Raw genomic sequence first — 72089 nt, 5'->3', positions numbered from 1 at the left:
AAAAAATAATAAAAAATAAAAGGAAATTAAGAAGACTAAGTGTGAGATCAGAAAAAACCACGAATGTGTCAAAGACTGCAAAAACGTGACATTTTTGTTAATCTCTCTTCATATTCTTTCTTTTTAAAAATTTTTAATGTTTATTTTTGAGAGAGAAAGAGAGAGAGAGAGAGAGAGAGCTTGAGCAGGGGAGGGGCAGAGAGAGTGGGAGACACAGAATACGAAGCAAGCTCCAGGCTCTGAGCTGTCAGCATAGAGTCCAACACAGGTCTCAAACTCATAAAACCCAAGATCATGATCTTACCCAAAGTCAGAGGTTACTCGACTGAACCACCCAGGTGCCCCTTCCATATTTTTGTTGTACATCTCTTGCTACTACAGAAACAAAAGCTCTGTAGGTGTGGTATAAACTTTTCTTAGTTATTAGTCTTTGTTAGTGAAATTAGAGCATGTCTGATTTCTATTTAATTTGATTTGATTTGAGCTTTGTATAATTACCCAGAGAAATTCTTGTGAGAATAGACAGGAAGCTCTGGGTGGTCCAGAGGTGACCATTTCTCCTGAGAGAAAAAGGGGGGCAGGGAGGAAGGCCGCAGTCAATTTTAATGAAGACTGTGGGCAGGATTGGGTTAATTCTGGTCCCATCAAGCACTGTAAATTTTTATTTCATTACCATTTGTTTTAATGACTGAAATAATAGAAATAGAAATTTTATGACAAAATGAAATTTACCTGTTGACTATTTTGGTGGAAAATGGAGAATAGACTGCTAATTTAGGAGACTCTGTCTTCCTTATTATAAATCATTACAGTAACTTTATAGTCCTATTAGCATTTATGAAGTAGTTACAATGCTAGGATCTATAGCATGATGATTTGAGAACTTGTGTTAAGTAAAGGATGGGTCTGAACTCCGTGCCCTTAAAAAATGTCACAGCAATACTCTGTAATTTTCCTTTTTTTAATTGTTTTGCTTGTTTTAGACTAGTAATTGCAATATTGAAATGTTCTTGTATTGCATTACCATACTGATAGTGCTGATTGAAAGCTATGTTGGGAGTTTTGGGAATGGTTTGGTAGAGGGAATGTGCTTTTCATTTTTCTCCTTTATTCGACACAGATTTTTTGGGAAAAGCTCAAAAAATTACCTACTTTGGTTTCTTTTATTTCTTTTTAAAAAACTTTTTAAACATTTATTCATTTTTGAAAGACAGACAGAGTGCGAATGGGGGAAGGGCAGAGAGAGAGGGAGACACAGAATCCAAAGCAGGCTCCAGGCTCTGAACTGTCAGCACAGAGCCTGACGTGGGACTCGAACCCACAAACTGTGAGATCATGACCTAAGCCAAAATCGGACGCTTAACCAAGTAAGCCACCCAGGCTCCCCACTACTTGGGTTTCCTTAATGTCTATAATCCTCTTTATTTGAAAAATCTATGAGATGTCTGTACAACTGTAAATTGTATTTTATCAGCCTTTATGTCCTGAATTAGAAGGCGCTTCTGCATCTTTTTTTGGTTTCTCTGTTCCTGCATTTCATAGTCTTAAGCACTTGCTCCTTTATTTAAACAAACAAATAAATGCAATTAAACAAAAAAATTTTCCCCTAATTTTCAAAGTATTACATACATGCTTATGAACATTACAGTGAAACACATCACCTGTAGTGCCATTTCCCAGGGATAACAGCGATGACTTTGATTTCTTTCTTTCTAGATGGATGTGGATGTACAGCCTTTGGTTTTGTTTTTAAATATTGGTATTGTGAGAGGTCTGTGAGCAGGTACTGGCTCCCCACTGGTTCAGTGTTATTTTATTAGAAATGGGTCTTACTTTTCATTGACCTACTCAGAGAAGTGGAGTCTAATTATAGACTTGTCTCCTTTATGTTTAGGAAGATAAACCTGATCTAATAATAGAAATCGAAACATTCCTTTAGCCAAGTCATGCTGATACATAAAAGTTTTCTTTAATTTATTTACTGAAAGCAGAGCATTATAAACTAAAACATGTTCATAATGACTAATGGTCTTTTCCTAAGGCAAGATAATCACAACAGTATTCTTAAGGAAATTCTCTGTATAACTGGGGTCAAGCTCATATATAGTTTTGTGTCTGTGTTTTCACTCAGCATTGCATTACCAGCATTTTTCATGTCACTAAGTGTTTTACAAAACATTATTTTTAATGGCTTCATGAAATTTCATTGGATTGGGGATACCATCATTTACTTAACTACTTCCCTATTTTTGGATGTTTTGGTTGTTTCTATGTTTAGAAAAATTTTTTTTTTGCTTTTATAACACTGTGGGGAAAATACTTGTGTATAAACCTTTGACCTTATTTAAGACTATTTCCTTGACAATATGTGCTTTAAGGATCTAATAACTTCTTAATTGGTCCCCATAACTTCAGAGTCTATTCCCTGCCTACTGCTGCAAGACACATTTTCCTCAGACATCAGTCATGTCATCCATTCCATGCTCATCAGCCGTCAAGGACTACTTATTGCCTCCAGGGAGAAACCTGTGGATTCTTTAGCTTGGAGATTGGAGTACTTGACAATCTTGTTCCTTCCAATTTTTATAACCTATATGCCCTAAATAACTAGCCTCTTTGGGATGGCTCTGCTCTCCAGCAGCACCCACCATGGGGACTTTCACTAATTACTTTATTTTATTTATTTCTAATGTTTGTTTATTTTTGAGAGAGAGAGAGACAGAGTCCATGTGGGGAGGGGAAGAGAGAGGAAGACACAGAAGCTGAAGCAGGCTCCAGGCTCCAAGCTGTCAGCACAGAGCCTGTTGCTGGGCTTGGGGCTTGCAGCCACTAACCTTGAGATCATGACCTGAGCTGACATTGGGTGACTGAGCCACCCAGCTGTCCCTCACTAATTATTTTTAACTCTCTCTCTCTCCCTCCCTGTCCCAAACCAAGCATAAATTATAGCTCCAACAGCTCCAATCATGTATAGGTTACTTTGCCTGTCACAAATTATTTAGTTTATCCTCAAATATCTCAGTTCTCTCCCCAAAGATTCTTTTCTTCCAGTAAATCTCCTGCTGCCATCCCCAGCTTTTCTGGTTACACCAGGACTCACGTGTGTGTGCATGTCCATGTATAAATGCAGTGTGAAAAGTCTGAAAGGGTACATGCCAAACTTCGCCTATGAGAAAAGGCTCCGGAATAGAATCTATTGATGGGATTAAGGGCAACTTTCACTTTTTTACTCTGTATACTTCTGTACGGTTTCCAAAATTTTTACAAATAGTCATTTATTTTTAACTTAAAAACAAAAACATTGTATATAATTGTTAAAAAAAAAAAAGCTTGCAGGGTTATAAGCGCTAATGGAGGTAGGGTTTATGAAATTGCTTTCTAAAGTTTTAAAGCTCAGGGCAAGTGCTAATGTGGCTCCATCCCTGGCTTTGTTCTGATCACCGAGGAAGCACTCTGCACACACTTCAACTCCTACCCACCTTCCAAAGCCCAGTTCAGTCTTCAGGAAAGCCTCCCTTGATTGCTGAACCCCACAGTTGTTTCTACTCATTTAAAGTCCTATGACACGGACTTCCTTGCTCTTCAGTCTGGGGGCATATGATGAAGGATAAAGAAAAGTATGTTTAGCAGCAATCAAAACCATGAAAAATGGTTCAGAATAGCTCTCTGTTCATGTTACTCTTTTCTACTATTTTTTTGTGCTTCGTATAGGAAGGTTATTTATTATTGGTTTTTGTATTTAGTGAGGGGCAATGATTGTGAGTGCACTGCCTTCTATGTGATGTCACAAGTAAATGTCACAAGTCCCCTTTTGGAATTTCTTCATCCAGAATATGAAGACATTGAATATTAGGAATCTAATATTCAATGTAAATGTAAATTTAATATATAAAGTCCCTGAGTATTAGTAAATTTGTAAAGAAAGGTTTTGAGAAAAAAATTCAACAACAACCACACATATATACACTAAGATTGATAATTTAATTTTGGCTGAATAAAAGAATATATGGACTGCTTAAAAATAGGATAGGTAGAGTAGGACTGACTTTCTGAGATACGGGAAAGCAGATACTGTAAGAAGGAAGCTGTATGGCATAATATGTCCTGCAGAGGACTCATGTAAACTATGACATTTGGTCAATAAATGAGCTGGCCTCAACTGTGCTTCTTAAAAGATCTTTTGGCAACAGTCAGTGGTGTTATAATAGTGTTGTATGTTGACAGGTGGTAGCTACACTGTGGTGATCATAGCATAATGTATAGAGTTGTTGAATCACCATATTGTACAACTGAAACTACTGTTATAATGTTGTGTGTCAACAGTACTTCAAATGAAAAAAAAATCATTATGCTGAATAAAAGAGGCCAGAAATGTAAAATGTAAAAAAAAATAGAGAAAGAAAAGAAAAAGAAAGAAATCTTGTGTTATTAAAGGTGGGGCAAGGTGGAGACCAGTCACTGTAATTTTTTTTTAAGGTTATTTATTTATTTTGAGACAGACAGGGTGCAAAAGGGGGAGGGGTAGAGAGAGAATCCTATGCAGGCTTTGCACTGCCCAACACGTGGCTTGATCCCACAAACCATGAGATCATGACCTAAGCCAAAATCAAGAGTCAGACACTCAACCAACTGAGATACCCAGGTGTCCCTTGTCACTGTAATTCTAAACAAACTGTTCCTGACAGTGTGGCTCTGTGAGTCTGTCTTAATTTGAAAGGCAGCCTTATGTAAAGGGGACCATAAGTTGGTTGGAGAGGAAAAGTAGAAACTGTCTGCTTTCACCAGTAGTTTAATCAGCTTTACTTTTGAGTTTAGATTGAGAATTTTCATTAATAGTAATTCATGCTAATAATAACTACGGTATCAGGAGCACTTAATATGTGCCAGACACTGGGCTAAGCACTTCACCTAGATTGACTGTTAAATCCTCACTGCAATCCTATAGGGTAGAAACTATTACCATTCCCATTGTACAGATGAAGAAAAGGAGCTTAAGGAGGTTGAATGACTTATTTGAGTTTTCACAGCCAGCCAAGGGCTCTGACTGGGCAACTGGAGACTGCATTCTAACCTCTGCCATGACCAGCATGGAACCTGTCTTTGCAGACTAAATAATCAAGATGCAAGAGTGTTACAAGGGCGCCTTGGTGGCTTAGTCGGTTAAGCGTCCGACTTTCGCTTAGGTCATGATCTCGCGGTTCGTGGGTTCGAGCCCCGCGTCGGGCTCTGTGCTGACGGCCAGCTCGGAGCCTGGAGCCTGTTTCAGAGTCTGTCACTCCCTCTCTCTCTGACCCTCCCCTGCTCATGCTGTCTCTCTCTCTCCTAGAAATAAATAAAAAAATTAAAAAAAAAAAAAGAGTGTTACACTGTTACAAGCTAAATTGTGTTCCCTTCCAATTCACAGGTTGAAGTCGTATGCCTCGTACCTAAGAATGTGACTTGGAAATAGCATCTTTTAGAGGTAACCAAATTAAAATGAGATAATTACAGTGGAGTCTAATCCAGCATTACTGTTGTCTTTATCAAAACAAAGGAAATGTGGACACACAGACTTGCATAGACGTAAGACGATGTGAAGAGACATAGGGAGAAAACGGCCATCTGCCTCCCAAGGAAGAGACACTCAGAACAGATCCTTCCCTCACAGCCCTTAGAAGGAAGTAAACTGCGAACACTTTGATTTTGGTCTTCTAGTTTCCAGAAAAAGATGCAATAAATTTCTGTTGTTTAACCACTCAGTCTTTGTGTGACATGTTATTATGACAACCCTTGCAACCTGGTATAGGGGCTAAGACATCTTTTGTATGGACTAGTCAGTCCTACAAGAAGATAAGGTCCCCAATGCTATTTTAGTGGGCCTGAGCAGACTCCTTATTTTCCTTGTAGGTAGAGAATAATTAAATGGAAGTAACAGATTTTTCTTTTCAAGAATTTTGAACAAATCAAAAATAAAGGTAGTCCAGGGATTTGGTGTTAATGGTGTAAGCACCTTGAACAGCTAATTCATGGCAAGTAAGATTTGATGGTACACAGTAGAATTAAATTGTCTTCTGTGCTTTCAAATAAATGACTTCTTTAACATAAGACATTATTATCCAAAATGAATTTTCAACTCAATCCAAACACTTAATGACGGTAGTAACAATGGTAGAATCATTTGTCCTTAAGGACATTTGGACACCCTTGGGGAAGAAAGAAATTAGACTGAGCTGAAGTGTTTTAATCACAATTAAAGATGTATCCAATGATTCTTGGTTCAGACTGCATCAGACGAACAGTTATTTTGGCATAAATAATTTAGTGAAAAATTTGGTAGGATAATAAAAAAAGCCATTTTAATTTTTCCAGGCAGATGAATTTTAAAAAATTTCTTTGTAAGAGACTTTTTGCATTATAAGTCATTTGCTCATATTCTTTGTGTATAAATAATTTATTTGCATACTAACAAAGGGAGTAATTTATTCTTCCTAAATATCTCGCCCTTCTCCCATAGCACTGGACATCATGTTCACACGACTCTGTTGAGAAAGTCAGTCAATTGTGTAACTGTCTTCCTGACAAGGTGGGTGCTTAGAGAGCTCACTTGATTTCTTAATGTTTCCTTGGAAGCCCTTATTTGATATTTACTTAATTCTGCGTATCTAGAGGGGCTTCTGCAAGCAAAAGCTTTCCAGAAAATCAGCTGTTTCTTTCTTTGATAAATGCTTATTGTTTGTAAATGAAATTCATAGGTGAAAACAATTCCTAAAAAAACTATATACTATTAATTAGATATGTTTTCTTCATAGGAAACCAGTGATCAGGAGGTATTTGTTCCTTGGTTGTGACTTGAAAACACAGGATATATTTAACTGCAATATTGATCATCACATTTGAGTAGGAAATAGTATACAAGATATTTCATTGCATATGGTAAGTGTATCAGACATCTCTTTTGCACCACCTCAGATGCTCTGGCTTTGCCTGTCTTGTTCAATCTCTGGACAGCTCCCACTGCAGTTGCTGGGTGGTGACTGACTTAGTATGGCTCCAGGATCTAATGATGGATAATTTATCTCTCTTTGTACCCCTTGATGGACTGTTCTGAGGAAAGCTCTCTGGATAGCTTATCCCAGGAGACTGGCTTTTTGTGAAGGGACTAATTTTGTAAGACAGTATCTTGTGTTTGCTTCCCAGTCTTACCTGCCTCAGCTCTCTTTTCCATTATCACCTTGGCCTGGGGTTCCACCTCCTAATGAAGCCCAGAATTGGTAGGGGTGGTGCCTGGAAAAAAAGCAACCAACATATCAAAGTTTATTTCACTGAAGTAAGGGGTCTACCAGATGAATCGAAGAGAAGTTGCATTTCCAAAAGGCTGTTTTAATAAGGGAAGAGGAACGGTGAATGATTCAGGGTAAGGCGGGTTCAGACTGGAGGCCCGAAGCCCATCTTTCCTCAGAGACACAGTGTACTTCTGGGTAAGTCATGGTTGTCTTCTCTAAGTACCTTCCGTGTTAGAAAAACCACTATGGCCTTCATTCTTCCTTGAGAAGAAAACAGAAATGTTTCTCTAATGTCTTTTCAATTTCACTGAATTTGTGATCGATGTGTATATGGGACTTCAAAGACTGAAAATATGAAGCTTCTCTGTTAAAAGGTCAAAAGGAAATTATTATTATTATTTTCACCACTCTCTTACTTTTAGTAACTGGGAATTGTTAGGAATTTCATAGTAACTAAGGGAAAATTGTTTAACACGTTCAAGATGTTAAAAAAAAAAGAAAGATACACAGCATCTGTTGTATGTTTTAGTGCATGTTGGTACCCAGGCCAAGACCTTTGTGCTCTTGGGAAGAAATGTAGACATTATTATTACTTTTATTGCCATAACTGTTATTAATAATAAAGAACATTGTTACAGAAATGAAAGTAAGGAGGCACCAGCTATGCTGACCTGTATGAAACCTCTTGCAGTTTAATGAAAAAAGACAAGAAGAGATAACATTTAGAGTATTACCTATTTTTGTGTGTGTATATGAAATTGGGGTCAAGTAACTACATTTGCAGGTAACATCTTTAAGGACTGTGTAATCAATCAAATCCATAGTAAATGAGGAAAATTATAATTTTGTATAATTTGGCAACTGAAAAGTATGAAAAGGAAAGCTGTGGTAGGGAGCTTTAAAAAAATCCTGAAAGGTCGGCTTTTATCAAGATACATGTGGGGGAGGTTTAGTATAAATCAACTGATCAGATCATGAGTCATCTTCAGGGATGTTACTGGAAGTGGCTATTTGGATGTTACCATCACTGGAGGTAATGCTTGATCTTTTCACTGACCATAAAGATGTTTCAAAAGCAGTGACATATGCTGCACTCAGTAGAGCCCACCAAGGCCACTGCAGCAACGGCGTATTTAAGCATTTAGAAAGACATAACGTTCATCCTGCCTTTACTTCTGCTATAAGGGCAGACACGAAGAAACATTCATTTTGGCTAACATAAAGTCATTACAAATGAGCAGTGGAGTGTAAAGCAAGCCATCAGTCCCTATCAGTGGGAAAATGAAGAGAAGCGTGGTGCTTCCTGTTGGTGGATGTGGAAAGAACAGGATTCACACATGTATCCATCGCCGTCATTTGTAGACTGGCAGGAATCTTGGACTGGCACAGCTGACCTGGGGTGGGGGTGGGGATTGTGCTCCCAAGATGCATCAGTGTGGGGTGCTCTAATTGCCAAATGTGGAGCAGAGAACAAGTGTAAGCAATATGTAGGTAACACTAACAGGTTTCAGGTTCAGGTAGAGGAGAAAAAATAATAGAGGAAATAAAATATAAAGGCTGATCATCCAATCCAGATTCCTTTTCAGTAAAGAAATCCCTCTCATTGTGTCTTGAAAAAAAAGCACAGTCAATAGTATAGAGCAGGGGGACCCAAATGTCAGTCTGGGGATTGACTGCATCAGAATTTCCCAAGGAGCCTTAGAAATACACCACCCAGAGGTTCTGATTCACTAATCTGAAGTAGGACTTGGGATTCTGTATTGCAAAAAAATCTCTCCAAGGGCTACCTCTAGGCCCATTATGGGGCTTACACTCACAACCCAAAGTCATGTTTGGGAATTCCTGAACTTTAAGTACCAACAGTAACACTGAGCTCATTACTATTTCGTTCCTGGTTAGCTGATGTGATTATAAGTTGCTATCTTATTTCAGTCCAAAATCTGCATCTTCAAAATTTTTACCCATTTTTTAATTCTTCCTGGAATTTTTGGAGTAATTTAAAAGTTTTGGGTCAAGTTGGAGAACTCGAATTTGTGATGGATCATGTCATCATAGTTTTACAATCTTAACCAGCAGCAAGGTAATATGGGAGCAGAGAATGTGAATGATGGATCGACTCGGATCTGGGGATTGGAAGATCAGCGAACTGAAGAATTTTAGGATGTTGGAAAGGGTGAAGTTGAAATGACCATTCATTGATGGGGAGACTGTTGAGGCCTTCAGAGCAAGTGTAGACTGGAGTATAGGGAACTGCCAAAGGACTAAGAGGTCGAAGGGTAGACTAGGCTGATGGGGGAGATTCAGTATAGGCTGGGCCGGTAGTTAACTATTCTGTCACTGATTTCCCAGGCCTGGGTGCAGCAGGTTCTCAATAGGTGTTTATTGACTGACTGACAATGGCAAAAGGCAGACTGAGTAGAGAGGTGAGGATGGAAGAAGAAAATGAGGAGATTGTATCAGAAAATAATTGACTAGGAATCTTACAGGTGAATAGTTCTTAGCGATGAGAAAACCCAAGTTGGGGCTAACATGTGATGGAGTTGAAAGTGACAGCTGTTAAGAAAGGTTGTGGTCATCATCATGTGTGATTCTGTTATTGAGAATTATGGCCTAAGACTGGGGAGTGTAACTGTGACTCAGATTTGAGCAAAGTGTTTGGAGATGATACAGACATGAAATAGAAATGACAGAGAGGATGCAGAGAACATGAAGTGTGAGGTCCTGGCTCTGTCTTAAGGGTGAATTTGGGGAAGTCCCACATCCATTCTGGACTTCTGTATTCTTTTGAGTTAATAACATCTTTTCTACCTCTCTTTAAGAGTTGTTGGAAGCTTATATGGGATACAGTGATAGATTTGTAAAAGTCATTTTGAAAGGTTAGATAACCTCTAAGGGCTGTCCTAGTTTTGAGATTACACAACACAACTATTCTAATTATTACAACATGTCAATGTTATGATATGTCATAAAATATGCATGTATGATAAAGCTACCATTGCACTTGAAAGAAAAATATCTAAAACCAGTACTCTAGCACAGGTAGCCAAACAACAATTAAGCTAAATGACTTCTATCTCTGAAATTAATAGATCAAGTTTGAGGAAGATGATTCCAATATTTCTTTTTCTTTCATTGAGCACATACTGGCACTTTTTGAAAGATCCATAAAATTGGATCTTGGACATGAATCTCTGGCTGCTGTTGCTGTAAATGTACCTTCCACAATTTGATTTTCTGTAATATCCTTTACTTAGGTAAAAATATGTTGCAACTAAATGCTGCTTTGATGCTGATATTTCATTTTCAATTTTATTGCAATTAGTTATAATTCTGTAACTCTAACTTATGAGTTCTAGTGAGTAAGCAGTTTCCTATAATGTTTTTCACATCTCTCTCTCTTTTTTTTTTTAAAAGTAAGCTCTATGCCCATTATGGGGCTTACACTCACGACCCAAAATCAAGAGTTGCATGCTCTACTGACTCAGCCAGCCAGGTGCCTCTACGTATTTCTTGAACCATGGCTCCTCTTTTGACTTTGAATACTCAAAACTCAGCACCCAATGTAGGAGGAAGATTGCAGTTGCAAAGATGAGTCTATACAGTTCTTACATTGGCTTTACTTTCTACATTGTTGTTTCTGCTGTGGAGTACAATCTCAAAGTCTCACATATGTCCAAAGTTGGATTCAGGTGTGGTTTCTATTCAGTGGTCTCTTGTCCCTCATTTCTAATAGTGTTTGTAGCTTGTTTGTTAGGAGGTTCAAAAGCTTAAAATATGTTCTTTTGGTAAAGGAAGGGGATATTCCCAGATTCATAGTGTTCTTCCTTGAAGTGTACTTGAGAGAAACCAAAAGTCCATTTCCAGGAGCCTAGTCTATGGCAGAGGCATTATTTATGGCTTAAGAACATCATAAATACTGTAGGTTCTTTATTTAAACCTTTCCTGAATGGTGTTGGTTCTAAGAAGCTAGAGGCCAGAGGTGAAGAGAGGAAAAACATTCTTCTGAGAAAGATGAGGTCACTGTTCCGACATTTGGAAGGGCTTTTTAAAAAATCAGTTTATAACTAATGCATATCTAATGATAATTACCACACACGTATTACTCTTAGCAAAGTAAGATACAAAGCAGGGGACTGCAGGTTATTCCAAATTCTCTTGCTAAAGAAATAACAAATATAAAAAACTCAGGGGAATCTTGTATGTAACAGATTAGCCTATTTGATTCAGCTAGATTTCCCAGAACAGAACTGGGAGAAAAGTTATAAATTGTTTTCTTTGCTGTGAATTAGAGATTGAAAGTGGAGCTATGCACATGGTAGCTTGCAGAAAAGGAGACTAACTAATGGAGAGATGGTTTTAGAACAGTAGAATGGGAATCTTTTGTATTACTTTGGCATTTTTCCTGGACCCACATTGCTGTAATATGACTACACCATTTTCTTGTTCTGTTTTGCTCAAAGTTTTGCATACTATATATTGTGGATTAAATAGTGTCTCCCAAAAAAGATTTGTTGAAGTCCTAACCTCCAGGCCCTCATAAGAATATGACCTTAACTGGAAATAGGGTCTTTGGAGAGGTAATTGAGTTAAAATGAGATCATTAAACTGGGCACTAATGCAATATGACAAATGCCCCGATGTAAAAGAAATTTGGACACAGAGATAGGCATGCATGGAGGGAAGATGATGTAAATCCACACAGGAGAAAATGGCCATGTGAAGATGGAGGCAGAAATTGGAGTTAGGAAGCCATAAGTCAAGGAATGCCCGGGGTCACCAGAAACTAGGAGAGCCATGGAACAGAGTCTTCCTCATAGCTCTTAGAAGGAACCAATCCTGTTGACACTTTGATTTTGGACTTGTAGCCTCCAGAACTATGAGATGAGAAGCCACCCAGTTTATGGTACTTTGTTATGGCAGCCCCAGGTAATTAATATATTCCACTTACACCAAGCCTCAGAACTTTCCATGTTTCCTTCAATCCTTTGCTGTTTTTTGAGAAGTAAAATTTCTGACTCCCTAAAATGTCCTTAACTCTATCCTCCACCCACTTTCCTCTGCACAGCTGTAGATGAATGTCAGGTAAATATAGTCCTCATTGGGAGGATTCTTACTTGTTCAGAAAGGCTCTACAGTGTAAGTGACATGAATTGTGATGCAGATTACTTCATGTCAGGACCAGTAAAACCTTAGACCTTAAGCATCTCCCAGATAAAGGAATATTGACAGATCTTAACTATGGAGAGGATGTTGTGATAATAACCAATTCAAAGTAGAATATTGCTTTTTCCCAAGGAAGATTCAAACAGGGAGTCAATAACATGAACCTTCACATTAGCTAGTTCAAGATGATATACTAGCATAAGCATCGACTAATCAAGGTGCTCTTGTCCCTTGTGTTTTGTGTTGGGAAAGGACTTAGTTCAGTATCTTTAAGATTTATTCACCTTGTATTTGCACTGATCACATTCATTGAACTGCGAACTGGAGCCAAGAACTATATTTTGAAGCTGAGCTGGTGATAGGCAGACTGTCTCAGCCCTTGGAGTAAATCCAGCCATCTTAAATATTGAAGTGTTACTTTATGATGCTCTGGAGACATTTTCATCATGCCATATTCTTTGTGATCTGCTGAGACCTACCACTGAATTTGAATGCTTTTCCAAGACAGGTAGATTCTCTCAGTAAAAATTACTTAAAAAGCTGGTAGAATGACATAGAAAAATACCCTTCTGGACATTTAAGAAATATAAATAAAATATACCTGGTGGCAAGAAAAAAAAGATTTTGACTTAACATGTGTGTAATTATGTCCATACCCATATTCGTACACAGATTTTCTTTGAGTCCAGTTTATGTGCCTGTAGACAAAGGATTGGAGCTTTAGAAACTCATTTGCATATTCATGAGTACTTTATGTCATCATGGTCTTTTACCAGTTACATATTGTTAACTACCACTGCTACTACTCCTATCATTAGCATTTAGTGGATATTTACTGAGCACCAAGCAATGTGATCATTGCTCTCTCTACATAGTACCTTTTAATCCCTTTGACAACCCTATGAAGTATATCTCTTTGTCACCATTTTACAGACTAAGAAATGAAGTCTTAGTGGTATTAAGTAGCTTGGACAAGGTCGCACAGTAATTGATGAAGCAAGGATTAGAGATCCAGATTTTTCTTATCCACTTTGCACTTCAGTCTCAAGTGTACTGTTGGGAGCACAGAACTTCCTGGGACAGATAAAGGCTCAACTCTGACAGTCCACTTCCAATTGGCAGAGATCAGTTCAGAGCTGATATGTGTATAAGGAAGTAGCAGGATGCCTCAGGGATTGAGCAACGCAAAAGCAGCACCAATGGAGAGAGAAGCCATTCCTGGCACTGAACAGTCAGCCACAGCACCTTTAAATAAAAGTAATGGAGACTCAGTCCCTTGTGTATATCTCATGTAGTCATAGCCGATGACTGAGAATTTTGTGTAATGAGGACCCCGATTCAGGTGGTGACGATCCAATGTAACACTACGGGGACAGGAACATACAGAGTGTGAAGAACAGGTAGAAGGAGGCTAACAAACTTGGGTGACTGAGAAGAAGAAATGGGTGGGATAGAAATGGAAATAACTCTTGGCCAAGAAAAGGAATTATAAGAAACCCATATGTATTTTAAAACATGGCCATGAGTCCTTTGATGCCCTTCTTATGGAGACATAGGAGTCTATGCCTCTTGTTGAATCAGGGCAGGCTTGTGACTGCTTAGGCCTAAAGAATATTATGGAAGTGACGCTGTGTACTTCTGAGGCTAGGTCACAAAAGACATGGAGCTTCTACAGTCCTGAGACTCCAGGTAAGAAGTCCTATTATCCTGGGGCTACCATACTGGAAGGGTCGTGTTCAGGTGCTCTGGCTGATAGTCCCAGTGTTACAGCCATTTGCCTTCCCCTATAAGGTCCCAGACATGTGATTGAGGCCATCTGTCAGCTGAATGCAGTAGAGTGATCACCATCACCATGATGTGAAATAGATGAATCACCCAGATGAGCCCAGCCCAAATTCCTGATGGACAAAATCATCAACAACAGATAGGTGGCATCCCTAAGTATGAATTCATAATTTGTTAACCATTTCTACTCATTGACTTGGTAGAATAATTGCATGTGGGACTTTGGGGTAAATGTAGAACAACAGATGTCTCCATTGTGAGTGGGATTGTGACGTCTCGTGATATATGCACAGTTTCTTTGAATGACAATGGTTATATGGAAGCAATCTGCCTGGAAAAGGAATGGATCATGAAGATGGTGTCTCAAGTACTGGGCTAGATCTTTGTGGTTTGGATTCTAGTTTTAGTTCTCCTACTGACACACTGTCAGAACTTGGGCAAGTCCTGCAACCTTGTTAATACTTGGTAATAATACCTGCTGTACTTACCACCTAGGGAACAAAATGTGGCCTTGAGAAAAATGTGAGCTAGTATGTGTGAAAGTAATTTAAAAAATAGGAAGTGCTACAAAAATGTATTACTTCATTCACTCATTCTTAGATCTTCATTGATACTGCTGCTTAGCACTTATCACATTGTATTCCCCACTCCTTGCACCTAGAATAGTACAATGCTCAGAATAAGTGCTTAATGAATATTTGTTGTAAAGCTTCTTAGAGTTCACACTAGATAAGGCAGACTGGAGAAAATTTAGTTGGACCCTAGTGCAGATTTTTTTTTCTTTTTTTTTTTTTTACAAATAGTTTATTGTCAAATTAGTTTCTACATAACACTCAGTGCTCATCCCCAAAGTGCCCTCCTCCATGCCCATTCCCCCCTCCCCCCCTCATCCATCAGTCCTCAGTTTTTGTCAGCATTCAAGAGTCTCTCCTGGTTTGCCTCTGTCCCTTTCCCCCACCATTTCCGCCCTTCTTCTCCCCCTTGTTCCTCCGTCAAGTTCCTCCTAATCCTCCTATACGTGCAAACATATGATATTTGTCCTTCTCTGCCTGACTTATTTCGCTCAGCATAACACCCTCAAGGTCCATCCATGTTGCTACACATGGCCAGATTTCATTGTTTCTCATTGCCATGTAGTATTCCATGGTATAGATAAACCACATCTTCTTGATCCATTCATACTAGTGCAGATTTTTTAAAATAAAGTTTGTAGTGTAAAAGACATTAGAGATTACCCATTCCCATCCATCTTAATTTTCTAATGCACTCAATAGAATACCCTATATTTGAGCTTGACAAATATTAGTAAAAAGCCAGATGAGAGCTGTCATCCAGAGGTTGCAGTAGGTATAATACTTCCAGTTCTGCCTTAAAGTAGAAAGAAGCATGGTAGGAGAGAAGGATAAAAGGAAGACATAAAGATGCACATCATCTCAGTGATTAATAAAGACAGCATTGTCCAGATGTCTATGGCCTGGAAAGCACCCTGCTAGAAGCACTGAGTGTCCTTTACTGATGGAGAAATGCCCGGATGCCCTGAAGAGGTAGCTCCCAGGCCAGTGCTGCCTTAGTTCAGTTAAACAATCACTGTGAGCCTCCTCTGTGCCAGACCCTGCTCTGGCCGCTCAGGATAGACATGCCAAAGACACGATTCCCTCCCTTAGGGGGTTTACAGTCCAATGCAAGGACACTGCTTTCAAGTTGTTTGCAAACTTAGTCTGTTTGTGGAAGTCTGAAAGTGTTTCAGATGCTCTCCTTCCTCTGCCCAACACTTTCTTACTTTCAGGATTTGGGAAATCTACCAATAAAAAACCATGGTGAAGTTGCACAGATGTGGAAAGCCCTCCATGTCATTTTCTTCATCATTTTTGGCATGCAGTAGTTCCTTTATAAGGTGGGGATCATAGTTTCTTTCCATGTCTGGAGAAATAAAACCAAAATACCCAGAATGCATCTAGAACGCTGCCAACAATGTCAGTGAGGTTAAGAATATCTTTTTCATAATCTCTCTTTTTCTTTCAAAAGTATTAAAGGGTTCTGCTGCCCACAGCCCTCACACGGATTAGGGATGGATTTCTATGGTTTAACCCTGTTTCTTACCTCTCTGCAGAAATGGGGCGGTGAGTGAGAACAGTCACTGGTATTGCAAGTTGTAGAGAGTATCTAAAGACTCCTCATCTCCAAATAGCACTACATCTGATCATGATTGAAATTCCATTAGAAATGTATTTCTTGAAGGTATTTGGTTTTTAGACTCCCTATCAAGGTGTAAAATTTTTCTAAGCCAAAAGGAGGCAGTGTTAAGTAGTGGAAATGAGAACAAGCTTTAAGCTATACAGACCTGAGTTTAAATACTATATCTTCTGCTTTGCTGCCTTGGGCATATTATTTAACCTCTCTGAGCTTCAGTTGTTTCATTCATAACATATCTTGGATGGTTGTTATAAGGCATACAAATAATGTATGCAAAATGGTAGATAGTCAATGAGTGGTGGTTGTTATTCATTAGCCATTACATCAGCTAACTGAAACTACCCTAGAGTAGGTGCGCTGGGAAGGAAGAGTCAACCAGAATAGTAGAGAGGGAGCAAAACAGAAGGTAGGCAGGCCTTCAATATATTGCCTGAATCATAGTTTGTTTAGAGCAGGGTATCCATGAATTTGGATGGGAAAAAAACAAGATGTCTATTTACACTAAGCTCTAACTGAAATGTAACATTTCCTTTTATTATATACGTAGCCAACAAACCCCAGCAATATTGGCAGTATCTGTGAATCATCACCAAATTATATATATATAATAACATATTACAGTAGTTGCAGATATTTCAAAGTATCCTTTACATTAATTACTACTTTATATTTTTTAAATGTTTATTTATTTATTTTGAGAAAGAGAGAAAGTGAGCAGGGGAGGGACAGAGAGAAGGAGAGAAAGAATCATAAGCAGGCTCCATGCTATCAGTGCAGAGCTTGACACAGGGCTTGACCCCATGAACTGCATGATTATGACCTGAGCCGAAATCCAGATGCTTAACTGACTGATCCATCCACGCACTCCCATGACTACTTTAAAATTATGATATATATTATTCCTGGATAATATGCTAATCCTGCTATTTAATACATTTATTAAAAAGCACATGCATTACTAGGTCACAAAATTGTTTTAAAAATATTTTGATAACAGTATTTTAAGATATTTATCTCCTTTTGCAATATTACTCATTTGTTTTATGTATTCTGAGAAGAGGTCTATGTAATCTCGCTTCCCAAAGAATTGAAATAGGGATCCTAAAGAGATATTTGCACTCCCATGTTAATTGCAGCACTATTCACAATAGCCAAGATGTGGAAATAACCAAAATGTCATTGGTAGATGAAAGGATAAAGAAACTGTGGTATATATACACAATAGAATATTATTTAGCCTTGAAAAAGAGGAAAATCTTGCCAGTTGAACTGAATGGATGGGTGGATTGAGAAGGCATTATGCTAAGTGAAATAAGCCAGACACAGAAAGACAATGACCATAGGATCTCACTTACATGAGAAATATGAAACAGGCTTACAGAAGCAGAGGGTAGAATGTTGGTTAACAGAGGCTGGCAGTGGAGGAGATGGAAATGGGGAGATGGTGGTCAAAAGGCACAAAGTTTTGGTTATTCAAGATGAAAAAGTCCTTGAGATCTACTGTACAGTGTAGGGCCAACAGTTAACAGTTTCTGTAGAGCATATATCAAAATTCACTAAGAGGGTAGACCTTATGTTACATGTTCTTTTTAAGTGTATAATGCATTACAAATGTTCTTTTTAAATATATTGTACACTTTAAAAATTTGTTAAAAGGTATACCTCATGTTAATTTTTACCACAATAAACAAAAAAGTATACAGCCACTCTGGAAAATTAAAAAAAAAAAAAAAAAGAAAAAGATTCTATAGGCTTTACCAGATGACCAAAGGAGCATGGGTGAATTTTTTTTTTTTTTAATTTTGTCTAGAGCAAGAACCAGCTGGCTAACCAGAGCCATCAGAAGTTTACCTCCTTTTCTGAGGTTTGTTGATAACAACAGAGATTCTCATCATTCCAGCCTTCTGTAAACCAAGCAAAGGGAATTGGAGATATCTCTACCTCTACCTTCAGGTGTATCTGTCTATATCTATACATCTAAGTATTTTTTATTCATATCTTTACATCCAGGAGTGGTCACTGTGGACAAAATAAGACAATTGTGTTAGTGGAATGCATTACAAAGAGAAAGTTAAAAAGAAAGGTTGCACTCTAGAAAACAGTGAAGAGCTTTCTCAAAAACCTAAAAATAGTAGTAGCATATGACCCAGTAATTCCACTTCTGGGTATTTCCTTGAAGAAACTGAAAACATTAATTTGAAAAGACATATGCACACTTGTGTTCATTGCAGCATTATTCACAATAGCCAAGATATGAAAGCAACCTAAATGTCCATGAATGGATGCCTGGATAGAGAAAATGTGGTGTATTTACATGATGGAATATTACCCAGCCATTAAAAAGAACAAAATCTTGCCATTTGGAACAACATGGATGGACCTAGAGGTTACTATGCTAAGTGAAATAAGTCAGACAAAGACAAATATTGAATGATTTCACTTATATGTAGAATCTAAAAAACAAAACCAACAACAAACAAATAACAAAAACTAGAAACAGACTCAGAAATACAGAGAACAAACAGGTTGTTTCCAGAGGGGGAAGGGATGAGGGGATGGGAAAAATAGGTGAAAAGGATTAAGAGGTACAGACTTCCAGTTATAAAAGAAGTAAGTCATGGGGATGACAAGTACAACATAGGAAATATAGTCAATAATATTGTAAGAACTTCGTATGGCCACAAGTGGTGACTAGACTATGGCATCATTTTGTAATGTCTATAAATGTTGAACCAGTATGTTGTACACCTAAAACTAATATTAAATATCAACTGTATTAAAATAGAAAAACACTAAAAAGAAAAGTTGTGACTTTGTTTGGCTTGGAATATCCTATCTATCTCTTATGAATGAGAAGGGAAATAATAAATGAGTCCAGTGGGGGATGGGGAGCAGAATGAGCTTATTATTTTTTCATAAAACAGTTTATTATTTTTTATGATATCCAGTCTGTTCATCCTGGTCCCCTCATCCGTAAGACGGTCGAAATATTTAGGAGGTATTTTGAGGACTTTATGCCTGGCTCCCACAGCTTCTCCCTCTACTTTGTTGGGTTTTTCAGGTGTGTTTTAATTTGTGGGGGCTGAAAGGGATACCGAACACTAGTAACCAAGGCCTCTCAAATGCTATGACCACGAAAGGCATTAAGGCAAGGTAGGGAGAGAGAGGTATACAGCTGGGTGCAGAAAGAGGTAGAAAGAAGATAAGAAGAAAGTTCACGAGCACTCTGACCTGGAAGGAACCAGCTTGACTAGTGGCTTTAGTCTTGTTTTTTGCTCATATACTCCACGAAAGAATTCTGCAAGGTTCTTTTTGAATTGACACCTAAAATTTTTTTTTATCATAAATTTAAGTAGTTGGAAAGTATGTATTAGATGATGTACTGAATATCGTATCTGTGATTAAAATATATTTTCATCAAAACTCTGGAGCTGCAGATTTAGCTCATTAAATTTATGGAGAGTGTCCATCACATAAATTAATTGGCAAAGCTAGTCCTTATTGTCAAACCATTCTGCCAAATTGGACTTGCTTTATGTCAGAAAAAAATCTCATTTCATTTTTTTCACTTCATTGTTTAATTCAAAGAAGGGTGTGAGCATGCAACCCTTTAAAATCTTCTTGCTCCTGAATTCTGAATCTTAAGAAGTGAAAGAAGAGCATCTCATACTCATTACATGCTAAATAAACTGTAGAACATATAAAATTTAAAAAATAGAGTGGAAGAAGAAAAGAAGGAAGTGACGGGAAGGAAGAAGGAAAAAAAGAGGCTCACCATGAGTTTTTCTCCTGCCTTCAATATTTCTCTCTGAAGCTTTCTTGCCCTTCTCTCAAAGGAAGAAGCCATGGAAGTTCTGACACACCTGGACAATCCTTAGTAGGACCATGGTGGGCGAAGGGTATGCTTTTCTTGCAAAATAGAAAGAGAACTATTGGAGGAAAAAAGAGTCCTTGTGGCATGATCTTAGACAAATTAATTTCAGAAGGGAAGAGTGGAGATATAGTAGTTAATTCCCCAAAGTTATCGCTTCCCTTGGAAAACCTCCATGCACCAGGGCAAATATACTGTACCCCAACTTAAACACTTCTGAGCTAGTTCAGCTCCATCACATCTATTGCAATTTGCCCCAGTTCATCTTTTTTTTTTTTTTAATGTTTTATTTATTTCTTGGAGAGAGAGAGAGAGAGAGAGGCAGCGTGAGCAGCGGAGGGTCAGAGAGAGAGGGAGTCACAGACTCTGAAACAGGTTCCAGGCTCTGAGCTGGCAGTCAGCACAGAGCCTGACGCGGGGCTCGAACCCACAAACCGCGAGATCATGACCTAAGCGAAAGTCGGACGCTTAAGCGACTAAGCCACCCAGGCACCCCTGCCCCAGTTCATCTTGATATGAGTGGTGGAGACCGGAACAATCTACTGATCCTGAACTCTTTCCATCACTACATCTGCCAATGTCCCAGCATGCCTATCAGAATCAATATGGGTGGGTTGAAGCACTGTCAGTCCCTGGAATTAGCCAAAGTTAGTGGATGATGATGATGATGATGATGGTGATGATGATTTTTCTTTGTAGACTCCACGTGGTTAACCAGCCTTTTTGGCTTCACAAAACATGAATGCCCTGACTTTCTTTCTGAAAAAATGCTGCCTTTGTTCTCGTGGTCCCGCTGAGAAGGAGGGGAACTTGACTTCCCATTTCCACACAGTCCTCGTCATTGAGCAGCAGTGGGGAGCAACACCCTTTTGAAACACAGGAGTCGTTTATGTTTGGCACACTCAGAGGAAGAAAAGCTGAACAGATAGATCTCTTCCTTCAAGCCATGCCTCCACACCCCACTGGAGTAGGAGGGGGTGTCCCATCAGTGCCATTGTTGGGCCAATTGCATTTTCCCCCACAGGCGCAAATTTGCATGGAAATTGCTGCTTTGTGTTGGCAGGACTCTTCTAAACATTTCACCCAAAGAATTATACCCACAATGGGAGTTTGCCCTCTGGTCTGTATCTCTGTTGGATCAGGAAAGTGAAATTCCTCCAGGAGAAAGGGCTAGCCTGAGGAATTAGCAGCAGAACACTCCAGCAGATTTCATCGGTCTCCTGCGACATCTGTGTCCACGGCCTGAATGCTGGGGTGGTGTGGGGGTTGTGGGGCTGGAAGGTGGGTTAGTGTTTTGATCTTGCCTTAAGGACTGGAGGAAGTATTAAAAGTATTTCCCCAAATTCTCCCCAACGGGCCGGCAAAGGTCGAGACTGTGCTCCAGGGTTTGCAGAGGAGCGAAGTGGAAACACAGTAGGAAAGAAATCCAGGCAAAATCGTGCAGTGGCTGCCCAGGCTCTCTCCTCAGGTTCCTCATCCCCTCCTCGTGGGATCTCCTGCCAACTTCATGGCCCCATGTCTTTCCTTGCTCGCCTCTTGCTTTATCAGGAAAATGCTTGACACCTGGTATCTACCCCTCAGGATGGATTGACATTTGCTGATGCTTTTCCCCAAGGAAAAAAGCATCCTATACTTCCGTGGTGGATGAAAAACTTGGCCTGAGGTTTTAGCCATCATGAGTAGATAGGGAGGTTTTTCATTTTAATTGTATGTATTTATTTTTTAAATAATTTTTAACTGTTTATTTATTTTTGAGACAGAGAGAGACAGTATGAGCAGGGTAGGGACAGAGAGAGAGGGAGACACAGAATCTGAAACAGGCTTCAGACTCTGAGCTGTCAGCACAGAGCCCTATGCCAGGCTCGAACCCCCAAACCATGAGATCATGACCTGAGCCAAAGGCAGACACTTAACCAACTGAGCCACCCAGGTGCCCCAGTTTTAATTGTATTTTTGACTAAATCTTCAGTATATACGTGATTGCCTACTCTCTCGATGCAAGATTGGCCCTGTTTTTGACATCTTTCTGTGAAATGACCAGAAATCAGACGAATCCAGGAAATGTGGGATGAAAACACCTCAGTGTTGGCAGAGAGTTGCATTGCTGAGGTGCTGGGTAAATATCTGCAGAATTCCCTCAGAGAACTTCTAGTCACAGCTGTGGTTCCTCAGACAGGTTAGAACCCCGAGGAAGTTCAAAGGGGCTTCTGGAACCACTGTCAGCTAACTCCAAAGAGAGAAGACTAGAATGTAAACATTCCACTGGAGAGGAGGTGGGGGGTTTCTGGGGAGTGGTTGAACAGGAGAAGCTGATGCAGCCCTTCACCTCAAGAATTTAAAGAGAAAAGACTGCATACATTATGAGGCAATATCAAATAGGAATAAAAAATAAATTCAAGTATAAACCTTTAAAATATTAATATATCTAAAGTGCCCTCAGGAGACAGAAGAGTCTACTAGGTAGCTTTTAATGCCAGGTTTAAATGTTTTACTCATTTTGATTTTTCATAAATTGCTGTGTTTCATTTGGGAGGTTGGGTCTTTTTATATAATCGTGAAATGGAATTTTGCTAAGAGGACAACATGAGCGAAGGGAGTAATGATTTGGATGGAAGGATTAGGATGATGTGAGCCAACATAGAAGAGAAGGCAGAGGAAAAGCAGTAAGAGCATGTAAAGAAGAAGCTGACAGGCAGGGGTTGCAAACTGGCAATCTCTAGGTCACACCTGTGTGTCAAGGGCACACATAGTTTAAAAATTTGTTAAGATTGCCAATAATGTTTAAAAACTGGGAGACTTCACATGAAAATCTGGGTTTCTGTGTTCTCTGGGAAAATCAGAGGAGCTGGCAACACACACCACAATCCTATGTGGTAATAAGTAGGGTAAACAGAAGTGGCTGGCTCCTTCTGTAGGGAAGGAACTCTACAGTTTGCATATATACTCCTGATGGTCGCACTCCAGGTCACCTTACTCATTTACATCACCTGCTCTGCCCATGTGACACTTAGTTTGTAAGCTCTGGACTCTGCTTGTCCTGGCCTGGGGAAGGGAGGCTGCGTATTGCCTGGCTTCCAGAGGGGATTGCTGATCTCTGCTGATGTTCCTGTTGACTCCTCTGGTCAAAATCATCAGTGTAAAGGCCGTTGACACCGGCTGCTCCCCCTTGCTCTCATCATGCCTGCCAGGCCAGGCTACCTTTTCCAAGCATAGCTCTGTAAAATGGAATCTTGGGCTGGAGTCTCTGGAAGGCTGAGCCTTAAATGAGGCAGGGCGTGGGCCTGGGTTGTGTTGCTGTACAGTATGTAAATCAACTTAGGAGTCAGCCTCTAGGGCACTGGGTTACCTGAGTCAACAGCTGTCATTGTAACTCCCCACATACCTTCCTCTGTTCGAAACCCCTTGCCACCTTCTTTACATCTTCTGTACTCCTGTGGAGTTGCTTTTCTTTCCATGTTTAGTCAGTTAAATTATCATAATTAGGGACAAGTTAATAAATGCTAATCAGTACAAAATAAGCAAATGGTATGTAACATCAGAGTAAGCAGTGAATAGTAATAGAGTATAACGTCAGGGGTACTCTCTGGATTGACTGGAGAGGAAAGGCAGGGAAAGTGATCTATTGAGCATTAAAGGGATGAAGTTGTTGACATTTCAAAAAACATCTGCAGAAGAGAAGTCCTCCTACAGTTGAGTTAGTCCAGGGCTGCTGCTGATGTCTGTGGATTTGAGAAGGTAAAGAGTGCGCATCACAGTGAGGCATTAGGAAGCTAGGAAGACGTGTCATGGCATCAGGGAGGGCTCATGTGGACAGCAGTAATGGGCTCTGTTGGACACGCTTAAGATCAGAAACTGGAGGGGTGTCTGGGTGGCTCAGTCAGTTAAGCGTCCAACTCTTGATTTCTGCTCAAATCATGATCTCGCGGTTCATGAATTCGAGCCCTGTGTCGGGCTCTGCGCTGACAGTGCTGAGCCTGCTTGGGATTCTTTCTCTCTTTGTCTCTCTGTCCCCCCCACTCACTCTCTCTCTCAAAATAAATAAATAAACTTTAAAAAAGATCAGAAACTGGAAATGGTGCTTTATGGAAATGAATTTGCCAATTTAAACACAAATAGTGAATTAATAATTTTATAATAATTAATGTGCCAATGAGGCTGTGAGATGAATAATTTTTCTGAACTTTAAATAGTTCCAGAAGTGTTCTGAAAAGAAAATATGTAAATTATGTAGTATTCCAAGAAAATAATGCATTTAAGAAATGCGTCTGAGAATACACAGATATGGATGAGGTCAAAACTCAGACCCTCATGCCCTGTTTACTGAGACATTTTATTCTCACATTCATGATGCTATGAATTCCATGCTTTGGATTTGTTATTTATCGTTTACTGAGGTATAGTTGACGCAAATGTTACATCAGTTTTGGGACCTTATTATTTTTGTTTTAAATAAACATATTCCCGTTCCTCTGCATAATAAGATGCATTGGCCCTCCCTTACAGCAGAGGCTCATAATGGGTCAGGAGGCATTGCAGGAACAAGATTACCCTGTCCAGGACACCCGAATTCAAATCTTGTCTTTACAATTTACTAGCTGTTAATCTTGGGGGATATTATCTAAACACTCTAAGCTAATTTCTCAAATGAAGATAACATTACATCATATGTTGGGCTGCTGTGGAGATTACAGACAAATGTATAAAACACAGTTTAATGTATGGGACCTAGTTAGTCTCAATAAATGCTGGCTTTTTATTATAAAGGTGACAATTTGTGCTGCTATCCCAGAAACTGCTTTTAGAAGGTCCCAGATTCTCTAATTATGAGCCTATCAAGCTGTGTAGCATGGGATGAAGTGAGACTATGGGCACAGATGTGATTGCTGTCACCAGTTTATTCTCTTGACATCATCTCACTTTTGCAAAGCACTCAGGAAACATGCTTACTGAAGAACTCTAGTGGGTATAGGTAGTGTAGGGAAAGGCGGAAATGGATAGTTAGCACCAGGTCTGCGATATCAAACAACAGAGAAGACAGAGGCTCTTTGCAGCTCTCCAAGTGTACCTGGTGGAGAAGGAAGGCAGGACAGAGCTGAGGTGCTGGGCTCCACGCTGGGACACTGCTGATTGTGCTGGGGGAGCGGCAGCTTTGAATCCCTTACTGTGGTCTGAACTGCTACAGCCTAGAAGCTAAATGAGCCTAATTACATAAGCAGGCAAGCAACTTTTGCAACTGGGGGAGCTGGAAGGGAACCAACTGGCTGGGGGAGCTTTAAAAGAAAGAGACAAGGGAAGTGGCAGTGGCCTTGGCCAGCACTGGCTGTTTGCATGTTCTCTTCTCCAGCATCAGTGGTGACTAGGAAAGGGAAGCAGGAGGAAACACACCCACCGGAGTCACTGACATCTTGACGACACCCCCCCCCCCCCCGGAGCCCAGAGGGAGGGAGAGGTGCACAGGTGTACTCTGTGCTGGTGAAGGAGCCTTCCCTGGGCTCCTTTGAACAGAAATTTCTTCTAATGGTAGTAGATTTTCTTCTAAACCAAACTTCTTTGTGATTCATGTGGCCAATAATGCTTGCAAATGGGGGAGTTGGTGCAGCTTCTGGGGCAGTCTAAATTTCCTCAGCTTTCTGAGTGGTGATTAGACCCTGACCCACTAAAAGGTGCCCTGAGAATCATGTACAAGTATTCGAATGGACATGCTTTTGAGATTTGTGGGGTACAAGGAACTGTATTGGAGGGTCACCCCCATCCTACTTGCCCTGCCTCTGTCTCCTCTGCTCCACTATAAATGCAGCGATGATTCCCACCAGTGAGTTCAGACCAGCTCCAGTACCTGGGTCCAGCTGGGAGGTGTGGGAGGAGAGAGAATATAATCTAGGTTATTAAGAAACTCCCTCCCACGTCTTCATCTCTGTGTGGATTTAGAAGCAGGTCTATCTCCTGGACTCACATTTAGGGGTGCGAAGTGTGACTTCTGGGCTTCTGTATCCTTCTCTCCCAGGGTCCTCGCTGTGTTCTATGTTCTGTTTGCTCCAGTAAATTCACTCTCCACGTGTGCGCATTCTGCACCGTGCTCTGAGGGCTGTCTCGTGTATCCCCATCAGTCGGCCTCCTCTCCCATCCCCTCTGCCGCATCTGACCGGGGAACAGAGGACAACAGTGTGTCTGTCTGCACCTGAGCTCCCCCTCCTTGCCCGGCCTGCGTTGGCAGTGGCTCTGCTCCTCCTTCAGGGGGCGCACCTTCTGTCTGATGACCCTCTCTCACAGCTACCCCGACAGCTCTTATATGGAAACCAACTTGACAATAAACTATTTGTAAAAAAAAAAAAAAAAACAAAAAACAAAAAACAAAAACAAAAACAAAAAAGCCCCCCCAAAACCCCAAAACCCTGACAGACAATTCCCAATGGCTCCTTGCCCTGACGCAGCAGGACCCGTGGTAACTCCTCCCTCACCCTCACTTGGGAGCACAGTGCATCCCCTGTCGCTTTTTTTTTTTTTTTTTTAAACCCTGCTGCCTCCGTTGAAAATAGTCCCTTCCTGAAACTCTCCCTTTCACTTTCTGTCGTGCATCTCTTTTCTTCCACAACCACCACTATCCATCGCCTGAGCCCCAGAAGCCCCGGTGATTCCCCTAGCTGCAGGATTATCTGCCTCTGCCTCCTCAGTCCAGGCACTAGCTACCTGCTTGCTCTTCTGTAAACCAAAGACTGCTTGCCTGACCCACGGGCAGTCCCTCACCTGGGTGCTGGCTGCTTGTGTGGAACTTTACAGACAGATCTACAGCTGCCACAGGGGCCCTCAGACCCCTAACACTCGATTGCCATCTGCTTCTCTAGAGGCTCCCTGCCCTGCAGATCAGATACCCTCACACCCCTCTCAGTGCTCTCACCCAAAGAGCTGAGACCACTGCACCCCCTCCTCAGTTGCCTGTCCCGTTCCCCAGCAGCCTCGTCTAGCTCCCAGTCTGTCTTCTTCCATCCCATTTCCCCTGACCCTGCCCTCCCTTGTCTTCGTGAGTCTGTGTCAACAGTGGCATGAACCCTCCTCCCCTGAGCTGTGATGGAGAGCTGTCTTCCAGAGGCTTCCAACTGAATAACACAGAGTTAAGAGCTTTGCTGCTGAATAAAAGTGACCTCTGAAACTGCCCTTGGATTTGGAATGAAGATTCAAGAGGCAGAGCTGAAGAGTTAAACTGTCCTTCTCAAAGATCTGAAGCATCTACTAGGGAGAATACACATATCATATTTTACATCACCTTGATTTGGTATAATACTACATGTTTCTGAAATTATTTTCCTAAAGTTTGTAGAATCAAATAAAAATGTATAACAAATATAAATGTGTATATATAGTAGTCTTCTAGAATACACTGTTAATGCATATTTTCTCCTTATCCAAGTATGATTCTCCGATTGTATGCTCTCAGTCAATGAAAGCTGTCAGGGCAAACTATACTATACCTTCTCACCTAAGGAATATTAGCTCATCACACTGCATCTGTGGTCAGCAACGAACCCTCCACTTCCTTAACTTGAGTGAAGTGTATTCAGCAATGCATGTGTTTACTTTCTGCCACTTAATCTAAAGAATACGTTTAATCTCTAATTATGATATAAAGCCACCAAGGAAGAGTTCTGGACTTGCTGCAAAGAAACATAAGAAAAATAACATCCTGGGTGTTTGTGATGGAGGAAATGTCAAAGAAGTGGTGGGAGAAGAAAAGTCAGTTAGGGATGGGTGAGAGGCCATTGCCATCTTGAGGAAACTCAAAAACATTCCTGTAGCCTGGAAGGGTCACCCAAAAATGGATGGATGGAAGAAACAAGGTAGGATGCCTTCATGACTTGAAGAGGGTTGAAGAGAATGAAGGGACAGTCTGCCTGTGGATGGTGACTTTGGTATGTTATTCCTTATTCTATAAAGAGACTATGCTCTAAGCATTGGGTTCAGCCACCCTGCCCATTTCCACCATGGCACCCAACCTCTGTGCTAAAAGGACTCCAGGAATCATTTCTTGGTGCTCTCTGTAACAGTTACCCTGAATATATTCTGATAAATGAAACAAAGTGTAGAAATGGACTTTCTTTTTTTTTTTTTTTTAAATGTTTTTTATTTATTTCTAGGAGAGAGAGAGAGACACAGCGTGAGCAGGGGAGGGTCAGAGAGAGACGGAGTCACAGACTGAAACAGGCTCCAGGCTCTGAGCTGGCAGTCAGCACAGAGCCCGACGCGGGGCTCGAACCCACGAACCGCGAGATCATGACCTAAGCGAAAGTCGGACGCTTAACCGACTAAGCCACCCAGGCGCCCCAGAAATGGACTTTCTATCTAGAGCTATCTACAGCTATGGAAAAGAGGCCAAACAGTGCTAGCTACAGCTTTGCAAAAGAAGCCAAAATAAGTAGCTGTCATGCATTTATCAAATTCAGGACTCTCTCAAGTATTAAATCAATCCCATCAAAGCAGTTTTATTGCTTATGAATGAATGGATTGAAGTAGATGTATATAGCTTTAAAAGGGGTTGCCATTTGGAGTAGAAAACATGCTGTGAGGCCTAGTGGCTTGGTGCTGCTATTTCAGAGCCCAGCAGTATTTACTGACTGGGTTTCAATTCTGTTGCTCCTGGGCTTACTTTTTTGAATTGTGCTATTTTAAGAATATTCTATTTTCCAAGAACTTCAGATCAAATTCAGAACATTTCTGTAATTCTGGTAGGTTGCAAATAGCTATGGTCATTCACTCAAAATCATTTCATGTCTAGGCCAGTGCTTACCCCAGGTTAGTTTTTTGGTGACTAGAACAGAAGGAATAGTATCTGGGTCTAATTATATTACAATAAATTATCTTATTGTTTCTATAATTAGCAATCTGACTCTTTAAACATGGTGACACGGTCGAGTCTCTTATCATAATTATTTATTGCTGAAATGTAAATGTAAGGCTCTGTTTTATGTATAAAGACTAGCAAAGCATAAGTTGTGTTCCTTTCCCAAAAGCAATGATGAGTTTACATTGATCTACTTATTTGCTTTCACCTGTCTTCATGCTGTGTCATAAGTGGCTGGGAATTCGTGAATTCGTCTGGGACATGGTGGCTCCATTAAGTCTAGAAGCTTCAAAGAGCCAGGCTCTGTTCCCTTGATTTCTTGTGTCTCTAGGAGTATTTGTATTTCCTAGGGACTGGCAAACTGAGTAGTGAGCAACAAGTGGGCAACAAGAAACCAACTGTCAGCTGTATGGTCATCTGTATGGAATAGTTTCTCTTTAGACCACTGCAACTTCACTAACTTTAAAATGACATTCGAAGTACTTTTTTGAGGAACTTTATGTGGGACAGTTTGTGTGAATGACAGAATTCCCCAGTATGAGAAGAATTCTCGCAGCACATTTGTCCATTATGGAAATGTTTCTTTTATTGGCTCAAAGAAACCAGAAGATTTGACCTCCCTACACGTGAAGCATAAGTAACTCAGAGTTGAGAATAAATTGAAGTGAATGAGTTTAAACAGAACAAAACAGGGAAAAGGGCTTCTCATTGGAAAAATTGGTGGACATTGAAATGAGCTACTTTTAGAAGACTATGGAATTTTTTAGTCTAAAGACCTTTAAAAATAGGGATATATCCCTATTCTATAGTTTATTTGATTTATAGACATAAAGGAATGGACCAGAGCAGTACTTTTCTTAAAATGTTTATTTATTTATTTTGAGAGAGAGTATGAGCAGGGCAGGGGCAGGGAGAGAGAGGGAAAGAGAGAATCCCAAGCAGGAACCACACTGTCAGCACAGAGCTAGGCATGGGCCTTGATCTGACAATCCACAAGATCATGACCTGAGCCGGAATCAAGAGTCAGATGCTTAACCCATGGAGCCACCCAGGTGCCCCTAGGGCAGTGCTCTTCAATCTGTGCTCAGTGAGAGGTTTCTCAGGGTTGGGTGGGAGAAGGTCAGGTGGAGGCTGGGATGAGCTGGTGAGACAGAGGCACACATCTCTTCTGTGAGGTGTGTGCTACTAAACCAGAAGAGATACAATCTTCATCTAGTTACTTAGTTCCAAATTTTAAAGTCGGGCAAGAGACGATCAGGAAGCAAATATTAATAGCTTAAAGCATTGAAAATTCACTTTGAAATGAGACCATTTTTTCTTTAAATATAGCAGTTAAAAGAACTCTCATTGAGTTTTAGTGTATGTACATTAGAGATCTCATACAAAGTTAGGTCACTGTATGTGGCTAATAGTAGGTACTCAATAAATGTTGAATGAATGGGTGCAGAGGAAAGCAGATATAGAAAAAACACATTTAGCTTATTTATTACTTGAATGTTATTGGCAGAAGAAACACTGAACATATTTGTTGTGCAGAAAAGGGGTCAGCATATTTTTTTATGAAAAGGTCCAAGTAGTAAATATTCAGTTTTGTGGGTCATACTATCAATGTTACAACTACATATCTCTGCCACTATAGCGTGAAAACAGCAATAGGTAATATGTAATTGAGTGTACATGACTGTGTTCCAATAAAACTTTAATTGGAAAAATAGGCATCATGTCAGATTTGGGAGGGCATAGTTTGGTGACCACTAGTGTGGAGTACAGGTATGATCAAACCTCTCAGCTTCAAGGTATATTGAAGGTAATGAATAAGAATATTAGGTGTTAGAGGCCCCTCATTGGTTCAGTCAGTCAAGCGTACAACTCTTGATTTCAGCTCAGGTCATGATCTCACAGTGTGAGATCGAGTCCTGAGTTGGACTCTGTGCTGATAGCATGGAGCCTGCTTGGGATTTCTCTCTCTCTCTCTCTCTGCCCCACCCTGCTTGTGTGTATGTGTGTGTGTGTGTGTGTGTGTGTGTGTGTGTGCATGCACACACATGAACTGGCTCTTTCTTTCAAAATAAATAAATAAACTTAAAAAAATGATATTAGGTGTGAGTATCATCACTAATAGTGGCTTATTGTTGGATCAACATTTTGTGTACATTTCTATTTCAGAATAGCTGAATAGAAAACAACTGCATGTACGTGTGGACAAAAGTTCATTTCATTTTGCTATCATTTCAGCAAACTATTCCTTTCTCCTCTTTAAGCTCCTGTAAGGTGCCTCTACATCATAGAATATTAGAAAAAATATATACTTATCTTTCAGAATAAGAAGTCTCATTTATGAGAAACTTTGTATGCAATAGATGCAGAATATTTAACATATGGAATTAATTCCACTTGTTTCTTTAAAAAAATTTTTAAGCTTGTTTGTTTTGAAAGAGAGAGTGCAAGTGGGGATGGAGCAGAGAGAGAGGGAGAGAGAACCCCAAGCAGACCCTGCACCATCAGTATAGAGCCTGACATCAGGCTCGAACTCATGACCTGAGCCGAAACCAAGAGTCAGAGGCTCAACTGACTGAGTCACTCAGGCGCCCCTAATTCCATTTCCTTCTTGACCCTAATAAAACCTTCTTTCTTTAGGAAGGATCCAGAAGTAGTGGAACCAGATAAAGTCATTCTATTAACAGGAGGCAGTCCAACATGACTAAAGGCAAGATGTTGGACACAGCAGAAACAAAAATGTCTGACTCATAAATCAGCATGGATTTTGTAAATGTCTCATGTACTACAAAGTTACTCTCTTTATAGAAACCCTGACATATTTGTTCTCATCCTCTGTTTGTCTCTATCTTTTCACACACGCACACACACACACACACACACACACACACACAGAATTATGTATAATTACTGGCATTTTAAAAATATTTTATTATTATGGCATCTCAATACTTATATTGATTACAATAACTGCATTAGTTCAAATCATTCCAGATTTGAGCTACTTTATAAGAAGATCAAGACATTAATTTTTTTTGGAATTAGAACAGAAAGGAAACAATCTTTATGCAGGGTGGATTTACGATATAATACTAATTATCTCATTAACCTTACCTACAGAACCATTAACATGGTAAAAAAAAAAATCCAGAAATGTATAGTATTTCAGCGCACAACATTTGTTAGAAAAATAATTTATAGCTAACTTGGAATAAATATAATTATGCAAATTCCTTTTAAAAATATCTGAAAAGTAGCAAGTAGCTAATTAATAAATTTACACAGTTGTATCTAGAAAGTATCTGGAAATTTAGCAAATTTGGTCCTGAGATTTTGTTCAGCCCTAAGTAAATCTTTTAGCCTTTACCGCAGATTTTCCCCTTGTAATGCAGAGTGTCATTTTTAGAATCACAAATGTACCATAATAAATTAGGTGAATTTATCTGACAATAAGCTTTCACTTTTATTTTATGTTATTTTTACTACTAATGATCTTGGAACTCGGATAAAATGACTTGTTTATTGTCTCATAGCTCATTGGAGCTTTAGGGGTGCAGAGGATCCTTCTCTATGCCACTGTGGCCTGACTTTGACAAGAATGGGGATTTCTTGGTGAAAGCAGGTGGTCCAGGCTGGGGTGGTGAGATTATTTACTCAATAGTTTCATCCAGCCTCCCTCTGGCTTCGCTATCCTTACAGTTCTCTCTGAATTCAGCCTTCTCTGGCAAAGCTGGAGAGACAGGAGGGAGGTTCTATCATAGCTGTTTATGTGAGGCTGGTGCCCTGAAGGTCCTCGGTGGTTTTTCCCAACCCCTGAGTCATCTCAGAGAAACAGAAACCATTTCTAGCTTCTGTTCTATAAAACAAGATAATGGGAAATAGGGCATTCTGGGAAACTGACGATTGTTTCTTCCTCGTGTCTGGCACTCCACTACGGCTCTTTGTTCTCACCATTTATGTATACCCTGCACAGTTTTAAAGGCTTAGACAAGAGTACAGTAACTTATGTTGTTCTCTAAGGTAATGCACTTTCCTGGAGTAAAATCACCAGATTTTGGATGAAGAGACTGGTCCCAGTTGTGATTCTTGTATTCCCAGATCTTCTATTTTTTGTAGCCTTGGGCTCATCATCTAGTCTCTTAGCCTCACCTGTAAGGAGGGGATACTCCTCTCTACTTTAAGGGTGTAGTGGTAACAAAAAAGAGAAATCCCAGTTCCATCATTTCTTAGTAACATGTGACAGAGGAGAAGTTACTCAATCTCTCAGAGCCTCAGTTTCCTCATCTATAAAATGAAGATAATTACATAATATCTACCTCATAGGGTTGTGCTACATGTGAAACACTTAGAGCAATGCTGAGCACATAGCAAGCATTCAATACATGTTAGCTATTCTAATTATAGTAATAATCTAAAACTGCTTTGACTAAAATAACTTAATTAACATAAATAATTATTTATTAGTACCTAAATAAGAGTTGGGTTTAAATGCATTTCTCAGAGTGTGGGAATCCATCGATACCTGGTAGAAAGAACTTGTTCCAAATATTACATTCTCTCCATTTTCCTTTTTGTTTCTTTTCATTGTAGCTGTTTTTTCTTCTCCTTATCTTCAATTTCTCTTCCATTCTCTGGGAAATGAAAAGTGATCTTGAAGGGAGAAGATGAAATTCTTCCTACTCCTCAGAAAAAAGAGGCTATAAAACTGCAATATAATAATGCTAACGATAAAAATAATATGTAGTCAAATCTGCAAGCAGCAAAAACAAACTTAGCTCAGCTCTGTTTTCAGTGTGGCTGATGAAAGCCCGCAAGTTTGTTCAGTGAGTTGTAGGAAGCAGAGCACAATTCAGGTTGTAAGGCATCCCTGCAGTCCAGTAAAACTGTTGAGACTGGGTGAGCTTTTTCAAATGTTTCCTCCCACATATTTGTAAGTTTGAAATGACTCAGGTTTATTAGGTAAATAGATTAAAATGTGTTCAACTGTGAATGATCTATTGACTGGGACAAATACTCTGCACATAGACTATTAGGATACTCATCTGAAGAGTGGGTGTTGTAAAGGCGGACAATGGTAAGGATGTGGGTTATGTGTTATGAGGCTATTGGGTGGTGACCAGAAGGCATCTGGGCAGACAGCCTACCAGTTCCTCATGTGTGGTTTCTGTCTGATTTACACAGCTGGCTCCTTGGACGGGGACTCTGCAGGACACTGCCAGCTGTCTCTAAATAATGAATGGTTCTATAGAGAGATGAGGACTCTGAAACCACCAGATAGTGGTCGATATCCACTGCCACCTCTACCCCAGTCTCTCTATCTATTTCTCTCTGTCTCATCTATTTCTATCCATTATCTATCTATCTATCTATCTATCTATCTATCTGATTTATTCAACCATCAATCATCTGTTATCTATCTATCCATGTGTCAATCAATTATCTATCATCTATCACATTTATCCACCTATTACCTATTTATGCATCTGTCTATCATCTATATATATATGTATGTATGTATGTACGTATGTATGTATGTATGTATTACCCATTCATCCATCTTTCCATCTACGATCTCAGATTAAATTGAATTCAAAGACACTATTGCAGGGCACCTGCTTGGCTCAGTCATTAAGCATCTGACTTCCGCTCAGGTCATGATCTCACAGTTCATGAATGTGACTCCCATATTGGGTGGCCTGAAGCCTTGCTTCAGGTAGACACGAGTCCAGGTGAGCATGAGCCCCACATCAGATAAAATACAAGCTCCACCTTGGGTGAGCCCCACCTCTCTCTCTTTCTGCCCCTTTCTCACTTGTTTCCCCCCCACAAACAAACAAACAAACAAAACAAAAAACAAAGACACTGTTACAAGAATTATCAAGAATCCACATTAAGTGAGGGGATACTAAGTGTCTTAATCCACATTAAGGATAAACTGTGAAATGGGTTTAGACAGTTAGTCTCCATGGACCGGACTATCCACAGCTTAGTGGAGAAATCCCTCATTTTCAAATTGAGAGAGTCCTCATTAAAGCTATGTGGCTTAGCTGATAAGAACCATTTCAGAAATTACACTGAGTTTGAGCAATTGTATACATATTTAAATTCCCCCAAGAATGTGGCTATGCAGAAAAGAGCAGCAATGGCCTATTGTACCCATAATCTGTGCATTAAGGAGCCCCACAGTGCACATTTACACAACAGACCGTGGCATGACTTCAGTGGCAATGAGCTGTGGACTGAACACTCATTGAGAGCTCCCAGGCACTTTCCTCACTTGGTAGTAATAGTGCCAGTGGAACCCTTACACATACTTAGTATCCTCGTGTAACAAGCAGGATGAAATGAATGCATTTCTGCCTTTACTTCTACAAAGTTGTTATTTTTTTCCTTTAAAGGCTCATTGCTATTAGCATTAACTAAACACAAGAATTCAAGAAATCTGACTTGAAAATGAGAGTTGAAATCTATGCTAACAGTGTTATTCAGAATTGAGTCATGTTATAATATACTATATGTCATATATTGTCAAATATTGCTTTGGTCTGCAGACATAATTAATATAAGCTAGCCATTAATAGTATGATATATGATCCAGGGACCTTACATATAACAAAATGCAACTAATATTTATCTCTAATGTGCTATAATCTTTATTCACATCACAATGCATTAACAAAGGGTATATTCTTTAATGTTACACTCCCAAGGGTTTATTTGAACTTTTTTTCTGGTTTAATTAGCTTATTCATTTTAATTAGAGTACAGTGCAACATTTACATGGTGTTTAATCTGAAAGCTAATCCTGTTTTCTTAAAAGATTAAGTACAGTAATAAATATAAAATAATGGTGGCTGTATCTCATAGGACTGGTACTTTGGCTACATGAACAACTTCTGCTGGAAATTGCAGAAACATAGATTTTCTCTAGTATTCTTTTGTTAAGACATAAATGCCACCAGAATGGTTTTCGAACTAATTAAGAGCTTCCACAGAAGCCAGATTCCTTTTTTTTTTTTTTTTTTTTTAAATTTTTTTTTTTTTTAATTTATTNAGCTACCAATGCATCGAGGGTGGAAAGTACTAACTCTGGATTTAACTGGGCCAAAATAGTTTATGTTGGAAGTAGGAAATCTGTATTTGTGTAGTGGTAGCTATTTAAAAAATTTTTTTTTTTTAATTTATTATTTCTAGGAGAGAGAGAGAGAGACAGCGTGAGCAGGGGAGGGTCAGAGAGAGAGGGAGTCACAGACTGAAACAGGCTCCAGGCTCCGAGCTGGCAGTCAGCACAGAGCCCGATGCGGGGCTCGAACCCACGAACGTGAGATCATGACCTAAGCGAAAGTCGGACGCTTAACCGACTAAGCCACCCAGGCGCCCCAGAAGCCAGATTCCTACCCTGCCCCTCATGGATCATGGTCATTCCTTTTGGATTTGAGGAGGAACTCCCAAACCTGCTGTGTTCATGTATTTAAGCTGCCCTCTCATCCCGCTGCTGGAACTCTCCCCTCTCAGGCCCAGTTCATCCTGACGAGGGAGGCAGACCCTTTTATGGAGACAAACATGTTTGGCACCAGCATTCTGCCCTAGCCCAGCTCTTGCCTTTGCCTTTGGCAAATTTGTCGCCCATGTGCACAACCTGTATAGCGAGCACCCTGTCCCTCCACATTGATAATGACTTTCTCTTCCACTCTGACAAGGTCACTCACTTCCATGGTCATGCTCTAGACTTGTCTTCCAGAGACTGCATTGCTTTGAAGTCCCTTACTCAAACATGCTACTCTTCAACCCCTACTCCCTCTCCTTCCTGCTTTTGCTACAGTAGCACGTGGCTAAGACTTCTAGCTCATCAACCTCTCCATTTCCCCCATCTTTATTTTCTTCCCAATCTGCTTAACATGGTCATTTCATCCTCTTTCTTGCAATTGCCCTTGGTCCTCTTGCCCGACTCATTCCATAATAAAACTATATTGGATGAACCCAATCATTCATTCATCTTCCCTGTGTCCATTCCCAAATGGAATCTTTCCCATCACTATTCAAATGTGCATTTGTATCCCCTACTTAAAAGAGTTCTCCCTTAGTCTCACCATCTCATTAATTGCCTCTTTCACAGTCAAGAGTCTAAGAAGACTTGTACATACATAATTACTTCACTTCCTCACTTCTTATTTGCTCTCTGTCCAGTTCCAATTTGTTTTTCACCCTCACCTCCCCACCAAAATTCATCTTACTAAGATTGTCAGTCACTTTCATGTTCTCAAATTTTTTTTTTTTTAAATTTTTTTTTATGTTTTATTTATTTCTAGGAGAGAGAGACAGCGTGAGCAGGGGAGGGTCAGAGAGAGAGGGAGTCACAGACCGAAAGAGGCTCCAGGCTCTGAGCTGGCAGTCAGCACAGAGCCCGACGCGGGGCTCGAACCCACGAACCGTGAGATCATGACCTAAGCGAAAGTCGGACGCTTAACCGACTAAGCCACCCAGGCGCCCCTCATGTTCTCAAATTTAATTGACACTTTTTAGTCCGCAGCCCATCCTACCTCACAGCAGCATTTGCCAGAACCATCAAATACTGCCATTTTGAAACACTTATTCCCTTGGCTTCAACAACACCACATTTAACTACTACTCTCTCCTTTCTTTCCAACTCTATCTTGGGAGCTTCTCCTCTCCTATCCGAACTCTACGTAGCATACCTCAGAGATTGGTCCTGGGCTCTCTTATTTTCTCAGATTCTCGAGAAATTTCATTCAAAAGATCCTAAGGATTAAAAAAATCCATCTATTTGGAAAACACAAGTTTTCCCAGAAAGACTTGTACATAAATGTTCACAGCAGCTTCGTTCACAATAGCCCCAAACTGGAAACAACCCAAAAGCCCATCAGTGGGTAAATGGATAAACAAATGTGTTATTTATATAATGGAATACTACTCAGCAACAAAAAAGAATGAAAAACTGCTACCCACACCATGGATGAATCTCAAATGCATTATGCTAAGTGAAAGAAGGCTGACATAAAGAGTATGTACTAGGTGATTTCGTTTATTTAAAATTTTAGAAAATGCAAGTTGCTCTATAGTGACAGAAAGCCAATCAGCATTGCTTGAGGCTGGGGGCAAAGGGTGGGATGGACTGCAAAAGAGCATAGGGAAACCTTTTGGGGTGATGGAGATGTTTTGTATATTTATTATGCTGTGGTTTCATAGGTGTATACAGCAGTCAAAACTCATGAAATTGAACACATTAAATAGGTGCAATTTATTATATGTTATACTTCAATAAGGTTGATTAAAATCTATCTGCTGTAAGGCTTGCATTTATGTCTATAAGCACAGATCTCTCTTATGAGCTTCAGACTGTGGATCCAACTATTCATGTGATATCATCATTTTGATATTTCATAGGCATTTCAAAGTTTTTTTCTCTTTTTTAAATGTTTTATTTATTTCTGACACAGAGAGAGAGAGACAGTGTGAGCAGGGGAGAGTCAGAGAGAGAGGGAGACACAGAATCTGAAACAGGCTCCAGGCTCTGAGCTGGCTGTCAGCACAGAGCCTTATGTGGCTCCAACCCACGAAACATGAGATCATGACCTGAGCTGAAGTCAGATGCTTAACCAACTGAGCCACCCAGATGCCCCATAGGCATTTCAAACTGAAGTATAAACCTGAACCCCCAGGGAGCCTGGGTGGCTTAGTCGGTTAAGTGTCCAACTCTTGATTTCAGCTCAGGTCATGACCTCACAGTTCATGAAATTGACCCCTGTTTCATGCTATTAGCATGGAGCCTGCTTGGGGTTCTCTCTCTCCCTCTTTCTCTGCCTCTCCCCTGCTTGCATGCACTCTCTTTCTCTCTCACAAAATAAATAAATGAACTTTGAAAAAAAAGTAAAATAAAATAGAACCCTGGATTTATTCTCCCACAGGTCCCCCCCAACACCTAGATAAATTGCTATCTTAAGGAGACCTCAAAATACAGTGGATTAAATAAAATAAGATTTTATTTCTGTCTTACAGGACGATCTAGAGATAGGAAAACCACTGCCTATAGACTCTACCTTCCTAATCCCAGGACTCTATTTCTGATTCTAGGAATGCCTCAGTTCTCGTCCTACCTCAACCAGCAGGTGCAGGGAAAGGGTTAAAGAAACACCTGCATGTTTCTTTTTCAGAGGCAAAACCTAGACGTGTCAAATGGCTATACTTCACAACAAAGGAGGCTGGGAAATATTATCTTTATGAGATTATGTGTTCAGCTAAAATTTTATTTCTATGGTAGAGGGTAGAAATGATGTCAAGAGACAGAGTTTCTGGCTTCCTTGAGGGCATGTTGAGACCTGGGCAAATACGTTTTCGTGGGACTCCATCTACTTATGCAATTTGATTAAAAATGTGTTACAAAATCTACAGCCTATGTGAAGTAAAGTGATTTGTCAATGGAGATTTAGATAATGGGTATAGTATAGAAGAAGTACTTACATATTTGTGTATTGTCTATTCACTGTCTGTGTCTAAGCATCTCTAAATGTTCTTTATTGTTGATTGCATTATTTCTGGCTGATTTTGTATTTCCCATGCAATAAAAAAAGTAGCAATACTGTAATTACAATGATATGGCTTTTCAGAACTTTCTGCATTGAAATAATGTACATCTTCTTATTGCTGTTGTACCTTAATACTATTTATTTTAATGCTGGTTATATCACTACTCATGATATGACATCATCTACTTTGCCACCCTTGAATACCAGTTTCCAGTGATTTCAGATTGTCCTGTGCTTCCTTGATGACTACAAATGCAAGTCTTACCCAGAGTATGTAGGAAAATGCAGTTATTTTCTTGTAGTTAAAAATTTTTCATTCTTAAATTTATGGCATAAATGTAGAATAACACATCTTCCAACCATGCTTTTCTTGAACTCTTCAGGTTGGAATCACTGCATTCATAGAATGTGATCTCTTACAGTATTGACTGCACCTCTGCAGGACACAGAGGATGAAGGATCCATGGGCAGAGAGAGGAGTGTCCATTTGCAAAAGGAATGTCCTTTCTTCATCCAGCACAGTTTAAGATAGACCTGAGACAAGTATGACATCACCACATTCATTGGGGGCAAGAGAGGACATTGCTTGGAAGGCATATTGACATTGGGGAGCAATGGTCTTGAAAGCTCTGAGATACACACTCCTCTGGCCTAGCAGGATTGGGGTGTCTTTTTTCCTGCCCAACTTGGGCCCTGGGATGCAGGCTGCTTTCCTCTACTTGTAAAAGCAGCCACCAGCCACATTTCACCCTGCTGTTCTTCTCTTCAGAAGATAGCTGTAGAGTGAGATATGGCATTCTCCACCTATTGTCTCCCAGCTGACTTTGAAGATAAACATGCAGTACTTTTAATGGGAAAGGTATGGAATAACAAGAGGAAGCTGTAAGCTTCCAGAAAAAGGTGGCTGAGTTCTCATGGTCATGATTTCTAGGCCAGATACTGTTCTTTTAGAGTATTGTAACTTGAAGTACTTTTGGACACTTACTCTTAGTTTTAATTTCCTTTTTTAAAGTTTATTTATTTATTTTGCTAGAGACAGAGACAGTGTGAGTGGGAGAGGGACAAAGAGAGAGGAGACAGAGAATCCCAAGCAGACTTCATGTTGCTGGTACAGAGCCCAAAGCAGGGTTTGAACCCATTAAACCGTGAAATCATGACCTGAGCCAAAACCAAGAGTCAGACTCTCAACTTACTGAGCCATACAGGTACCCCTTAGTTTTAATTTCTAAAATCACTTACTCTTAATTTAATTTCTTTTTAGAAAATACATGTTTATTTATTTTTGAGAGAGAGCAAGAGCAAGAGCGTGACAGGTGAGGGGCAGAGAGAGAGGGAAATACAGAATCAGAAGCAGACTCCAGGCTCTGAGCTGTCAGCACAGAGCCCAGCACAGGGCTTGAACTCACAAACCACGAGATCATGACCTGAGCTGAAGCCAGATGCTTAACTGACTGAGCCACTCAGACTCCCCTCTTTATTTAATTTCTAAAGGTGAAGTTTCTCAAATCACTCTAAATGCAGAAAGCTTCTTTAGCTTCTTAGGAAGTACTGTCCAGGCCTGGCCAACCAGTCAATAAGTTGTCATCTTATCTCTAGTGAACAGTGTGTGGTTCTGAGACCCATCACACCTTCTGTCCCTATTGGTTGGTAGCCTCATACAGTTTATTTTTTTAATTTTTAATTTTTAAAATTTTAATTCCAGTATAGTTAACATACAGTGTTATGTTAGTTCCTGGTGTATAATATAGTGATTCAACAATTCCATACATCACGTGGTGCCTATCACAATAAGTGCACTCCTTAATCTCTGTCACCTATTTCACCCATCCCCCCCACCTCCCCTCTGGTAGCTGTCAATGCAATAAGACTGATGAAATCTATCATCTGTTACATTTTATAATCATTATTGCATGGCACCTCACAGCATCATCAGGGGAGAGTGATGATTTACTCCATTTTAAAGATGAGAAAAACGGCATGCAGAAAGATTAAATAATTTTCCAAAGTGTGTCTAACTCTAAAGAACTCAGTGATTCTATGTCAGTTGTTCTCTCAAAGGGAATAAAACACAGTGTATTTATCTTACTCTGATGTCACCAGAGAAACTGGTTTGGAGAAATTTTGATGAGCCAGTGCCAAATTTTGTCTCTTAGGCTACTTGTTCTTGGAGGTTGTGAGCTGCAAGAGGAAATATACCTCCTTAGGAGATTAAGCTGGACACAGCCTGCCCATCTGCTCTCTTGGCAGGGACTGCCGTAGGCTGCCTTTATGAATAAGGGAGATGGAGCAGAGCATGTCACCGGCCAACAGTGCTGCTGGCACCCTGAGGCATGGAGCCAGACTGACTCCTAGGCCAGCTGACTGCTGTCAACATTTTAGAGTCCATGGAGTAGACCTAGTGAAAATTGTAGGTCTTGAAGGAAAGGGATGAAGAGGAGTCTTGATAGCAAGACAGCTCCAATGGTGGAAGGAGACCCCATTTTGGCCATGCTGGGTATCATGCTGGGTGCTGTGGTTAGAGCAATAAACAAGAGAGTATAGTGGGATAGAAAGACATTACGTATACATTGATGCACATAATTATTTAATTACAATTGTGATAAACTCTGTGATAAAAAAGTGGAGTGTACTTTGACAGCATATAGTGGGGAGGTCTAAGTCTGGGTGTGGGGTGGGTTTCAGGGAAGTCTTTCCTTGAGAAAATGACATCTGTAACAAACCCAATGGGTTGTTTGTAGCATATCGTATAGATTATTTACCAAACATCCAATTTCTCTTTCCTCTTCTTTCCTTAGAGGACTACCATTCTCCATTTTAATTTTTATGTATCCAACTTCCTTTATCCAGCCATGTTCTTCAGGGAAGATGGCCCCAGAATATAGGTCTTGATTGATCTGAGTTAATAATGATTGTCTTAGTACTTTTGCCATTAATTGATTTAGGTATGTGTTAAGTTAGAGCCTAGAGGTGACCTTTTCTTCCTTTGAATGTTGTCATGTCTGTTGACCTTGATTGAATCTCACTTGAGGACAAATCCCACTCACCAAAGGCAGAGCAAGAAAATGGAAAGAATCTTGGTTCTTGTTAGCTTTCTTAACTCAATAAATCAAATTGGAGCGTCCCAAGCTTTAGATTTTTTTTTGATGAATTTCTCATTATATGAGCCAGTTGAGTTCGAGTTTCTGTTATTTCCACCTCAAAAGATAACAAGAATTATCTAGGTGATGAGTACGAGTGGGAAGACCACTCTAGTCAGAAAACTAAAGCATGTGCACCCTGAAGTAATAATGGAAAGTAGTTCCATGGGGCTGAAGAGCAGTGAGCGAGGAAGAGTGGAATAAGATGAAGCTGGAGAGTTGGCAGAGGTCAGATCATGCCACTGCCCTTTCTTGAACATTACCTAATAATTCATATTTGGACTCCTTACAGGCATATCCAGGTTTATAATTCTTTTTTTTAATGACCCCAACAGAATGCTGGATGAACCTTACTTTTATATAGTATAGTAGAATGGGAATACTTATATACCTTGATGGTTTACAACATGAATGAAATTCACTAGTAATCGCTCAGTTCTCTAACTTACTTGGCTTATGTAACTATAGCCTGAAGTAGCTGCTACAGTAGCTGCTAACTTGCTGTCTTGTGGGACTGCCTGAAGGTTACCTAGTCTCAGCGACCTTGAATTGGGTCCTCAGCATACAGGCATTTTGGACAATACTTCAAAGAGTAGTTACTCTGGTTGTGTTTGTTATTACAAAGCTGGAGATCTTCAAATTCTTTGGTCTAGGGATCTGAGGGAGTCTGGGAATTCTATCAAGTAATGAGGAAGAAGTCCATCGGCTCTTGCAGAAGAGTTTCCCTGTGGTTGCCGCAGGTGGAAGAGACCCAGGGGAGTAGTAGGTCCAAATATATATCTACGGGGGATATGGGCTCTAAGAAGCTAAATTATTAGACAAGAAACCTGCCTGCTCAGTTCAACCTTGCCCATTGTGTTTGGCTCTTCTTCACTTGTAGGTCCTTGCTTATTTCTTACCAGGCTCCTGTGGCTGTCTGGATGTTAGCCTGTAAGATGTGGACCCTGAATTTCAAGAGCTCAGGCTTCAGAAGCAGATGCAACCTAACAGCTGTGTGAACTTGAGCATATTATATTTACTCATCTATAAGATGGTTATGATAATAGAACTTAACTTCTGGAAATGTTGTGAAAATCAAAGCCAGTAATCTATGAGGGCTTAGTACAGTGCAGATATTCAGTCTATGATATTAATTATTTAATATCACAACTGTTAGTCATCTCTACCATCAGTATTTGTGGGTTGCATCCCGATCCTCCCATGAATGCAGTATGGAGGACCTTTATCACCTCTGCCCTTGTCTCAGTTAATGCAGTGCCACAACACAACTGTTTACTGAGCTATGTTCTAGGCTCTGTGAAACAACAACAACAACAATAACAACTTCTACAGCTTTCAGTGTTCACAAGCCAGAAGGAATACTTGGCTTCCCCATTTATTTCTCACAGTAAGATCTAATCCAAGAATAGGATTGTGTTTGTGAGTCTGAATTTTAAAAACTATGACTGTAAAAATCTTTTAGAAAGTGTCCCGATAAAAATAGTTAGTATTTTGATTTGTGCTCTTTGATAGATACGTTGAACCACCTAAATCTACAGATTCATTACAAGTGCCCCTTCATATTCAGAGAGAGTGATTATCCCCTGCTGTGTGTAGACCCTCTGGGATGTCTCCAGTGTAAGTACAGCTCTGAGCAAGCCATGCTTTGCAAAGTCAGTTATTTGTTTTACTTCTGCCAGAATATTGAAAGTTTGCCTGGCAAACATTCCCTGAAATCAAAATGACTTATTATCAGGCTTCCTTTGCTTTTGATCCTGCTGCAGGATGGTGTGTTTTCCTAATGATGCAGAATCTCTCGTTAAGTTCAGGAAACAGGATATAAGGATAAGTCAATTGACTCAATTTATGGACATAATAAAACGGTCCCTATTACCTTCAGCAGTCAAGGCAAGACAAGGTGAAACACAGTGTTGTAAAGTTATTATGACAAAATAGTTTAGTATTTACCTGACCAAATAAAGTGAAAATACTGCATTTATTTTTGAAGCAGCATTTCAGACATTATGACCGAAAATTAATAGTGGTAGACGATCATTTATCCTGTCGCACTGGGATATTGCAGAGTTCACTCAAAGCCAGGAATATCTGCTATTAAATCATGGCAAACTAAAAAAAATTTTTTTGAAGTATTTCCTTGTGTCTGCTCTATGTCTACTGTTGGCCCCACTGAGCCAGTGTTAACAGCTAAGGCATTTCTTTTTCCATCTTGTAATATAATTAAAAACAAATTTAGAAGCAGAATAGATGTTTTGTATGTTAGAGCCCTGTTAGTTTTGGGGAAGGCATTGGCAATGCACACAGCTGTTCCTGACAATTATAAACTCAGAAAAGAAAAAAAGAGAGGACAGAAACCAAATTGACCAAATATGGTTGCTTTATCTTCCAGTGGGAAGCAAGTCTTTGGGGTGGCCATAGGAAGAATAGATGTATACCAAGTATTTTTAACCTGCTTTATTTTAAAAAGAGATGGACGTAAGGCTTAAGGGGTATAGAAAGTTTTAAGTAGTTAAAGATTCCAAGGGGTACATGTGATATTAGTAGCTTATGAAAATACTTGAGGTTTGGGCTAAATTTCAGTTTATTTCTGGTTTTTAGTTAATTTCTAGACTCTGAAGCCTAAAATCATTTTATGTTTCCAAATTAAAATGGGACCACGACTCTAAGTTGGATAAGCAAGACTGTTGACACTGAGCAAACATGAAAAACTCCTCTAAGTTTATTTCAAATATCTAATAATCTGTTTACATGTGTTGATTATGAGTTGCAGAGTGCCTAGCAGTAAGATCTTTCAAGTCTCTGCCAGTGATCACTGGTATTAGGTCTGTCCCTGGCAACTCTGAAATTGTATCTGGCCATGCTCTCTTCCCCCTCCCCCACTCCTAGTCCATCTTGGCTTGCATAGCTTTGTTTTAAAATTTTTAATTGTTGTAATTGTTCTATCTCCCTTATAACATTCTGCATAATTTATTTTTTGTGTTTAGTATTAATTGTTTGCCTTTTCTACCCTGCCACCCTGCACTGTAAAGCCTGGGTCTTTTGTTTTGCTTTGTTTTGGTTTTTTTCCCGTAGGCTCCATGTCCAAAGTGAGGCTAGAACACATGACCCTGAGATCAAGAGTCATGCTCCACTGGCTGAGCCAGCCATGCACTCCCTAGCCTAGATCTTTGATTTACTCACCAACTTATTTGAGCATCCAGAGCAATGCCTGGCACATAGTAGGTGCTCAATAAATAGTTGTTGAATGACTGAGTCATATCCTTCTTTTCCCTAAAATGTGATAATCATTTTCATTGGCTTTGTGATAAAGTATAACTTCTTTATGTGGCACATACAATCCAGATCCAGTTTAAATAGCCAAATATATTTCTTTTCACTTTTCGCCTGAATGGTTCCAGTCCTACCAAACTATGGCCTAACTTGCGTGTGGGTTTTTGCACATGCTGAGTTTTTTGCTTGGATTTCTCTTTGTCCTCTTCCTGAATAACTGATTAAGTTTTGGGGACTCAGTTTAGATTTTTTTCCCCCAAGAAGGCTTGTTTGGCCTTCCATGTCTGGGTTAGGAGCCCCTCCTGTATATTCTACAGTGTGTTACACTGCCCTTATCATAGCAAGTTTATATGATATTGATAGCCATGGACTAACCATCTAACTAACCAAGAGCAAGAGCCAAGCATGCATTGTTCATAGTTTTCTTCATGTCAAATGCATTGCTCAGCACCTTATAGGAGCTTCATTGGATATATGTAGAATCAGTGAATCAACATAAAAGGAAGGGTATGTAACTCAGACATCAGCTATGATCATCCTACCCAGGAAGATCTGGGGAAGATTGGCTCAATGCCATTGTCTCAGGCATTTTTACTTTCTCAGGGGTTATCACTTCCAGCCCCAATTTCCTTTTTGTCCCTTAATTTACTATGGTGCAATGGTTAAGCATGTGGTCCCGGAGTTCCATCATCTAAGCTAAAATCTCACCCTTGGCACGCCGTGCTGATCATGTGATCAGAGAAATCCAAGAAGAAGCTCATCCTCCCAGATCTTCCTTGGGCTGATTATCCTTTCAAGGACAGAATAAAGATCAGCTCTAGAAATGTATCACATTGAGCTGTTGACACCAGAGTGAAAAAAAAAAGTATATCAAAAGGTTTCTCTTCATTTGAAGGAATTCAAGGCATTTTTGTGTTATGTGGGAGGAAATCATGCTTGATCCAATTTCCTGAATGTATTTGTGTGTGGCTCTAGTCTGTTCCAAACCAAATCTTGTCGACAGTAGAGAGGTATGGAAAGGGGTTCCTGTTGACCATCAAATAAGGGTGTTTTTCTTTTAAACTTTTAAAAAAATGTTTTTTATTTATTTCTGAGAGAGAGAGAGAGAGAGGGAGACAGCGTGAGTAGGGGAGGGTCAGAGAGAGAGGGAGACACAGAATCCGAAACAGGCTCCAGGCTCTGAGCTAGCTGTCAGCACAGAGACTGACACGGACTCAAACCCACGAACCGTGAGATCATGACCTGAGCTGAAGCCAGACGCTTAACCGACTGAGCCATCCAGGCGCCCCATGTAAGGGTGTTAAACACAGAAAATAAATTCTCCATGTTACACTTGAACCATGCATAAACATACCCTGTGTATCTTTTTAAAACATGAACATTTCTGCATTTATTTATTTATTATTTATTTGAGAGAGAGAGAGATGAGAGTGCATGAGCAAGGAAGAGGGGCAAAGGGAGGGATAGACTTTTACGCAAGTGGGGTTTGATCCCACGACCCTAAGGTCACAACCTGAGAAAAGTCAAGGGTTGGACACTCAACTAACTGAGCCACCCAGGTGCCCCAACATCTGCATTTAAATTCTATTGTGTTTCTTTGTATTGTTAACAATGCATCAGAACTGGATATTTTTTTCCTCATCTGAACATAAAATAAAATTTAAAGAGTATTGTAATGTGAGCTTATATGTGCGTGCGCGTGCACGCGCACACACACACACACACACACATAGGCATACACAAAATTAAAATTGTTTTTGAGGGTGTTAGAGTCATGTGCATTCCTGGTTAGACAGTTCCAGTTCAGCTGGAGAAAAAAAGAAAAGGTTTTGGTCTATGACAGTTTTACTTTGCAAATTCAGAATGCTAAGTGATATCAGCACAAAAAGTCTTCTTTGAGCTCTACTTTTTGTTATGTGAGAACAAATATATATTTTATGAAAAAATAAAAAAAATAAAGAGTACTGTGATGCCAAGCACTTTAACATACATAGCAGAGAAACTGATATGAGTGTTTTGGGTTTCAGAGGACACTTAAATATGACATTTCATGCTTTGTTCTTTACAAATAAGACTTTGGGGTTGATAAAATAAGAGCAACAACACATCCCACTCCTGCCAATTACTGGCCTGTTAACTTCTCTCTGCCTCAGTTTCCTCAGCTGTAAAGTGGGAAGGATTACGATAATCACAATATCTACCTCATGATACCTTGTAAGGATTCGATTCAATTGTACGTGGGAAGTACAGAGAGCTTAAGACACAGTAGGTCTCAGTAGGTCTTAGCTCTCCCGATCAACTACATAAACAAGGCTGTTGCATTTAGCAGAGTTTGCAGCGAAGGTCTGGCAGGTCCCACGGTTACATCACAGCAGATAATGAGGCATCTCTCTTGGGAAAAGTCCTGTCCTCCCTCCGCCATCAGGATCTTTCCCGGGTGCACGTTCCCCAGCAGAGGGCTCTGGCCTTTGGCCCTCTTGCCAGCCCTTCTTTTCCTCCCCTGGACCTTTGCTTTTCCACGGTCCACACCTCTGCATTTCTCTGCACCATGGCAGCCGGAAATGCACACCTCTTCCCTCTGTCTCTTCTGCAGCACACTTAAGCTCTACTGCCTCAGGCAGACTTCCAGACTGGATCAACACCCTCTTTATATGCAGAAAGCTCAGTCCAATGACTGGGCTGTCTCCAGTTTTAGCAGATGCTCATCCTCCTTTGAACACGGCCATTTTCCTTAGGAGGCAGCTGTGGTTTTAAATGGCAAATTGCTTTTCTTCATTACAAGTAGAAGGAAAAAATAACCATAAATACCTTAACGAGTCTGTGAGTGTGTGTTTGTGTGACAAGGAATCCCATTGTTTGTGAAGCAGAAAACACTAACCAGCCCCAAGCTTTTGCTTTTAAGGCAATGCAGTTCCCCTTTGTGTGAACAGGCCTGGCGGAGGCCTCTTATTCTAGAGAAGCATCCTTTTCGCTTTCCTCTCAAAAGTCCTCACCTAAGTGCTGTGTTGGAAGCAGCCACATTAGCAGGGTTGAGCTGCTGCAACATTGTAAATGCCAGCAAATAAAAGTGTCAGCAGCCTGGCTGTGGGAGGCTGGCAGGGCCTGGAGTTTAGTGCTGTTCTGTCCAGATCGGCCTTTCTGAGGGGGCTGGTTCATATCCAGCCCACACGAGTAGTGATTCAGAGTTATTTCCTACTGATGGCTCTTCCTGACCCCAGGAAAAGGTGTTTGGAGTTCTCCAGCCGCAGCCCACCAGGAAGGAGGAGAGCCCAGTCAGCTCGAGCCGCCCTCTCTCTGCAACAGATGGCCCCATCCAAGTTAATGGGTGGCATTTGGAGGGGCTGGTGGAAGCTTCCCTACCCCCGTCTCTACTGATAACAGAATTTTTCTATCACTTCTGAGAGGACCCATAATCACAGGAAAAATATAAGCAGACTTGTTTTCTTTTCACCACTGGATGTGTTTATTTACAAAGAGGGACTTTAAACCGCCAGAGACACATATCACTTACGGGTAGTAAAACTCTTCCCCATGATTCACAGACTTCTAAGGCTGTGCTGCTTGCAGTGCTGAGGGTCTGTAACAGCACAGTGCTCAGAGGGGAACTTCAGCCATGCCTGTCCCGGGCCACTGCACAGACGATGCCTACATTTGGTGAGTTGGCAAAAGCAAATAGTGTTTTAGGCCTGAGGGTACATTTTACATTTGCATTTGAGGGCAGAATGCAACTTTGGGCCTTGAAATTGACTGTGTAGAAGAAAATGCTTGTTGTGTGTAGTGAATATTCAGTGGCCTGGCTTACAAAGCTCATCCAACAGCAGGATCCTGGCCGTATAGCCAGGAAGGTTTCTCCAAGGTAAGGTCTTAGGAGAGGAGGAACACAGGGCCCCCTGTTGCTGAACGCTCTTTGTAATGGGCATGTTAAAGGCTTGGCAATCATAGCCAACCATTTCAAATATGTTTTCAAAGAGTGTTGAAGGCGTGGGAAAATGCCACAGATCATTAGTAAATGAAGGAAACAAGTATGATGCCGAATATTCAAGTCTGACCTAAACTCTGTGAAACAATGGGTATTAGACATACACCAAGATGCCCATGATTGGTGGCAAGCTTAGGCATCTATGTTTGTCTTACATCTGTTAATAATATCCGGTGATTTCCAGGCTTCCCATAGTAAGCATATATCACTGTTTAAATCTGCATAAAATAAGTGTTTATTTAAAAAATAAAATGGAACACTCTACTCCCATCAGTGATGTTTTTAAAGGGTTCAATTTTTTTTACAATTAGGCAAAATCTATTATTACTCTCTTATTATTCTCTGTTGGAACGTAAAATGGTCCCAGCCTACTTTATCCATTTCTTGTGACGGCTATGTCTATGTTCACCTAAAAAATAATGGTGTTTTACGTATACCCTGGGTTAGTGTATTTGTGACAGATACTAACTTTTGGCGGGCAAGTCAGGACCACTTGGTTTTAGCTTTGATGCGAAAGCTTTCACCTTTTGATTTAGAGCAATGTGATCAAATTCTATAAACAAATATTGCAGGACACACACACATACAGCACATATATCTACATATAAACATTTGCCAGTGATGGGGCACCTGGGTGGCTCAGTCAGTTAGGCATCTGACTTCAGCTTAGGTCTCTATCTTGCCATTCCTGAGTTCCAGCCTCATATCAGGCACTGTGATAAAATTCCTTTATTGAATAGCTCCAATCTCCTTCTTCTCTTTATTAAAGTAACAGTGGCATATATGGTTTTAATGGACGCTTTACAAGATATATCCTTAGGTCATATCTATTCTGTTTATTCTCTTGTGCCTTTAATATTTTCCATCTATGTTCTCAAATAGAAATTCTAGAAGTGTGTTTTGAGGAATAAATAGTTTCATGACACGTTTTTGAAAAAAGGATTCTGTGCCTCAAAAGTTTTGGAAACACTATGTACTATGTCACTTTCCAACTGTATTCTCAATTCATATACTCACAATAAATGTTCTTGAAATGTTCTACAGCTAAGAAATCCCTTAAACTCTGTTTAAAATAGTATTTCTGAGACTTATCCAACCAGGATATTCAGAAGTACTACTTCCAAAGCGCCACATAAGCCACATCATCAAAGAAACATTAACTGACTTTCTTTTGCTATTCTGAAAAAGAAACAGGAGAGCAGACAAATAAAATGAGCAGAATTTTTATAAAAATAACTCAAGAAGGATTTTATGCTTAAGTCATAATCCTCTGCCCCAAGCCCTTTGAATGACTGTAGAATCCCTCAGCTTCTCAGGGGACTGTAGCAGCCATTGCTTAAATTCAGGTCACAGAAACACTAGAAGCCAGAGTGTAGGTCTTCTTGGCCATCTCTGATAATTTTGACTTATTCTCTAACTTCAGGGTAATGATTGTAGTAGCTGCATGTTGATCTATTTGGTGTAGGCTGTTACCACGACTGCCACCCACCCCCTGCCCCCAACCCCAACACCATCCTTTCTTTCAGCTTCATGTCTTTCTTGTTTCTTTAACCCAGAGTGACTGCATGATTGCCAGAAGTCTCCTTTTGACATCTCTTGCTCTCCCAACTGTATTACGTGGGTTGGTCAATGGATCATCATTCTAACACGTACATGCATGGTCTGCAAAAGAATGTCTTTAAGCTTCTTAGCAGCAAAACTTTGACAATATCGTGCCTTTGAGAAAGTCCATGAAGTCTTCTGGGCCTAGTTTGTCTGTGATATTTATATTTTTCAAGGGCTGTGGCTATGTTTGTGCAGTGCCTAATGTATCGGAATCTTCCATTATTATCTCTTGGTGCTTTTGAAATTAGTTTTTGCACTTATTGAAGGATAGGCAAATTCATAAACAAAGGGAAGTGGTTGGGATGTCATAGTTGTTTTATAAAAGGTATCCATGACAAGGCTAATTGATTCAGGGGACTTCGTTTCCAATAAGGGAACAGAGATTAGTTTACTGTCGATCTTAATTATTCCATCCATCAACATTTGTTGCCCCGGGCAACTGGCATCATCTTTGCTGCTTGCTAATTTTAGCTCATTTTACTTAGAGAGGCTTGGTTCTTTTGTTTCATTTTTGTGGATTTGGATGAGGAAAGAAGGACCTGACATTTCCATGGGTGAAATTCTAAGCTGTGCTATGCTGAATTCACCAACAGAAGACATTCCTTTTTTAAGCTCTTGATTGAAATTCATACACTATAGGTGTTTGTTCATTCATACAGATGAACTCACAAATAAACGTAAATAACATGAACCTGTAAATGAACATCATCTAACCTACTTGCAAACAAGCCAAAATGAGTAAAGAGAAAATATAATTACCATTGCCAGAGGATATTTGGTTAAGGTCTCAAAAGAGTACTGAAGTTCCAGGTCTTGGAATTTAAATGTGACTGGTGTTCTTTGGTTATATTATTTTTAAATTAGTTTTTGATTTTGTGTTGCTGAACCCTAAGTACCATTCCACCTTCCTGCACATCTCCCCAGTGCAGTCTGTTCCTTCATGTACCTTTGCTCTGTCTGCCTCTGCATTGCACTCTCTTTTTGGACCGCTTTGAATATGTGCAGTTTGGATAGAAGGGCATTCTAACTGGAGCCATAATGGAAGGAAGAGAAGCAAAAGACAGGAATTTGCGCAGAGAAAATACAACAAAATGCGTTTAGAAAAGGAGAAATTTGGGGCACCTGGGTGGCTCAGTTGGTTAAATGACTGACTTTGGCTCAGGTCATGATCTCGTAGTTCATGAATTCGAGCCCTGAATCGGGCTTTGTGCTGACAGCTCAGAGCCTGGAGCCTGCTTCAGATTCTATGTCTGTCTCTCTCTGCCCCTTCCCCACTCGCGCTCGGTCTCTCTCTCAAAAATAAATAAACGTTAAAAAAAGTTAAAAAGAAAGAAAAAGAGCAACTACATGGTTAAAAATGCTGAGCACATATATTATGATTGCAACATAAAATTTGTGTAAATACTGCATTTAGATTTTCACTTTATGTTGGGACAGAGTCACAACTGCTTGATACTTGCTATTCCTTCTCATTGTTTTACATTCTCATCATATGACTCTATTGGGTAAGTGTAATCATACATATGTGGTTTTCTAGTATAACCAGATGAAATTCATAACAAGCTAACCCAACACATTTAATTGATTTCTCTTCCCTTTTTTGCAGCATAGTAGCTAGCATAGTAGTCCCCAGGTCACATAAACAGCTCCTGTCTTTGTCAGATATCTCTTGTTGCAAGGAAAAGAAATTCACTTAAGGAAGGTCAAGTCAAAGTAGTGCTGATTAAAATGGTATAGTGTTAATCTCATGGAACCCAGTTATGGGAAGTGTAACTTTCTAGCTGAAAGTCATCAGGAAGATACTCTCAATCTTTCTGGTTCTCTCTTTGGGCTTAAATATTTTTGCATCTATGCTTTCCTTCTATGCTATTCTCTTCTGTGGTGGACAAGATTTCTTTGCAAGACACTCAGGTTTTGCTCCTTCAAAATTTACGCATGCAGAGTCTGGCTACTACTTGCCATGATCTCATGGATTCATGCCTATGACCATCTAATGGACTCTAACTGACTTTTTATTTCTCCTCTTTAAATGAGGGATGATTGTTGATCTGTCCCAGCAGACTAATGCTTCATAAAGGCAGGAGTAAGAACTGCTTTGCTCATCAGTATAGTCACATTGCCTAGCTCAGTTTATGGCATGTGAACTGATGAGTAAATCTTAACTCCAATATCTGGATCTCCTGAAGTTGTCTCCTATATTTTCACCTGTTGTCTCTGATATTTTTTCTCTTGGGTTGATTAAATGGTCTCCTATTGAGTGCTGAACATGGCATATGAAAAATTGAAGAGATCATTTGAAGTTCTGGATGATATTATCATCCCCTAGAGAAGATATACTTTCATGGCTGACACTTGGGCAAAACTAATAGGATAGAGGGTAATTACCTTAATCCAATCTGAGATTGAGTTAATTCAAATTTGTGTTCAGTCTTAAAAGAGATTGTTTTCTGGCCATGTGTAGCAACATGGATGGACCTTGAGGGTGTTATGCTGAGCGAAATAAGTCAGGCAGAGAAGGACAAATATCATATGTTTGCACGTATAGGAGGATTAGGAGGAACTTGACGGAGGACCAAGGGGGAGAAGAAGGGGGGAAATGGTGGGGGAAAGGGAGAGAGGCAAACCATGAGAGACTCTTGAATGCTGACAAAAACTGAGGACTGATGGATGTGGGGGGGCAGGATGGGCATGGAGGAGGGCACTTGTGGGGATGAGCACTGAGTGTTATGTGGAAACTAATTTGACAATAAACTATTTGTAAAAAAAAAAAAAAAAAAAAAAGAGATTGTTTATTTCTCGTTATTGGTTCACAACCTCCTCGGAGTTTCCTGGGCATAATCTGAAACCAACTCCCTTATGCTGAGGGCAGGAAGAGGCGGAAGAAAGAAGCAGACCACTCCAGACTCATAGGTGGCAGGTTCAAATAAGTGAGGGAATTTATGAGGCTTGTCTTGGTGGCCACAGAGGAGTGCATCTCCACACCTGTCTTCCCAATCTGAAAAGTTTATGCTGAGGCCTTAACTGGGTTCTGTCAAATAGACTATCCAGATGGTCTCCGCACCATATCACTATCTCAAGGCTGTATCCTTGGGGCGGCTTCTGAGAGTGGGAAAGGCAGCAGAACGCACATTCCAAGGGCCATAGTGGGGGGTAAGGAGCCTCTGATTGCCCAGATCCAGCTCAAGGGATAAGTGGTGGTCATGTGCCCTTGACGACCTCCCCCAGTACTAGTAAGCGCTAATTCTTAGGGTGTAGCCCTTCAGTGATTGCAGTGGAAAGTTTAGGAGTGTTTCTAGGACCCTTAATCTTGGTGGGCCTAGAACTCTGGTGTGTGTGTGTGTGTGTGTGTGTGTGTGTGTCTTAATAGCAGAAAACTGAAAGCAGAAGGCTATTCTCAGCTTTCTAGTCCCTTGGCTACTACTTAAATGTATCAAGGAGAAAAGTGTTGTTGAATGTCAGGCTAATGTGTGTGTGTGCTTTCTTTTCTTCCTCTCTAGGATCTTAGATCTTAGGTCTTGCTACCTTGGTGACTATTTTACTTTAGTTTTTTTTTTTTTGGTTTGATATTTTATTTTATTTTATTTTATATTTTAATTTTGTTTGAGAGAGAGCAAGCAAGCATACAAGCGGGGGGATAGGCAGAGAGAGAGGAAGAGAGAGAATCCCAAGCAGGATATGCACTGTCAGCGTGGAGCCCGATGAAGGGCTGGTTCCCATGAACCAAGGGATCATGACCTGACCAGAAGAAATCAAGAGTTAGAGGCTCAACTTATTGGGCCACCCAGGCACCCCATGGTTTGGTATTTTAACTCATCTGGTTGTTCTTGGAGAGAGAGTTGGTTAGATACATATGCTCTATCATAGCCAGAAGTGGAAAGCAACTATTGAGTAAATGAATAATATATTCAAAAGAAATCTGATGGGCCTATCTTGGATTAGATGTTTCCATTCACTTAATCAACTGTGGCCAGAGGGGAGGGATAATGTAAAACTCAGAGAGCACCACTGCTCCCAGTAGGCTGGCTAACACAGGGAGGAGTGGGACAGGGTACTTATTGTCAAAGATGTTTGCCTCAACTATCTTCATCGTCATCATCATCATCATCATCATCATCACTCTTATTAATGCCTCATTTTTACACTTTATGATTTATAAAACTCTGCAATCTGGATTTTCTCCTCTGGTTTCATTACTCTAGGATCTGTCATTGGTATCTATGTTAACATTTACTCTAATACCCTACAGCATTTATCTGCCTTCATTTTCACCGCTGTAATCAACAACCCACCTAAAATTGAGTGTTCTGGATCTTATAATGACCAATTTTTCTATTGTTCCCAACACTGTCTCTTTCCTCTTGCCCCATCCACCCCCAAACTTCCCGATGAGCCGGGGCTGAGATAGGCTGTGTTTGGTCATTATACCACTTCTCTCTGTCCTCTTCAATGCTTTCTACTCCTCATGTGCTGAGCTCCTGAACAGCTAGTATGTGCTTCTGTGCCTCAAGCCAAGTGTCCAAGGGGACTGCAGGGTTTGAGGACAACACATGATGACTGAATAGCAGAAGGAAGGACAAGTGACAATACAATTTTCAATATAAATTTAGTAGGAGGCCCCACCTGTTATCTCTCTCACCTAGAATATATTGCTTGGGATTCCCTGAACAAAGGCTCTAAATAAAAATACCTAGGTGAACTTGTGAGTTGATGGGAGCATATCCATTTTTCTTGGCTAACAGTTTAGAAACAAGCAGTAACTCTAGGGAAGAGGTGCTTCATTAGGGGGGTGAAAAGGAGAAAGGCAATGAGTAAAAACACAGTTACTGTTTTGTTTTGTTTTCTTCAATTTTACGTCATCAGTTTTGGTTTGGCTTATCTGAGTCTGGACAAATTGAAGCTATATTCCACGATACTTTTTGTCCTTATGGCTGCTTCAATCTGTCACTTAAACATAACACCAACATTATCATTATCATAAGAACTAACACCTACTGAGAACCTACCATGTTCTCAATATGCATGATCACTTACTGCTTACTACAACTCCATGAGGTAGGCATTATCACCAACACATTTATAGATGACCCAACTGAACTTAGAAAGGGTGAGTAATTTTTCCAAAGTGACATAAAGCTTAGGAAGTGACCAATATTTGAATTCTGAAGCCTGACATTAGAACTTTCACTTTGCTGCACTATGTACATAAACTATAGATTAAAATGTTTACTTTTTTGAATTTCCACATGGTAAGAAAAATACATGGGAGAGTATGATTTTCTGTAGGAAAAGGGGCTGTCCTGTGAAAGGTTAAATTAGTATTTCTCTATTTGAGTATTTACTAAACCGCTATTACTAAAAATGCAATGTTCAGTCAAAATAGATGACGGATGCCAATCTCTATTTCATACAATAGCTTAGGGGAAAGCAGGAGTCCAGTATCATCTGGGGATTGAGTCCCCACCTCCCCTGTTGCTTCTAATCCCGAAGGTGTTGCTCCTGTCCGCCTCATGTCCACATCCTAGCAACAGGAAGGGGAGAGAGAAGGTGCATATTCAGACTTCTTAAAATGCCACGAGCTGGAAGTTGCACACATCCTATCTGCTCTAGTCCTGTTTGTAAGAACTCAGTCACGTGACTACACGTAGCTGCAAGGGAGGCTGGGAGATGTAGTCTTTATTTGGGTGGCTCTGTGCCTAGCCAGAACTTAATAGAGCATTCTACCTCTAAAAAGGAGAAAGAGAAGATGAATACTGGAGGACAGTCCTGCTGATTTCTCTAACTGGTTTCCAAACTAGTAATACAAATGATGATATGTTTATGAGTTCAGGATTTTTAAAGTTAGCTGGCATTGGTTATAAGTGATTTGTTTCCTTATTTTAGACAAGACTATCCAGTCTTGGATACAATCAAGATAATTTGTATAATACTTTAACTCAAAGCAAATTCCGTAGTCTAAATTATATTAAAACCAGAAGAGATTACAGGCCATCGTTTCACTGCAAAAGAGATTATAAATACCATTAAGATAAGCTTCACTTTATAACTAAAGGATATTTATGGGTGCACTTGGGTAGGGCAACTGACTAGATATTTGGAAACAGCTTACAGGGATTAATTATAAACATGCTATCCCTTCTCTATTTGATTTGTAAGATAAGATTGATGGGTGTACACGCAGAACAAAAGGGGATTTAATAACAGAGATCAGCCTCACACCAAGTAGGCGGTCTGATTTAAAACAAACACAGCGTATCAGTGAGCTCATGTCTCCAAGCCTCTAGGCTTGATTAGCATCTTTAGGTAAATTAAGATTTCTTAAGCCCCCTGTGGGGGCCCATACAGAATGCAGTCACCTGAGTGACTCACAGCCCAGGGAAGATGATGACATTAAGGACTGTAGTTTTTATTTCCAAGGAAATTTTGGAAATTTCTGCACATGAGTGTTTATGAAAATTCCCCATTTTCACGTATCCCAAATATCATGTAAAATGAAATGCCCTTTTGGGTGCAGTGAGCCTCCGAGTTACTGCCACTTCCCATTATTTGGCGTAGCTTGGTCTCTGAAGTCAAGGCTTGTTTGTTTTGGAGATTGCACATTCTCTTTTTCTCGCACAGTTTCATGGTCTTGCTTGCTTGAAGCAATCGTTAGGTTTAGTTCATGGACCAGGAAGGAGCTTCTCCAGGGATGGGCACTCAAATCATAGAACACAAAGCTATAAACATCTCCCATAGCACAGCCCAGCAACGGATGGACAGACAAGAGAGAGGTTAGGGGCTTCATCATGGTTTCCTGGCTACTGCAGGACATTTGGGTCTAGGAGCTATGTCTCTAGACTCCTAGCCCAGGGCACTTTAAAAGCCCATTGGCATTTATTAGTTGTGCATCTTAGGCAATTTGAGAATTTAATAAAAGTTCTCTGAAGTCCTATCTCTTTGTTTAAAATCCATTTTAGCATCTAAAAATTTTTGCATTCTCTAGCGAATTAGGCATTTCCTAGCACAGGTAGATCCTGTCCCAAGGGCCAGGAAGGTCTCACCTTGACCTACTAAGATTTGGACAAGCGAGTTATCTATATCCAGTCATTGTAATTGTGGGTATATGTGTTCAGCACATTAACTTGTTAATGCTAAGCATTTAAATCGCCTCAGTTTTTGGAACTGTTTTGCGTAATAATTTTGTTTTAATAAAATAGGAGTCTGGGCCATTGGATGCTGTGGGGGAGGTCTCATGATTTTTAAGAGATGTTTGGGGGTGTCACCACATGTAGGTATAGAGTTGACGCTGAGTAAACATTTGGTGAACTGAGTTTAAGTTGAGTTTGAATCAGAGAATTAAGCCTCTACTTGACTGCTTAGCTCTTGATTGCCTTCCTGGTGAAAATCAGCAGAGTCCACAGGGAGGGCACAGGAGCTGACGTGAGGACACATCAGCACTGACTCTGTTTGTGAGTTCTGTGGCCCTCAGGCAGTCATTTATGCTTCTGAACCTCAGTTTTCTCATCTGCGATGTGGGGAGAAGATCACTTGTTTCACAGCAGGGCTTTGAGGCAGGGTTACGTCTTCAAGTGAGGTGATGTTTGTGAAAGTCTTTTAACTAGGGAGGCGCCATTCAAATGTGAAGCTCATCAGTTTTTGTTATTGTTGTAGTGGCTTTACTGCTATATCAGTTCAATTGTAGTTCATTTCCAGTTTCGTGGCCTATGTTCTCGTAAGTTAGGTTTTTACAAGCTAGATGGAAACAGTGTCGAGCTGCTTTATAAGAAGTGTTTGGCTTATACATTCGTATGGTGATCTGAGAACCAGACATCCAGCAGCACACCAGCAGATCCAGAATATCTTTGTCATATTATAAGGCCATAGCAAGCTGGCCAAGAAGGCAAATACTGTCTTTGAGCAGTCACAGGGACTTCCCTGTCTTCTGAACATGCATGCGTTGACAGTATGAAACCCTCATCCTGCCGTGGTTCTGTCTTATTGTTGTCTTCTTCACCTTCTCCCTCTCTTTCTCTGCTCTCCCTCCACTTCCCCTTCCCCCTTCTCCCCTCCTTCTCCTTCTTCTCTTCCTCCCCCTTTTTTTCCTCCTCCGCCTCCTTTCCCCCCTCCCCCCTCCTCCCTTTCCTCTTTTCCTTCTCCCTCCCCTCCCCCTCCCTTTCCCCTACCCTTACACCTTCTCTCCTCCTCCTCCTTCTTCTTCTCCTCTTCCTCCTCCTTCTTCCCCTCATCTTCTTCCTCCTCCTCCTCCTTCTCCTTCTTCCCTTCCTCCTTCCCATCGCCTCTTCCTTTGATTTCTTCCCGTAACGAAATCCTACAAACACAAAAATCTGGGAACTTTTGTTCCAGACATAAAATGCTGCCTCCCCTAGTTATCCACTTCCTTCTTAGAACTCAACCTTCGTGAGGGTTTTTATGTTGCTTCTGCTGATCAAGATGGAGAGAAAATCTTAGCAGAGGCCTGGCAAGGAAACTGCACATGCAGAAGTTTGGAGGTCATTAAGTCCTTGGAAATCCAAGGACCTGAGGAATTCATTTTGTGAGGCACTGGGGAGGAGAGGGCAAGGGGCCAAACAGGCTGACCTTGTACTAATGGCAGGAGTTTGCAGGTGTCTCTGTGGGCAGTGGGGAGCCACAGAAGTGTGTTAAGCAAAAGAATGACAAGATCAGGTTTGCATTTGTCCCCCCTACTCCTTCTTGGAAACTTTGCTTGGTTCCTTGGGGCCGTTTCTTGGACCCACAGAACTCCTGTGTTTCTGCATGTGGGAGCCAGAGAAGTGATGTCTGAAGGCTTATGTTCCAGAAGAATAGACTAGTGGAGTAGAAGGGCAAGTGATTTCCTTGATAGGGAGAAATAATAAAGAGGCACATTATTTTTGGCTTTATGGCAGCAGAGAAGATTAAGCACTCTGAGGTCAGAAGTGCTTGTTGGCAGGGCCTGGTGTGAGGGGGCCATGCCCAGAAGTCTTTCGTAGTCTTACCATGGTCACATGCTTCTCCCATTGACTGGGGCCTACACAGTGTTAGAACAGGTTCAAACTTTGTTTCTTTAACTTGAGAGAGAGAGAGAGAGCACAGGGGAGAGGGCAGAGGGAGAAGAGGGGGTAAGAGAGAGCAGGAGAGAAGGCAGAAAGAGAGAGATAGAGAGAATGTTTGGTAGGCTCCATAATCAGTGTGCAGCTCAACATGGGGCTTGATCCCATGACCCTGGATCATGACCTGAGGCAAAATCAAGAGTCTGGATGTTCAACTGACTGAGCCAGCCAGGTGCCCCAGAACAAGTTCAATTCTGATCAGCCCTGACCAGCTCCATCTCCAGACAGCCTGTGCTTTTTCTGGTTTGGAAGGAACCGAGCACAGCAAGCTAACTTCCATTGGGGTAAAGTTGCCCTAAAATCAAAGGAAATTATACTAATTCTCTTGGTATGATTACCAAGAAAATCACTTTGTGATCGGAAGTTATCCTGCATTGTAGGTCAACATTCTTGGCCTCTCAAGACAGACACAGCTTTGGGCACAGAATATGGTTTGCTGGTTTACATGTGGGCGTATTGGTAATTCTGTAACAAACCTGAGTCACAGAGGAGACCCATCCTGAAAATTATCATGTAAACAGGCTCTGTGTAATTCGAGGCACAAACTCCACAAGAAATGGGGTGATTTGAACTATTCTTTGACAAACTTATTTAATACTATTAGGATATTTTAGCAAACAACACTGTGAGGGAAGTAACACCTGAACCTACAGCTTGGAGAAGGAGTTGAAGAAGCCAAAGATGTCCTTGAATGATTTTATAATTTTCCCTGCTTCTTGCCCTGATCTGTTCTATCCTGAGAACAGCTGAGAAGCAGCTTTCCTTTTGGAAAATCAGACGTGAGGTAGGGGTGTGTGTGTGTGTGTGTGTGTGTGTGTGTGTGCCTTTTCCTCTCTGACTGATCTTAGCCCAGAACACAGGGACTGTTTTTGTGACACACAAACAGAGCAGTGCCTAGTCTGCAGGGCTGGCCGATTGGTGTGTGATACTGTCTCAAGAACTACTCTTCATTTTCATTGCTTCAAAAAGCAGCCTGGGACCCAAAGTGAGAGATACAGAGAGACTGGAAACTTCTCTCGCCTCGGGAGTGTCCACCAGCAACAAAGTGACCTGTTTTTTGGGCAAATCGGCTAATGCTTTGACATGATAGGCTGGCATCTGTAAGGGATGCATGGAGGGCATTCTCATATTGATGGAAGATGAGCTTAGAAGACTTCTAAAGTCTGCTCTAATTGTAGGGTTCACTCAGGAGAAGGAGGAGGGGGAGAGAAGATTGAAGGGAGGGGGGAGGATGAGGATGAGGATGGAGAGAGAAACAATTACTTCCTGTCCTAATTGTAAGTATGCCAGTTGAAGTGTAGAGAGATTATCATTGCAACTATTGTGTGAAGCCTAACTTAATTTCCTTTTGATTTTTTTTCTTTCCCCCTCCCTCTGTTTTGTCTTTTTCTTCTCTCAGTTTGCTGCTGCCATTGCTTCTCCTTTTACTTCTCATTCTCCTTTCAGAAGAAGCTGGTAAATAGAAGTTTTTCCCAATCTAGTACAATGATACTGGGGGGAAAAAATGAAGAGTTTATTTTATCTGGGAATTTTGGAAACACTGACTCCAATAGAAACCATGAGAATGTGTGGCGGAACAGAATTGTAAAACATCCAGTCAGTTACACAAGTATTTTAAAACGGACGGTTCTGAGGGGTGATTCGATTAGGTAAATTACCCTTGTAAAAGAGTAACTTAATCTGTGAGATAGTCCCCCAGCAGAAAATTCATACTGCCCTGGTTTAAAATAATTTCTTCACAAATTGCACTTAAAAATAATTGGAAATTTTAAGAAAGCAAATCTAATTTTTCAATAAAAAAATCAACTTTTAAAATTCCTCCCTGGTGGTCCAGTATTATTAAATATTCTTCTGGATTTTTTTTATCTTGCTTTATTGGAAGGAGAAAAACAATTATCTGTAAACGTAATTTTTAATGCATGGTAATAAAAATAAATGGCATAGCTCTGCCGCAGTTCACCTAAATCTTCTTCCCTGGTGGTCTAGTGGTATTAAATAATCAGTACCACATGTATTCATCATTTGCTGACAGCAAAAGAAAAACTTTGGCATTTTATTGTCTAAAGAAACAGGCATGATGTTATTTAGGCTTCTGGGGCGACTGTGCTGATGGTCTGTGAAGAAAATATTTTCCTTGCTGGTGGGGCTGTGCTTTTTGTTAATTTACATGGCAATTAGTACAGAACCAGAGACAGGCACTCTTTACAAGGCTGAGTTCCTCTTGCAGGTTGCCCTAAGAATTTTCTAGCTTTTTTCTGCATTAACGGGGGCAATGAAAATGTATTATATATTGTTAACTCTGTGTTGGGTGGGAAACTATTGCAACTGGGTAGAGCCAGAAAATGGGTATTGGAAAAGGTGCAATTTTCTTTACACTGGTGTTAGAGGTGAGTCGTTAGCAATCTCAGAACACCTCAACTTTGCTTCCTTGTGCTTGCTTCCTTGTGCTTACTCCCTTAACTTGGATGAGGCTGAATTTATTGCTCCTTGTTGTATATAGCAAATTTGAAACTTAAAAATTGATGAATATTTCTGCTGTGCGTAATAGAAACAATGCCTTGTTTCCTTTTATGAAAAAAGATAGACTTATAAAAGCTGAAGTAAGAAAATTAAGTCAGTGCCCTTCCTGGTATATGTAATAAACACAGTGTGTGTCTGGAGGACCAGAAAACACATTGGTTGTCTGAAGTTCCCAGATGTGATCTGTGCATCAGGGTTTAGAAGGTACACTGAAAGACAAAGCAATCTCATTTGCATATCTATTTATTTATACGTATTTATTGCAAAAGCAATAAAGTCACTTCTCCCTTAGAAATACATGCCTTACATAATTGAAGTGACTGGTAAAAAAGTAGAGGCATGATGGTTATGAATATTGCTGTTTAACGAGGCAATTTTGTTCCCTGATGCATCTGTGGAGAGAAAATGGAGGCCCCACACCAATGTCTCCTATTGTTATTTCTCATGAGGCAGCACCATGTCAGAGCAATAAACCACCAGACAGTGTTGAGTTCAAATCCTACCACCATGCCTCATTAGCTGTGTCGTATCAAACAACTTAATTAAACTGCTTAAGCCTTAACCTCTTCACTAATAAAAATGAGAACACCTTACTGGGTTCTATAAGGATTGAGTGATCTCTTAGGACAATGGCTAGCACATGGGAAGCGTTAAGTATTTTCTAGCTTAAAAAAGAAAAAGAAATGTATAGCGTGAATGACCACTTTTCATGTTTTGCTGGGAATTTGTTCCTTGGAATTAAAAGAATTCTTCTCCAAAATTACTCTAGTCTTGGGTCATTCCACAAAAGTGAGATCTTTTTTAAAAGAGAGATAACCTTATAAATTCATAAGCCTATATGGCTCCAAACCTAGAAAAAGTACCATTCCCTGAGCCCATTTTCCTTAGAAGCTCCCTAAACTGCCTTCAGAGCTAATTTATTTTGACTACGTTAAGCCCTAAACGGAGCAGAATGTGAACATTCGATGTTGTCTCAAATGTCCAGAGAATCTATAAATAAGAAGTACTTGTTAGATTGTTATGAGATGCAACTTTGATTTCACTGTTTCAAGAAGATATGAGGAAAACTCAAGGAATTCAAACCAGAGTTGCACAATGGATTTCACTATACTAGGGTCTCAACACTTTCCCGTTCTTGAGCTGGACATGGTGTGTGCAGGGGTGCATCTTCCTGAGAAGTCCAAGCACGAACTGTAGACATTTTCTCTCCTCAAAGGGTTTCTCTCACATCAGTGGTATAAAACAATTACTTTTTACTCTGATAGAAATCTCCAGTTTGTAATTGAAAACAGGTGTGCTGGGATTGAGTGGCATTGTTGCTGCCAAGCTGTGTGTGGCCAGAGTGAATCTCTGCTGAGCTCCAAAGCATTCCTGATTTTATGACAAGTTTCTCCATCGGAGTCCTTATTAGTAGGTTTTATGTAGGCGGTTTCTCGTGATCGACTGGAGAGGGAATAGCTCTTTGTAAAAGCTTGGAAAGCTGCATTAAAGCCTTGGAGGAAACAGGTTTGAATTTTGTGGTGTTTTGATTCTAAATGATATTTGATGCTGTGGTTTTACCTTTCAATGTCTCCCTTCATTGATGCTAGCAGCATCCCTGCACTTGTGGGGGAAACTCCCTCACAATGTAGCAATTACTGATTTATGTTCCAGCGATAAGAATGTGTTTTATTATGGTCATAATATTTGTTCAATTTAACTACTATGCACTGGAAAGTATCATAAAAACTTTTCCTCTGATCAAATGTTATGATCATGCTGTCGATCCATGCACTGTACTCCCATGGTATCTGGGTTCATGCCACCATGAAGAGAGGACAGGCTATGGTCCTGTAAATTTCTGTGTCCTTCTACCCATATCTTAAAGTCAGTCCCCAATATAGGTTGTTTAAGCATTTCTGATGCATTCTTATCATCAGAGGGACTTCTATTCAAGACTGTTATCAAGCCCTTTATAAAAAAGTTGAGGAAGACTCTTCATCACTCATGACAAGATCTCAAATTCCTGTTATTCCCCCAGACAGTCTCTTTTGGAAGTTGTAAATCCCACTGAGTTTTGCCGTCAACATTTGAACCTGACTTAGGCTCCTATATAGTCTATGATCATCACTAAAGAAAAGGAAAAAAACCCAAAAAAGACACTTCTTATCTTTTATTGCAATCTATTATTATTAGGGGCAATGTGGAATCTCTACTAAGTAGGCAGGCTTATTTCCCTGATGCTAGATCACCACACAAGTTCTAGGGATAGGGTTCTGTATCTGTCTTCTATACTGCCACTGCCACTCCATAACCTCCAGAGTCAAGTCTATACACCCTCAGTGATCTAGCCCCTGGTTATGTCTTTAGGCTCATCTTTAGGACTGCCCTACCTCACCCTCACCCTCCGTTTTACCCACTACTCTAACCTCCAGTCATAGGAAACAACTTGGATTCTCCAGCAGATTTACCATGTCATGTTCTTCAAGCCCAGCATCTTCTGTGAAGCCTTTCCTGCTGTCCCAGTCGGCTTCCATAGCATTCAGTGTGGACCAATGGAGATGGACAGGTGAGGGAATATGGTAGATAGTGCAGTGGTACCACTGTACGAGGATTCTAGATGCTGATCCTGATCCATTGCAATATGAAATCAAACAAGAAATCATTTTTTAATGCCTCTTTATGTCTCCTGACAGGATGAAAAGAACATTTTTTTTTTTATGTATGCACTTTGTTCCCTCTTCCACCAAGGACGGTGCTGAGGCCAGTCTGTTTCTCAGCAGACTCTGCCAGAGGAAGTCCCAGGACTGAAAAAGAAGAGTGGAAATTATTTTAACATTTAGTTGTTGGGCAGCCCTTGGTTCCTTTCCCCCTGCACAATGTGGTGACTTGTGTGATGGGTAGTGGAGGACTCCATCATTTAGCCTCAGGTAAGGGGAGAAGTGGAGATGCAGACAAGAATGGGACATGAGCAGCAGCTGGGGTTCCTCCCCGGGGAATAATTTGTATTCATCTTTTGAGACCATGTAGGTATTTTGACTCACAAATGGAAAAGTTTACAAATTTGACCCCACCATAGATTTTAAATGCAATTTTTATTAAAACGCAAATCATTATCTTTAAAAAATGAATCATTGAACTTCTAAAAACTTAATTTGTAATCATTAGGTCTGATAGTCATGGAGGGATTATGGAAGGGAGTAGGAAGATAGTTTGAGGCAGGGTGGCGCTGTGGTGAATCAGTGGGTTCTGGAGACCTGCTGTGTGGCCCGAGGAAAGTTACTTGGTCTCTCTGTGGGTCAGTTTTCTCATCTGTGAAAATGCGGAATAATAAAAGTACCTACCTTACAGAGTTGTTACTGGGAATCGATGTGTCAGTAGGTATAAAGTGCTCATGTCAGTGCCTGATGTATAGCTCATATCTCCTTAGTACTTGCTATGATATTTGGTCACTTATTTCTTTTAAAATAGAAGCTGTCAGCTTTGAATACCCCTAAAGAGATACCGGCCTTGCCTGTGTACTTGCTTTTCTCCCCACTAGACTCCAAGTTCCTTTAGCCGTCTCTGTATCCCTGGACCTTACCCGGCAGGAGACACCCATAATTATTTCTTGAATGAATTAATGAGCAAATGGTAGTGAACTACTGCTTCTTCTTTCTTTCTCCTTTATCACAGAAGAATGAAAAAGGAGCGTGAATTCTGCCACGGTGTATGATTACTCTCTGGGGGTTGTCTGACCACACCAATTAAGAATTCACAAAGATGATTAATCTTACACAGCTGTGCTAGTAAAATAACTTTGATAGGCTCATTGAACGGGAATTTCCCTAAAGGGTCATAGAAGCCATCTCCCTGCTTTTGGGCAGGTGGTTCTAATATAATGCAGAAATGTTAGCTGTGTACTATTTCTAATAAATCTCCAAAAGAGAATTACTTATCTTCCTTGATGCTAATATATAATAATTTAGCAGCTCATATCTCTTATATAGGAACTTCATTGGGTAGTTTTAAAGGCGTTAAAGATTTAGGTGAGGTACAATGAAAATGGATGTCAGACTTTGGAAAGAATTCTCATTCAAGTGGCTGTTTTTCCTACTTTAGAAATTCTTTGAAAATAAAGTGCCTAAGTATCAATACTATGTGCTCTAGTTGGAATTCTATCTAAGAAGAGGTCCATTGATATACCAAATGATTTTCCTTCATGAGGTCTTTATGTGCCTTCTGTGTACTGGGCAGCTGCTTGGGGCTGGGATATGATAGTGGATACTGTGCACATGGTCCCTGTCCTCTTGGAGCTTGTAGTCTCACGGTAAAGTGAAAGTCTGAATAAGCAACTAAAAGGGCACTGAGTGTTTCTAAAGAAGGTCTTGGTCAAGGGAGTCTTTCTGGGCGAGTGACCTTTAAGGAATTAATTCACTCAGATGAGGATGGATAAGTAGGTAGGGGCCAGATCATGCCAGGACTTATAGGTCATGTGTGGTGGCTTTGAACCATGTCCATTTACCTAAGCTGTATCACATTTCCCAGAAATCCTTTCTTTGGATAGCTCTGGCTTTGTGTAGGTCATAAGAGATATTTAGCAGGGGATTTGTGGGGCAGAAGTGAAGCATAAGCCACATGTTTTGTGTTCTGAAGGGCTCTATGTGCTGTGGCAGGTTATGCGTTGAGATCTGCCAGCTGCCCCCATTGGTTTGGGGCAGCCCCCACCACATAGCTTCCTTCAGCTTCCTCAAGGCCTGGCTCAGTGTGTTTTCAGCTCCATGGATAAAGTTGAGCTCGGGGTTGGTGAGTGACACGCGGGTTCCAGTTTGTCCTCACAGTTGACAGTTGTCCTTAGATCCCAGGTCATCCTCAATGTTTCCAATGTGTCCTTGCTCTTGTCCACATTTTGCTGGCCTTCTGATCACCACTCTGGTTGATCTATGATAACTTTAGGCTCAGAACTAGAAGCAGACTCAATGGCTAAGATAGCTCCATCAGTTACCAGTTGTGTAATGTCTACATCCTGTAATGAATCCCTTTCTTTATATGGTGATTCTTCTTGTTTGATCACCTGCGATTGATACATCATGAAAAGGATCTTGGTGTTTATCCTAAGAGCAATGGTGGCCATTGAAAGTTTCTAAGCTGGATCAGAATTTTATCTATTCTGTCTGCAGCATGAAGACTGGCTTAGAGTGTGGGTGGTTAGGACAAGGACAGATATGAGGAGATCTATGGGCAGAGAATGCCAATGCTAGCCAATAAACATGTTTTTGTTTTTCTTCCTGTCCCAGAATTAGGTTACTTCAGCTCTTTCACAATTTGGTAAGGCCCCATGGCTGGGTCTTGAACAAGGAATGAAAGATGCTTGCCCTTTTGATGGTTGACAACTCTTTATGCTCTCTCTCTTCCCTCATCTGCTCTCTCTTCCCTCATCTGCTAGCCAGAAGCAGAAGCAGAAGACCCAGTAGAGGACTCAAAAGCCCTAGAAGAGGTGGAGCCATAGGATAGGAAGAGTCTGGGTCCCTGGACAACAGTTTGCAACAGGAGGCCCAGCACCAACTCTCATTGAACTTTGCGAGTTGGAGAAATGCACCTTTTATGTGTTCAGTCACCTCAGTTTTGAGCTTGGTTGTTAAAGTAGCAAGCATCATTTAACCTAAGTAGTATAGGATGTGGGCAATAGATAATCATGGAATAAAGTACTGGCAATGGAAATAGAGATATTTAGAAGGCAGAATTAGTAGTTCTTGGTGGTTGATTAGATGGAGTGGTGTTAGAGAAGGACACGTTAATCGTCAGACAAGAATGTGTCCAGAGTTCCTAGGTTGAATAGCAGGGTGAATACTAGTGAACTAAGTGAACTTGATATTGGCTCTGACCAGTAGCTTGTAATGTCTCACGATCCATATGGCACTTTGTGTTGTTTTTTTCCTTCTGCTTCTTAAAACATCTCTAACATGATGTTACAAAGTCTTATCTCTATCAACTTCTAATTTTTAGATATAGGGGTCAGCCTGCAAAAGAGGAAGGTGGTCGTCATCGATCTTGCTAGGTCATCTTCCTATTTATGTCCTTATCTGGGCCTCTTAATGAAAGACAAAAGGTGATATAAAATGAACACCCCCAGGGACATTTTTTGTTTGGGTTTTCATGGATTGTGATTGCCAAGAGGGGCTGAGGCTGCCTCTAGAGGAAAGATGATTGCTAGCCTCTACTGTCCAACCAATCTTTATGTCTTGGAAGATATTGATAATTAAAATGGACAACACTGATTTTTAATTTCCTCTGGCTTTGGATATTGGCCCCTAGGAGTAGTGTTAATACCCATGACCAAGTGGGAATTTATTGATATCAGTTTTTACAAGTCACCTACCAAGTTTGAGTGCAAACCAGTAATCCAGATGTGGGAGACATAATATCCCAACATTAATCTCTAGATCCACAATCTTCATTTCCTCTGCTTGCCTTCCTTTTCTTTCTCTGGATAGCAGTGAATTGTTAGACTGGTCTAAGTGTGCTGATTTGTTCACTCATTCATTCAACCAGTAATTTGTTCCAGGTAATGAACAGAGTACTGGGGATGCAAAACCCAACAGGTTGGAGTTCCTATGTTACAGGAGTTATATTTTAGTGAAATCATAGACAAATGATTAGCAGTTTTAGTCCAGAGCAGTAAGTGCAATGGAAATGCGTATGAAGGAAACCAAGCCCAATCTTAAGGAATCAGGAAGGCTTCCAGAGGAGTGACAGAGAGAGTGTGAGCCAGTGAAGGGGTCATGAGGGGAGTGAAGGAGGGGAGGAATCACTTTTACTAAGGGAAAGTGTGTTGGAAGGGAGCAATTTCCTGCTCTTACACTGGTGATCTTTGTGAGGCACTTTCTACCACACAGGAGAGAGGATCCCTTAGAGCTGCCCCACACTGTACACAGAAGACTATTCCAAGGAAACTGGGAAATAGGGAACATCTTCAGCTTGATCTTCCTTTGGGGTTTGTTTGGGATGTGGGTCTTCCAATATTTTGAATCTAAATTTGTTTCTGGATGTGCGTGGATATGTGTTTGTGTGTGTGTGTGTACACATCTCCATACTTCTTTTACTCCCACTAATGTCGTCAGACTGCAAAAAAAGACCCCAGCGAGTTAGATAGGGTAAGATCTTGGGACTGGATTCAAGCATACATTATTTTAATTCTTCTACAAGTATCTGGTAATGATGTGAGGGAGACAATGCTGAAAAACACAAAGGTAAACAGACTTACAATTTTAGGCACTAACATACGGGGACAAATGTGCCTGAAAATGATAGTTCAAGAAACATGGCTCCTGACGTATGTATGCAGCTGTGACTGGCAAGAGCATGACTGTCAATGTGGGAAAAAGCTGAAGTAACCTGGAATACACAATATATAAAACTTCCCTGGGACCTCCAAGGAGCAGTCAGGTGATTCAGATGCAGAGGCCACAGAACATGATTTTAGAAAATGGTACTCTAAAGAAAATCAGCTTAAAATGAGAGGTTTAATTTCTTTTTTTTCCCCCAAAGCTCCATGGAATTGTTTTCCATTCCTTTTTGGCTCTTCCTGAAGACATTTCCACATGATGACATAGGGAGGGCACATTTGCAAATCACATTCAGGGTGGTGAGAGATAATGAAATTGAAGTGTCAGCAGTTTGCTAAAGGAAGCTTTTTTTTCCCCCCTCCCAAGTCCTGTTATTACCTTATTCGATTTGCACTTTATTTTGAAGTACATGTATAGAAATAAGCAAATTATTAATTCAAGCTTGTCTTCAATTTTGTGCTTGGCCTGCAAACCTCTAACATCTCCCCTAGTTCCCCAGGCAGACTGCTGAAAGCTTGGTGATAGGCTGAGGCGGGCATATTCATTATTCAATATGAGCTGCAAGCAATTTGATATTTCATGTGAGCATGTGGCAGGGCTGGGGGGGGGTAAGTGTCATTCAGGGGAACATAGTCTACGCTCCTACCATTTTTGAAGGCTTAACATCAGCTGTGCTCACATGTTTCAAGGATAAGGATAATTTCATTGAGAATCATGGCTACAGCCAAGTGTTTTTGTCCCTGTGACATGTCCTGTTTCTCTGTGAAGGAGCACTTCTTGAGCCAGGCCATATGCTTAGCATCACGGGGGCTTCATGTGTTCCATCTGGAGTGCTGGGAATAATGAGATCCTGAACAGAGAAGGGCAGAGTCCTCGGGAAGCAGCCGTACTTGGAGGAGGTAGGGAATGCTCATGGCCCCCAGTTCCTGAGGGCCGGGAAGCAGTTCGATATGATGTCTGCATTGTCTGTCAATACCTCCATTCTAAGGGTAGGCACACACACCACTTGAAAGAGTTCTGGGCCTTAGTCCCCATTATTGGAGAAATGGGCCCTGCAGTCTTTCTTCTGCACACATCAAAAAACTCTTTTCTTTTGCTTAGGAAGGTTGCCCCCAGGCTTTAGGATCATAGACGTTTAGAATAGAAAGGTCATTAGAGTTCACTTATTTTTTTTAATGTTTATTTATTTTGAGAGAGAGAGAGAGAGAGAGAGAGAAAGTGAGGGAGAGAGAGGAACAGAGAGAATTCCAAGCAGTTTCTGCGACTCGATCTCACCAACTATGAGATCATGACTTAAGCCAAAACCAAGTCGAACACTTAATTGACTGAGCTACTCAGGCGCCCCGAGCTCACTTGTTTTAATGTTCTCATTTTACCTATGTGCAATCTTAAGATTAGAGAGGTTAGGTGATTTGTTTGGGGACTCACAGTTAGTATCCTGGGGATGTAACCTGGGGACCAGATCCCAGATACTTAGAATCTCAGTTGAGTGCTCTTTCTACTAAGATACCAAATACTTACAACAGCCCTAGAACACAGAGAG

Source organism: Hyaena hyaena, unplaced genomic scaffold (assembly GCF_003009895.1).
Source record: "Hyaena hyaena isolate Hyena2069 unplaced genomic scaffold, ASM300989v1 scaffold_901, whole genome shotgun sequence".
NCBI lineage: Eukaryota > Metazoa > Chordata > Mammalia > Carnivora > Hyaenidae > Hyaena > Hyaena hyaena.
This window is presented reverse-complemented; position numbering follows the sequence as displayed.